A 72,089-nucleotide genomic window follows, 5' to 3' on the forward strand; every position below is an offset into this window, starting at 1 on the left:
CGTCTGTATTCCCACGCCTCCGACCTGTAAACAAGTCACGTACTTGGACCAATTCCTTTGGTTCGTATTCCAAACAGTAAATGAACAAAAAATCTGTTTGGTATCAACTCTCTTCAACCAAATGATATAAGTTGGACAAAGGCTCTTCTGTTTATCTTAACATAAACTCCTTTGCCAGGTTCCAAGATCTATCTTATGTTCAATTACCAAAAGGTAATCGTTAAGATTTTGCAATCAATACCTTTAATCCCAAGGAAACGTATTGATGCCGATCTACACAACTATTCTATCAAAATACCACAAGGATAGATCGATTATAGTTGGATCCTCTTTTGCCGAAACAAGTATTGTGCACACCAAAGATTTATATAACCAAGTCAGAAATCTTCTATCTCTTCTTTGTCTTCAAATCTTCTTAGATATTCAATAAACACCTGCACACAACTACTTGAATCTCTGGTGATCAATCACGCACAAAACGGAGTCTGTTAACAATGGATTATCACAAGATCGTCTTTAGCACTAACAACAGTCTAAAGATGCCTGTCGAAACCTTGAACTAGTTTGAGTGAATCTTATATCAGAAGAGAAGATTCTCAAGCATAAAAAAACTAGGTGCAACCAAAATTCAACCACCGTTACTCAATCAAATCAATATGAAAACAAAAGATAAACCACAATTATCTAGTTTCCCACCAACAGTACGCGCTAGAGATTCTCAATCCCAAAGAAGACTTTAAACTGAGCGTCCGTAAGAGATTTCTCCTAATTAGGTTACTCTCCTCTCCGAATAGGTGGCTTCACCAGTAACAATACAACAGAGGAAGTTTACTGTCACGAAGGATTAGTTTGCTAGAAATGCAAACTTCAAGCATTTATAGACAAGGAAGTTTGGACACCAAGGAATTTCCAAAACAGAAAATATTCTCAAGATATTCTATAATAATTTCCATATTCCGTTTTCACAATTCCTGAGAATGCTCTGTCTAAAATACTGATCGAAAATCTCCTTGGAAAATCTTTAACTAGCAAATGCACATTACTAATTCTTATTTTCCATATATAATTAAAAACCTTAATTAAAAGATTCTTAAATTATTAAATTTCGATCCTGGGATTTACTTCCTTCTTAGCCGTTAAGTAATATCTTTGAACAATAAAAAATATACGCATTACTGAATGTGTTCAAAGTGTGTCGACATCCTTTCTTTGTAAGTCCTCTTTCATACTTACTCACTTGAAACCGATTTACCACACTTCCAAACAAGTTTAGAATTGGTTCATCTGACTTTCAAGAGATATTCGATTGATTAAGAACTTCTCAATCACAAATCATGGGTTTAACGGTTCTACCAAAACACGTTTCGGTTCTACCTCCATGTGAGTACTGTGCAGAGTCACTCTAGCTTCCAAAAATTCGGTTGACTAGGTACTAGGATTGGTTCCCCACATATATATGTTATCTAACTCATATGTGTTGCACATGTCCATAGGATCGGTTCCCCTTTGCCTAAAAACGTGTCGCACATGTCCATAGGATCGGTTCCCCTTTCTGCTATAAACCTTGTTGCACCCCATACAATGATCGATTCCCCTTTGTGCCGTGTTGCACCTCTTACTAGGATCGGCTCCCCTTTACCCAGTGTTAGGACTTACGAGATGCACAAACTCGATCATACCAAAAGGTGATTACTTAAGATCGGTTTCACTAATAAAAGTCATACCAATACAAAAGTCAGGCCTCATGTGAATAGTTTTACCAAGAACACAAACAAGTCATGAGTATTTATATTAATCACACATATTGGTCGTTCATAAGATATGCAATGAAGAACAGCCCCAATAACGCCTGGCGATTTCCTTCTCAGTTCACAAACAAAGTTCATGAACTTACTTCCTTAAAACACATGTAACAACATTGTTTCCTAGGATGAAATCCTCACCTCATACCCATACATATTCACAATAGCATTCATACGATTATGTTGATGTCTTATCTACAAAGTTTAATTGTTAAGGAATAAACCTCGTATTGTATTCCTTAATACTATGTCTATCTAGATTTCAAATATGCTTCGCATTTTTGTTTTCAATATGCACGACTTGAAAGATACGTTAGGGAATGAAATAGTTCAAGTCAAATATCACTAACCTCAAGCGGAAGGATGATGTTGTGGTTGTAGCTCCGTACTTTTTCACTTCTTCAAGTCTTCGCAATGCTTGTAATGTCTCATATCCTAATACTTTCCAGCTAACCTATACGAAGTTGACTCTAGTACATTTAATCAAGCGACTCTTAAATGAGTTTTGGTTCACTAAAATATGACAACCAAACTTGACATACCAACACTTGGAGGGTTCAACCGAGCTATGCTCTAACAACCTCCCACTTTGTCAATTTTAGTGACAAAACTCTTACAATCATATGGATAAACAAATTACTAGAATTCATTACACATACGCTTGATTCCCGAATTCAACATCACATAACCTGCATACATTCAATCCTTAAAAATGCAACAACTATTGACATTATAATAACAAAGCTCATAATCTCCCTAAAGGTGAGATAGGTAGATTTGCAATCCTCACTTCTTTGTTATACCAAATCATATGATATGTTACTCCCCCTTAGTCTGTGCTTTTCCTCATTCGTTAGATAAACGTTCAAGTACCATTGTCCTCTTCCCTAGTGACACCAATTAATATAAATTGACACCAACATCGCTTGTTTACTCCGTATATTTCTCCCCCTTTTTGTCATAAAATGACAAAGTAACGAAAAATAAAGGACAACACGAAAAGGATCTTACAAATCTCAAAATAGACTTGTAACCTGTTGAGTCAAGCACGAGGGTTCCATACACCATTTTTGATAACCAATATCAAAACCGAAACTACAAAGTAATTATGTTTTGATATGTTATCATGGAAATAATTGCCCGAAGCAATTTTCCCAACTAGTTTAGCAAACCAAAAATCAACTAATCACATTAGTTCCTTAGCTAAACCGATTGTATAAATACAACCGCTTCATTCGATAAGACCAAAACAAAGATAAACTCTATCAGGTTCTAATTATCCAAATAACTTAGACCTTTAAATTTTAAACAAGACAAATACTAGGTTAGTTAACTAGCATTTCCTTGTTTAGGCATTCGATTAGACTTGAATAACCGAAACCTCCAGTTTGATAAGTCTAACTAAGATCAGAATTAACTTAGTTTATCTTATCCGGAATCGAATTGGACTAAACAACTCATCCCGTCAACATATTCTTTTGCCAAGCCATAAATAATTCATACAAACCAAAACAAATCAACTTGCATAATTATTCACCTCAACCGGAAGCAATTGAAACAACATAAACATTAAAGCATTGCAATTGCACCGTAAAATTTTGTAAGCCTAAACGATTGATACCACACAACAAAGTAAGATAACAATAGTTTTTCTTAACCGGAACCAATTTAATCACACACACATCCATACATATAATGGAATAAAAACATCAATTGTACCGAAATTTTGTTAAGCAAAATCAAAAAGATATAAGCAATAACATTTGGCTTTTCTTAAACAGGAAAACAATTAACTAACAAGATTGTTACCTCAATTTCGCATCCAACTTCTCCAATATGATCGCATCTTCTTCTTCCAGGGAGAATTGATTTCGAAATACCATTATGTTGTCATCCTTATGCAAAACAAAAGAATAAAAACAACCAACCTTTACCAGAGAAAGGTTGAAAATCGGTTTTTAACTATTGCAAGCAAAAGTTGAAAACCTGCGAAACACATATGCTTTTATGCTAAACCAAAACCGATTCAACATATTGTGACTTTTTCACATATTGTTTCTACCAGAACCCCTCATGATCCTTTGATAAAGCCTACCAACATGGGCTAGAACTTAATCCTGCTAAATCAAAAAGTCACCCAAACCATAAGGGTTCACAATATATGAGATTGAATATTAAGGTAGTAAAACCGAAATCAAACATCCCATAAACATACATATCAATAAGATAAAAGCATTCAAGCACATGCTATGTAAACCGAAAACTATCACAAGAAAAATTACCAATCAAATAATTTTATTCATAATAGTCTTATTCATTAATAGACCAATACAATCAATAAAAGAAATCAAAAATTGATGTCTATTAATCTTCTCTCTCAGTTTTTGTGAAGATTGCATTCAAAAACTGGATTCAAATTCCCCTGAGCACTTCCCCTTTCAGTAGATTTGTTCATCTCCAGAAATTGAGAATGAAGGTTAGCTAGTACTACTTTTGAATCCTTTATCATCAGTTCATGATATCTAATACAACCTTTGACAGAGTGAATCTGTTTTCTTAGAGAGTCCTGAGAGTTATCATGAAGAGGAGCATCATGAGTTTCAGTTACATCTGATGCACAGAGTGCTAAATCATCAAGCAATGATTCTTCTTTTACCGATTTCTCCATTGAAATATGTTAGTCTTCTTTCGGACAAGAAGAAGATTTATAAGATGGGAGAAAATCAAGGAATATACAAAAATTTGGTTTAAGGAAACCGAAACTATTTTTCCAAAAATAAGAAATATTCAATATTTTTCACTAAAGAAACAAACATGAATAACTTGCCCAGATTTATGCTTCCTCACAATCAGAATTTTGGGCAAAAAGTGAGGATGCAAAACTCAACACAATTAGTGTGTATTGAGGTGAGAATTATTCTCACCAATTTTAGCAAAAACATCCTTAGGATGATTTATCAACACAGTGGGTTGTGTTTCCTTCTGCTCTTCCTCTCTCTTGTAATTGCGAGAGTTTACAATCACTTTTTGAAAGCCAAAAAATTTACCAGTCATTCTTATCCCTTTTCGAAGGGATTGGATAAGTTTGATTTCGCAAAGGATTGTAGCGAGATTATTTTCTTCACATGAAGAACTTGTTGTGTCATCAGAAAAACTGGTTTCCGATTCTCTTGGTATTTCACCCAATTTTTCTGGTTCAGATTTTACCATACATGATTTATCTGAAATGGACTTCAATAGGTTTTCAAGATCTAGACTTAACCTTTCATTTTTCTTAATTTCCAACTCAAGTTTTTCTAGGAGTTGATTAGATTCACCGTAATCATCACAATTAGAGTTGGCAAGAAGTGCATTTGGTAAGTGCCTTAAATACATCTTTTGAATGTCAATTTCTTATGCTTTTCTTGACTATTTCTCTTGTATTTTTGTATATTACGCTTCTTTTGCATTTTATAGGTACTTTGGAGTCATGCGACAAGAAAAGAAAGAACTGAAGCTCAAATCAATGCTCGAAAGCCTTAGACGCTGATGGCAGGAAACATAGACAGAACACACGCCTATATTGCATAGGAAACATAAATTACTGGAGCACCAGACATATTCTGCTGAGGGCTGCCAATAAAATCATTTTGAGAATCGTTTAAGGACAGGATACATCCTCTATGCCTTGTAACTTAGCAGCTGAAAATCAGGTCGAGCAACTCAGTTCTCTGCCAAGGTTCACTTCCCTGTGCTGGAGCAAGGAGCAACTGCCGGCTAGCCATGATTAGTAATTATGAAGGTTCAAGAGAGCATTTCGAGTTCAAGACAAAGAATGGCCAGTTAGTGATGTGGTTTTTCAATGATGTTGTGGTAAGATGATTTGTTCACTCAGATTTGTTGAGAATTTGTTTTAAGACTTAATAAAGAAAATAAGGAAAAATATATACACACAATTTTTCACAAGATGAAGAGACGCTGAGACGCGGGATTCCACTACTTTTCATATTGTTATGGTTCAGTCATTAACTCTAGACAATATAACTTAAACAAAAGAAGTTGTGACTCTAGTTCTTTGCCAAAAATAAATTTCGTAAAATATTATTTGTAAGTTAAAAGCATGACGCATCTAAAGCATTTATAACTAAGCATGCGACATCTAACAAAATAACAAATAATTAATAGAAATCATAAAGCAATTAAATCAATGCAAATAGTCAACAAAAGAATTAATTCATTTACCACAATCATGAAAAGTTGCTTCCTCCGTCGTCCTAGTGATGGGGTTTAGCTCCACATGGTGAAAACATACTCAGAATAATTCTTCATTGCTCAAAAGTTCTTACAAGAGGTGAAAATATTATAAAACAGAAAAACTCTCTGCACCTTTCTATTATACGCTCTGTTTCTTCCCCTAACTCTCCATTCCCTCGTCTAAAACTCCTCAGCACCTTATATAGCCTCTCATGCACAAGAAATCTCTTCCATAACTACAAATATTTTTCATTACTCGGCATTAAGGAAAATATTATCGGGAATATCTTCTTACCTTTTAAACTTCCAAAACCAACAAGAACTCCTTCTTCTATATTCTACACTTCCACACGTTTCTGAGTTGGCAAAGAAATCTCTTTCAATCAATAGAATATATTCCAGAGAGTAAAATCTTCTCTCACATTTCACGTATCTCCCATAATCAATTCTAGAATATCAAGTATTTATCACGTGAAATCTTCTTGCATACCATTCCTGTTTTAATGCAACAGGATATTCCCAATCAATTCCAGCGAAAAGATCCCAACAAATCATCCCAGAAATCAACACAGGAAGTTACGCAATCTGAAACTATTTTCCCGCCAAAATGTTTTCTTTAAACAGTGAAGAAGATGGTGATGATTGCCCCTTATCCAGTGATAGGGTGCGGATAACACGTTTCTTTCGGTGTGCCCCGGGCAACTTTTCGAGCCGAATTTCCACACATGTTTATTTCTCCAAAAACACCTACACATACACAAAAACGCCATAATAAGTACAAAATCGAGTACCAACATGGAGATAATTGAGGACAACTTAGACACAAAAATGTGTCTATCAAATACCCCCAAACTTATTATTTGCTAGTCCTCGAGCAAAACAAAAATAAAATAAAAAAAACCGAGTTAGTCTCGGGTGGGTTTAATAGAGGTGTACCCACAAAAACCATGACTTCTAATTGGTAACAAGTATCTAAAGAGCTATGAGGACATACATATTATCAACATATCTCCAAGTAACAAGAATGCCAGAGAAATTAAAGGTGTCAGCTATAAAGCTGACTGAAGAAAAGGGGAGACACATCCACACCACTGCTAGATAAAGAGATATCCGCGACACAGCTAGATAAACATTGTAAGATGCGTCCGCTGCTTTACAGCTGGATAAGTGATGAGTGCTAAAAAGTGCATATTTTTATATCTTTTTCTTGGCAATTAACTCATCTTTTGTGCTCTAATTCTCCATTTTAACCCATATTCTGTATTTTCATTGTTTTCAAGAATAAATACTTTTCTTAATTAATTTTGCATTTTTAGGTTCTAAATAAAGCTTGGATGGAATTGCGGAGCGAAAAGAGCAGAAAAGTGGTGGAAAGTCGATATGAATCCCGCAAGAAGGCCGCGAAGAATGTTGTGCACAAGACTCAAAGGCTAGAAATGGGCTTGGAAGGAAGAATTTGTTCTTAAAGAAGAAGTGGGCTCAGAATTGTCTAAGCCCAAACTCTAACCTAAGTCCAAGACCAAGCTGAAAGCCTGCCTAAGCTCGTAGCCGTCAGATTGGATCCACAGATGCATCCAACGGTCGCTTCATCACAGTGCATCAAACTCTGAAGCTCCTGTCAAACATCATAGCACCTAACTCTCACCTGGATCGTCAGAATTGTTGTATCAAGAATCTAACGGTCGCTCAAGATCTGCCTCCGTGTTGCCGTTAGATCGATCCATCATCTTCGCATCCAACGTCTCATCCTTGATGTGAATCAACATTTGTTACACCCGCTCAACACCCGAGTACCAAACACCTATACCCCGCACCAAACAACCCCTTCTCATATTCTCCATCGAACCCATCTTCTTCTCCGTCTGCAACTCCACTGCCTCTTCTCAACCACCACCACAACCACCATCTCTTCGTCGCCAACCACCACCAAAAGCCATCATGGCTATCACCTACTAATGCCTACCTATTTCCCCCTTCTTTCTAGCCAGCTATCATACCAATTTCTCTCCTAGGGTTTCAGAGACAGGAAAGAAGAGAAATTGATAAAATAGCTCGAGCTAGAGGAGCAGTTGGAACAGGAGATGGAGAAGGAAGAGCATAGGAAGGATGGGTCGAAGACATGGGAACGAATCATCCCATCAAATTAGGTAAATCAGTAACCCTAATTTCTGTTGATTTGGGGATTTGGGGAAAAACATTGTATGAACCCTAATTGGGATTCTGGGTATAAATAGAATGTGGGTGTGATGTTGTGGGTATGCCTGGATTAGCCAGAGCACCACCAAGAGGCCTGGAATAGCCAGGACCTCAACTGTTAATGTTGTTTCAATTTCAGTACAAGTTCAGTTCAATGTTTTAAACAATTTCAATTTCATTGTCATTTAATTTCATTATGTTCTAACTCCATTTGCTAGGGGTTAGATGATACTCTTGAATTATAAGCTAGGATAGTCCTTGTTCATGTCACTGTTCTTGTAGTGCTGAAACTAAGTAGGATTGATAATTGGCTAGTTGAGTGAATGCACCTGTGATCAGCTGTGTTGTAAGAAGACAGCTGATTCTAGGGGTGTAAGAGTGAGAGTAGCTAAGGATTCAGTCTATTTGAAGGACTGTGCTTAATTGAAGTAGGGAAGTTAGTAAACTTAGTGATCAAATGCACCTGTGATTGAGTGTGCTGTAAGAAGACACTTAATGCTAGGGGTGAACTAGAGAACTTAGGGGATTAACCTTCCACTAATGCGGATTGCTAGATAACTGGTTGAGCAAACAAGCCTGTGATCAGCTGTACTGTGAGAAGACAGTTGATGCTAGGGGTAAGTTAGTAAGATTAGTTAAATCATCCATAATCTTCACTGAGATGAAACAAGAACATGATTTGATTAGGATCTGCCTTAGTTTAGGATCAAGATGTGGATTCAAAAGCCCTACCATGTTCCTGTTTACTTGCTTTACATGCTACTGTTTATCAGTTCTGTCACTGCCCTTGGCTAACAGCCTTGGTTTGTTTGTCTTTGTTTCACTGTTTCTTATTCACTACCACTGATTTTTCTTGTTAACTGTCACTTGCTTCATCACTTCAATTCACACCCAAGTCTCTGTGGTTCGACCCTGCCTTGCACACTCACTACAACAGACCCTGTGCACTTGCAGGTATCAGTTTGTGACTCTTTTAGAGAGCCACCAAGTTTTTGGCGCCGTTGCCGGGGACTTGGCTGCTGTTTTGTTGAAGTTTTTCTTGTATCTTAGTTTGCTGTTTTTGCATAACTTGCTGTGCATCTTACTGTTTTGCATTGCATCTTAGGTTAACTGCATCTTAGTGTAACTTGCATTAGCATCTTGCATATTGCATCTTAGTTTGCATCTTAGTTTGCATATCACTGCTGTATTGATCCCTCATTGCTTCTTTTTCAAGAGAAACTTACTTCTCTTTTTGAGCCAACGGGTGTTGCTGCTGCTGCTGCTTCCTGTTGCTGCTGCCAGCCTCTGCTGCTGTGCTGCTGCTGCTGGGCTTGCCACTTGCTGCTGCTGGTGCTGAGCCTCTGGTGCTCTTGCTGTTGTTGCTGCAACTGTGCTGCTACTTTCTTCTTCTCCCTGCTGCTGCTGAGTTCCTGCTGCTGCTGGTGCTTGGGCCATTGCTACAGCCAGCCTCTGGTGCTGTTGCTGTTTTCCTTCTGCTGTTGTTGGTTGCTGGTCTGAGCTTGTTGCTGAGAACCAAGCCCAACTGGGCTGTGCAACTAAGGAGCCCAACGGGGATCCCCTCTTCAGAGTGTAAGCCTAAACTGAAAGTAGAAATTTCTGAAAGTGTAATTGTGTTTATTTTGTGGGCTTGTAATTATTTTCTGTTTCTGAATTATGAGCTGTACGGCTGTACCCAAACTAAAGTTTTCAAAACAGTTTCAAAGCCCAAGTGGGCCTAATCCTTTAGCTATTCTGTTAGCCCTAAACCCAACTCAAACTGAATCTGGGCTTGTTACTGAACTGTGGGCTTGAACCCAACCCAAAATTTTGAAAATAAATTTCAAGCCCAAGTGGGCCTCGTACTTTGAATTTCTGAGAATCCAACAGTTAAATACCCAACTGGGCTCCTGAACCCTGTTTGTGGGCTTATTTGAACTTTATGTGAGCTTGTTTAAACTGTCCGTGGGCTTGTAATTGTAACTTTGAAAACCAAAATCCGGGCCTAGTATTTAACTGAACTCTGGGCCTCAACAAACTGAAAACCCAACTGGGCCTAGTTCACTGAATTGTGGGCTTCGTACTTTGGGCTCTTTTTGATTCAAAAACATCCATTTGCCTCACCCATTTAAACCAAATCCTGGTCTTTGTCTTCAAAGTTTAAAAACCAAATTAAGTGGGCTTCACCACATAACCCATTTAAAAACCAAACCTTTCTTTCTCTTTTTCCCAATTAAAACCAAAAGTTTTTCAAACCCCTACAAACCAAATATTTCCCGTAAAACCAAATGTTTCCCACAAAACCAAATGTACGGTAGAATTTTCTTGTATATAATCCAGGAGATAATTTCCTAGTTAAATCTTTTGTTTCTTTTGTATATATTGTGCTAATCCAATGTGACTCTTAGTCGACATATGTTGGATTCTTGCCTTGAATAACGGATTTCTAATATTGCTTTCGCCGAAATCAGGTATTCTCTTTCCTTTTTCTCTACTCAGCATAATCCTCTTCATATGTTGTATTATAATTCTTTACATCTTTTGAAACATTGAGGACAATGTTTAGTTTAGGTTTGGGGGTATAGAGTAGATACCATGATAATATGCCATAATTGAAAACAAGAACTCCTTCTTTTTGAAAAAATTTAAATTTAAAAAAAAAAAATTTAAAAAAACATAAAAATGGAGCTCATTTACCTTGAAATATTGACTCTTGTGCAAATATGTATTTTTATTAGGATTCTTAGTCTAGATATTTAGGCACCCTTGATTCTAGCATAATTCACATAGTGATAAGAAACTTGCACGCGCACGATCTACCAATACATGTATAGCCTCGATCTCCAAGGTGTTTGATAGGAAGTTAGATTGCCAATCACTTTAGAATACTGAATGAGACTTGACTAGCTTGTTCTTTGGTTGGCTGGGATAGAAGTTGGAGGATACGTTAAGAAAAGCAACCATAGAATTTGACCGGATGCATTCAATAAAGGCTACCTCTTGCTAAGAGTCATGTAATTATTTTTTTTTTTTTGTTCATGTATCAAAAGTGTCACTATGTTGTAAAGATCAAAGTTATTTCTTACAAAAAAAAAAAAATATATATTATATCAAAAAAAAATATATATATATCAAAAAAAAATAAAAAAAAATCAAGTATTTATTCCATGTTTTGTCATGTTAAAGACAATAGTTCTCTCTTGTTCCAAAAATAAAAGAGAGTAATCAATGTAAATAAGAGTCATGTAAAGAGTCATCTTTTTCTTGTAAATAGTCTTGTAATAAGCAAGGAGGGTGCAGCCATCGATGTATAACGCGGGTAAACTGAAATATCACCAACTCATTGGGTGAACATTCACAATTCTCGTAAAGCCGGACAGCTAGCTTGGCTTAGAATTCGGTTCTTAGCCTAAAAACTATCTCTTGGTGATTAGTAGTCATAACTTCAGGTCATTCTAGACACATGTGTAGATACACTTTACACTCTTATCACATGTCTTTATTTGTTATCAGTGCTAGGATTGTGCCTTTGATAGCTAGATTGACATCTCCATTTTGCTGTGAGCTTCTACTGTCTTTCACATGTCACATTTCATGCAATATGAGCTTATGTTTTGTCCTAGAACTTTGTAGGTACGTTCTAAGCAAACCTTCACGAGACTTCACTCGTCCACTAGGGACACTTAGTGGTTTAAAAGGCTTAGTGCATACGCTAAATGCATTCGAGAGACCAGCGACAGTGGTATAGGTAGGATTTCCTTAGTTTTGTTTTACTTGAGGACAAGTAAAATTCAGGTTTGGGGGTATTTGATGAGTGCTAAAAAGTGCATATTTCCATATCTTTTTCTTGGTAATTAACTCATCTTTTGTGCTCTAATTCTCCATTTTAACCCATATTCTGTATTTTCATTGTTTTCAAGAATAAATACTTTTCTTAATTAATTTTGCATTTTTAGGTTCTAAATAAAGCTTGGATGGAATTGCGGAGCGAAAAGAGCAGAAAAGTGGTGGAAAGTCGATAGGAATCCCGCAAGAAGGATGCGAAGAATGTTGTGCACAAGACTCAAAGGCTAGAAATGGGCTTGGAAGGAAGAATTTGTTCTTAAAGAAGAAGTGGGCTCAGAATTGTCTAAGCCCAAACTCTAACCTAAGTCCAAGACCAAGCCCAAAGCCTGCCTAAGCTCGTAGCCGTCAGATTGGATCCACAGATGCATCCAACGGTCGCTTCATCACAGTGCATCAAACTCTGAAGCTCCTGTCAAACATCATAGCACCTAAATCTCATCTGGATCGTCAGAATTGTTGTATCAAGAATCTAACGGTCGCTCAAGATCTGCCTCCGTCTCGCCGTTAGATCGATCCATCATCTTCGCATCCAACGTCTCATCCTTGCTGTGCATCAACATTTTCTACACCCGCTCAACACCCGAGTACCAAACACCTATACCCCGCACCAAACAACCCCTTCTCATATTCTCCATCGAACCCATCTTCTTCTCCGTCTGCAACTCCACTGCCTCTTCTCAACCACCACCACAACCACCATCTCTTCGTCGCCAACCACCACCAAAAGCCATCATGGCTATCACCTACTAATGCCTACCTATTTCCCCCTTCTTTCTAGCCAGCTATCATACCAATTTCTCTCCTAGGGTTTCAGAGACAGGAAAGAAGAGAAATTGATAAAATATCTCGAGCTAGAGGAGCAGTTGGAACAGGAGATGGAGAAGGAAGAGCAGAGGAAGGATGGGTCGAAGACATGGGAACGAGTCATCCCATCAAATTAGGTAAATCAGTAACCCTAATTTCTGCTGATTTGGGGATTTGGGGAAAAACATTGTATGAACCCTAATTGGGATTCTGGGTATAAATAGAATGTGGGTGTGATGTTGTGGGTATGCCTGGATTAGCCAGAGCACCACCAAGAGGCCTGGAATAGCCAGGACCTCAACTGTTAATGTTGTTTCAATTTCATTACAAGTTCAGTTCAATGTTTTAAACAATTTCAATTCCATTGTCATTTAATTTCATTATGTTCTAACTCCATTTTCTAGGGGGTTAGATAATACTCTTGAATTGTAAGCTAGGATAGTCCTTGTTCATGTCACTGTTCTTGTAGTGCTGAAACTAAGTAGGATTGATAATTGGCTAGTTGAATGAATGCACCTGTGATCAGCTGTGCTGTAAGAAGACAGCTGATTCTAGGGGTGTAAGAGTGAGAGTAGCTAAGGATTCAGTCCATTTGAAGGACTGTGCTTAATTGAAGTAGGGAAGTTAGTAAACTTAGTGATCAAATGCACCTGTGATTGAGTGTGCTGTAAGAAGACACTCAATGCTAGGGGTGAACTAGAGAACTTAGGGGATTAACCTTCCACTAATGCGGATTGCTAGATAACTGGTTGAGCAAACAAGCCTGTGATCAGCTGTACTGTGAGAAGACAGTTGATGCTAGGGGTAAGTTAGTAAGATTAGTTAAATCATCCATAATCTTCCCTGAGATGAAACAAGAACATGATTTGATTAGGATCTGCCTTAGTTTAGGATCAAGATGTGGATTCAAAAGCCCTACCATGTTCCTGTTTACTTGCTTTACATGCTACTGTTTTTCAGTTCTGTCACTGCCCTTGGCTAAGAGCCTTGGTTTGTTTGTCTTTATTTCACTGTTTCTTATTCACTACCACTGATTTTTCTTGTTAACTGTCACTTGCTTCATCACTTCAATTCACACCCAAGTCTCCGTGGTTCGACCCTGCCTTGCACACTCACTACAACAGACCCTGTGCACTTGCAGGTATCAGTTTGTGACTCTTTTAGAGAGCCACCAATAAGATTAGGAGAGAGATAAAAATGAGAGGGACATCTGCTACACAGTTGGACTAATTACGTGTGATGAGTTAAACCAGTGCTAGAAAGATCTTGTGCCACATTGAAAGCAGACTAACAAAGCAACCAAATGTATCTTTCTTCGACTCTCTCATAGTGCTCAGTAGAAACAACGTCTTCTTCGGTCTTCAACTGTTGATGATAAACTATCGAACCTCATAGAACCTTGACAATTAACTCTTCTCTTCAATTTCTTGCTTGACTTATAAATTTCTACTTCCCTTTGGCCTTATTGAACAAAATGTAACGATGATTTTTTTCATTTTTCATTTTTTTCATTTTTTTTTTTTTTGGAAACAAAAATTACAAGACAACAATTTACATGGCCATGAGAGAAGGACTTTCAAAACTTGGATCTTCGCAACTTGTGATGTCTTGGTATCATGGATTTTAACAACTTATATCATTTGCTCTTATAACTTCAACTTTGATTTTTGAATTATTCTTTTCTATTGTTGCTTCTAAACCTAAAACGTCTTCAACTTTCTTCATAGATTTTGATGTCGCTCCGCTTGTTGATGATGATAAGTTTCTACTGAGAGAGAGTCGCAATCCAGTAACTAAGACTACATTGTGAGGTTGCTTTGTCTTTCTGGCATTTCCTGACCTACTTTCCTTTCCATCATGTATGGTTAGGTCCATCACGGTTACCCTCTAAAAGGAACAAGTTCTCTCCTGAATTACAAGGATCTCAATGTCTTTTTCTCTAATGTCTCAAAAGGTTGTTATCCCTAGCATTCAAATTTCTATCTTTTCGGTGAGAAACAGTATGTAAACTTAGCTAACCGGATACCATGTGACGCTAGAAGTTTCAAAAGTGCAACTAAAAAGTTCTTCCCCACCCCCAAACTTAAATCTAACATTGTCCTCGATGTTCTAAAGATAAAATTAAAAGCATGAACAAGGAGAAACTGTTACCACTTGAACAAAAAGAGTTAAGGGAAGATATTACCATGTTGCATGAGCATGGGTTACCTCCCAAGAAATGCTAAGTTTAAAGTCTTCAGCCAGACTTAGAAAAGGATTAGTCAACTCGAACCGTATAACAGTAGCCGAAATAACTGTGGGTCTTCAAAACCAAATAGAGATGACCAAAGGAAACTGCAGTAAACCAAGAAAATGAACAAGACTAGCATGACCTTACCTAGTTTCCTGATTAAGACAACTACATCTAATTGTGGTTCAGGTTCAGGTTCTATAAAAGGGTCTAAATATATTTCTTTAGGCTGCAACTCCTCAAAAGTGAGATCCGAATTATTAGGTCCTAGAGTATGCAAAAACTCAAATAAAAATTTAGAAGCACATAATAATAACCTAAATAATTGAGGATCCTCTAAGTCAATCAGGTTTGACTTACAAAATTGACCACAGTGAGGGTAGTAGTCATTCTTAAGAAAATGTGTTGATTCTAATTTCCTAAAACATTTAGGTTTAGTCTCACAACTAAATATTCGACACATTTGAAATATAAACGTTCCCACATTTGGAAGAAAACTATTTGGTGGGAAAACAAAGTCAATAAGGGTATCATAGCCTGGGCAAACCACATCAACCAGAGGATGGGTTTCTAATGACTGAACTTCTTTCTGGACATTATTAGGTTCGGGAAAACGTGTATGGAGATAATCTTGTACGATGGTTGAGGCACAAATGTCAATCCCTACACGAGGGAACTTTCTAAGAGTTAAAGGTAAATCACAGGGAGAATGATAATCACCCCCAAACTTAGAGTTTTGGGTGTCTCTAGGTAGACTAACTACAATTTCCCTAATTTCTAGATCATCGGAATCCTGAAAATTGTCAATTGCTTCTGTTAGGTTATACTCAGGTGATGCATCCTCACTCATATTTAAAAGCTCTACGAGTTCATCTTCTTTTTCTAAGACTATTGTTTCTAAATCGCTAGACTCTAAAACATTATTCTCAGAATAAACTCGTTCCTCTAAATCATTATCGGCTTTGTAAACAGGAAATACTACATCGTTTAAAACGAGGGTATCTCTAGTCAAATCCTCGTCCTTTTGAATAGGTGAATAATTATTAAAATTATTTGGATTTGAAATAGAAATAATATTATCATTGTAAAGCTCAATTGGAGTATCCATTTCCCGATCGCTATTCCTACATAAGTATGATTCTCCATCAACACTATCCTCATCATAATAACATGAAAAAGATCGAACCTCATCAAAACAAGTAGTGCTACCAATTCTAACCATGTTATCTTGATTATGTAAATAACTATCTTCATTCTCAAGGGTATTATTGGATACACTATATTGGCAATTCAAGTAATTTCGAGCAATTCTTTCGTTCGTCTCAGCTATCCGCTTGAGGTGGTCTTCTAAAGAAGGTTCACTCATTATTGTAGTTCTTTCGTCTATAATTATACTATTGATCTCAGCTAACTTACGCGTCGACTCAGCTAACTTCCTGAGGGACTCTTCTAAAGGAGGAATAGGAACATAGGGATCATAAAAAGGACTACTTTTCAATTGTTTCATAGAATCCTCCAAAGACGAGGAACTAGTGCTATAGTCTTCTTGCTCGTATGACCGGTGCGCATGTGGATAGTAATTGGGATCACCATGGTATGACCCGTAACCTTCAAAAGTTTCGCGTTCCCAATCACTATTCACACTATGGTCATAAAAAGGATAATGTCCAAGCTGCTCAGTCGGATACTCATTGTATTGGCTATTATAATACCAGTTCGACATCCTAACTGCAGGGGAATTCTAAACAAGCACAAAGAAGGCTGACTCGACCACAACAAGCCTATTTTATCTAGAAAACAAAAATCATGATGGCTCCACTTATATTGTTTCTAGACAATCTTTTAATCCTTCGAAAGGGAATTCGTTACAATTTAAGCAAACCCCTCTGGAATCAATCCGAGTCAAAGCAAGTTGAATAGGGGCGAGGGAAGCTCAGTGGAGCTTTGATACCCAAGGCGTCACCGCTATTACAAGGCGGCACATTCACTCATTCAACTCACATAAACCATCATGAACTTCGAAGTATGCTTAAAAGAGTAACCAATATTTCTCGAATGACTTACCTATTAAGCTCGTTACCCTATCGGTCTCGTTCTAGTCAAAATTTTAGGCTTAGGTTCGCGTTTGGTTTCGTTTTCCTAAGGCGGGCAAGAAGAGAACGGTGATGAAATCTGAACCCTTATCTTGTATGGCCAGGCCTTGCCCTTTACTAGGAAATTAAAATATCCGTATTAGATTCCTCAACATATATGCATACAAAATCATCCAGTAAACCCGCTGACAGGAGATTCGCGGGTGTTTAGAATTCTTACCTCCCGTTCCAGACGGGGGATGAACCGTTGAAGTCGACTCGGGCCACAACTCCAATGTTGTGTACGAACCCGAGGGGCCGAGGTCGTATCGTAATCACCGTCCTTCTATGCAAACAGTTTATTTAAAATTACCCTTCCGTAGGGTTTTAAAAAAATAAAAATGTCCAATGTCCAAAAATAAAATAAAAATTACAAAAATAAAAATCTATTTACAGTTTCTAAAAATAAAATAAAAAAAAATCTTTATATACAAAAATCTTCTTCTTCACTCCTCTTGAATTCTACTTTTCTTTCCTTTTTTGGCTTAGCTTTTGTTTTCAACACTTTCTTCTCTTTCTTTAGCTTGGCTCCAAATCTGAAACAAACAAGAAACACCAAAAGGCGTAAAAAAGAACAAAAAATAATAAAAATGAAAACTAAAAACAAATCTATAAACAAATCCCCGGCAGCGGCGCCAAAAATTGATGTGGTTTTTCAATGATGTTGTAGTAAGATGATTCGTTCACTCAGATTTGTTGAGAATTTGTTTTAAGACTTAATAAAGAAAATAAGGAAAAATATATACACACAATTTGTCACAAGATGAAGAGACGCTGAGACGCGGGATTCCACTACTTTTCATATTGTTATGGTTCAGTCATTAACTCTAGACAATATAGCTTAAATAAAAGAAGTTGTGACTCTAGTTCTTTGCCAAAAATAGATTTCGTAAAATATTATTTGTAAGTTAAAAGCATGACGCATCTAAAGCATTTAGAACTAAGCATGCGGCATCTAACAAAATAACAAATAATTAATAGAAATCATAAAGCAATTAAATCAATGCAAATAGTCAATAAAAGAATTAATTCATTTACCACAATCATGAAAAGTTGCTTCCTCCGTCGTCCCAGTGATGGGGTTTAGCTCCACATGGTGAAAACACACTCAGAATAATTTTTCATTGCTCAAAAGTGCTTACAAGAGGTGAAAATATTATAAAACAGAAAAACTCTCCGCACCTTTTTATTATACGCTCTGTTTCTTCCCCTAACTCTCCATTCTCTCGTCTAAAACTCCTCAGCACCTTATATAGCCTCACATGCATAAGAAATCTCTTCCATAACAACAAATATTTTTCATTATTCGGCATTAAGGAAAATATTATCGGGAATATCTTCTTACATTTTAAACTTCCAAAACCAACAAGAACTCCTTCTTCTATGTTCTACACTTCCACACGTTTCTGAGTTGGCAAAGAAATCTCTTTCAATCAATAGAACATATTCCACAGAGTAAAATCTTCTCTCGCAGTTCACGTATCTCCCATAATCAATTCCAGAATATCAAGTATTTATCACGTGAAATCTTCTTGCATACCATTCCTGTTTTAATGCAACAGGATAATCCCAATCAATTCCAGCGAAAAGATCCCAACAAATCAGCCCAGAAATCAACACAGGAAGTTACGCAATCTGAAACTATTTTCCCGCCAAAATGTATTCTTTAAACAGTGAAGAAGATGGTGATGATTGCCCCTTATCCAGTGATAGGGTGCGGATAACACGTTTCTTTCGGGGTGCCCCGGGCAACTTTTCGAGCCGAATTTCCACACATGTTTATTTCTCCAAAAAACACCTACACATACACAAAAACACCATAATAAGTACAAAATCGAGTACCAACATGGAGATAATTGAGGACAACTTAGACACAAAAATGTGTCTATCAGTTAGGTATGAACTGTAATGGTAGTTCGATGGTTTTGGGTTCAGTTTAAACCAAGGAAATACAGGGAGGAAAAAAACAAGTCTTGCCATTGAAATAGATGATAAATGGAGAGATTAAAGAAGGCATTTGAGCTTTGAATTGAATATGAAATATGGGTTTGATGTAGATTCGAGTTTGAGGCTAGTTTTGAACCAAGAAGACAGTGAAACTGAGTTGAGTTGCTGCTGCTGTTTATCTCAATAAATTGGTGCAATTGATGTGTGTTTTAGGATCTGTAATGGGTCAGTATGAATGGGTTTTGTGTGAAATTCGATTACATTACAGGGAAGGAGATGATTTGTGATCTTCAAATACAGCAAAAGCTTTGTCCATCATTAGTTAGCAGAATACACAACAAATGTTTGATTAAATGCCTGAGAGGTCAGTTCTTCACAATTCAAAGCTCAATTGCTATTAGTTTCCTGAACCAGCATTACTATCGGCTAGACCATGGTTTTGGTGAGTGTTTGAGTAGTCTTAGAAGATTGGGTTTGCAGGGAGGCGAGTCTTAGATTTGTGTTTGAATCAAGTAGGCAGAGAAGAGCAACGAAAGATGGGTATGTCTGGAATTCAAGTTAACAACGACGAGCTTTTCCGAGAAGAACCAACTTGTGTGGTGACTGATTAACGTGTTCGACAAAAAGTTTGAACCATTGCCAAGCTGAGTTTCACCAGGATGACCATGGGTTTGAGGGTCATGTACTGAAGATTATGGGAGGACTTTGAAGCCAAAGGGATTGTGCAGTGCAGCAACTGGAGATGAATAACTGGTGCGCAGAAGACTCAGAAATTGGAGCTTAAGGCTGAGATAGAGATGAAGGCTCTAAGTTTAATATGTTGCAGTGATGGAGCTGTTGGAGTTACAAGATGGCTGAGCTATGGGGAACTGAATTGCAGGGACGACAAAGAATCGCAGAAGCAAGCCACGAGGTTGAGCTGCAGGTACAAGAAGGAGTGCAACTGAAATTGAAGAATGCGCAAACTGTTAGCGCTACTGCTGAGGTCTGAGATTGTAGGGAAGAGCGCAATGAGTTGGAGTTTGGCCAGACGGCTATGGAAGGGTGTTGATGTTGCGCTGTTAACAGTGCAGTTCAAGTTGTTGATGGCAGTGATGTGTTGGAGTTTTTCAATTGAGGTGTAATACGATGGTTGTCATGGGTATTGGTGCAATGGAATTGAGCTGAGCAGTTGCAGGTGTTCGGTACGGCGACTGAAATTGGTGGTACTGCAATGGACTGAGGAAATGGCGAGTTGTGCGAGAAATGGCTCATTGCAGTTGTTTGCAGGCTTGTAAGATGAGTGGCTGCTGATAATTGCAGTTGAGAGAGCAATGAGCTGATGGTTCTGAAGTAGTTATAGCTGTGAATCTAGTTGAGAAGAGTGTGTGGCAGGCGATGTTGACTGCAGTTAGAGTGCGGCAGATGAGTAATTAGTGAAGTTGCACAAAGGTTGGACAGGAAGAATTGGATAAAAAGAGTTGTGACTTGCGTGTGAAGTGCAGTTGTAGACAACTAGAAGAATCGAAGCTGCAGTAGGAACTAGAAGCTGTGATGCGGTTATGAATGCAGGTGGTGTTGTTTCGCAGAAGCAGCCTGAGTTTGAAATGCAATGGATGTTGCAGGGGGTGGAATTGAGATTTGGCAGGGATATTAGCTGCTAATACTGCTACTTTAGATTGGTGTTGTAGTTGAAGCAACAAGGAATTGTGTTAGCTGAATTTGGGCTTGATTCGAGTCTAGTGGTGCTGTTCACTTGAAATAAGGGATTTGAGGTTGCAGATGAATGATTGAGTGAAGGTGAATGTTCTTTAGATGCATGCTAGGATGATTGAATGATTGTGCAGGGAAAGAGCATAAGTTTTAAAAGGCCTGAAATTGGCCTGGATCGTTCAAACTCTGCTAGAATCGGTTAAAGTGAGTTGACTCACCGATCCAAGTAATTAACTCAGATGGACTTGGACCTGGTCTCGGCTAATGGGCTGGCAGAGATGTATTTTGGAGGGGTAACCTAGTTTCTGACAAAGAAGAGAAAGCATAAAAGGGAGAAACCCACGGTTATTCTAAATCATCTTTTATCTTCTTCTACTACTTTTAGCCTAGGGTTTAGAAAGATGGAAACTATTATTTTTCTTCTTCTGATGAACTCCTATGCCATGAGTATCTAGATTTTATTATTGGTTAAGGAATAAGTTGGATTTCCAAATATGGGTTATCATTCAATAAATTAGTTTTGTCTCACAATTATCGATTATGATTCATTAGAAATATCGCATGTATGATTGATTGTTAGTTTCGTCAAGTTGCAAATTGGTAGAACTCGTAATCATATCTATTGCTAGTTTATGGTTTATTATACTTAAACGTGATACACCTAGAATATAAGTAGCATAATTTTGATTATTGCTTGTAGTGATACATCCTAGAAGTCACATGTGAGTCATAACCTTTGTTAAAACGGATTAGTGCTTTTACACGTTCGTTTGCATTGATTAGTCTTATTTCATAGAACTTAGTGCTGTTATGGAGTTAAACTTAATTGTGCTTTTACACTTTAGGTTGCTTTCTAGGAAGAATTCACTTTCGAATCTTTTAATGTGTTTGTTGATGACAAGAGGAAATTAGCGGGATATTCTTGCGATCAAGATATCCTAGGGCCTTTGATAAAAATTGAGATTAAATATCAATTCTAGTTATTGTTGAAAAACATGTTTGTGGATGAAAACTAATCCTTGACAAATATCTTCATCCTATTGATTGCTTGTTTATTTCATTATTTGATTTTGGTTTATTTTACTTTACATAAAAATCAGAAATCCCCCTTGTTTATATAGGAAACCGAAACAATTTGACAACCTAGATCCTCTCTGTGGGAACGATCCTTTCTTACCCTTGCTATACTATTTATTTTGAGTTGTGAGAAAGTGTAATTTATTTTTGACGCATACGACAGCGATCAGCATTGCAATTAGATATTTCTTCATTGGATTCTTCCTCCGGAATATCATCAAGAATGGAGACATATGCCCTATTGCACTTTCTAGTTCTTCTGCTGGGACAGTGTTTTGCCATATATCCGAATCTACGACATTTGAAGCATTGAACTTCATCATTACCCTTTTTATGGCAAGCATATAATGTATCAGGAACACGTTTATCAAAAGATAAAATATTCTTAATTCGTTGCGCTAAAAGCAATAGTTGAGTCAAGCTCCTTTTCAACAGGTTCCTTTATCTCTTGGAAACGTTTCTCACTGTGATTCTTCAGCAGAATTTCTCTATCAAAGATCTTTAACTTTCCTACAAGAGAGCTTCGAGAAAGTGTAGAAAGATCATTTCCTTCTATTATAACATGTTTCTTAGACTCGTATCTGGATGGTAACGATCTGAGAAGCATACTATTTCTTTTTCAGGTATTGCCTTTACAAAGAAAAATAATGCGTCGTTCTCATCCATATTGAGATGTTCCCATTCATATGAAAGGGAAAGAAGTCTAGCTTCTTTTTCAGATTCATCTCCCTCAAATACGGTCTCAAGAATATCCCATGCTTCTTTAGAAGTTCCACAAGCCAACACATGATGTAGAAGATCATCACTAACTGCATGTATAATGGCATTTAAACCATCAGAATTTTGTTTTGCAAGAATCCTTTATTTAAGAGTATATGACGCTAGTCGTTTGAACTCAGACTCCGAATATTCTATCGGACATTGGTATCCGTCTTTGATTAATAGTCATGTATTAAAATCTTGGGATTGAAGAAAGGCCTTCATAGCCGATTTCCATAATGTACATTTAGTCCCATTAAATATTGATGGAACGTTAACTGAATCACTCATTAGATTCATTCTTATAGGTTGGATCACACCAAACACATATTGTTAGACCTTTTCGTGTTTGCCTGCTCTGATACCAATTGAAAAGGAGAGGGTACCCAAATATACCTCAAGCTAAAACTTTTCTTTCCTATAATTCCTTTCTCCGAAAGTGATTGTCTATGGACTGAGTCGAGAAAATACAACAAATCGGTTCACAGTTCGTGTGATTGTCTATGGATACGAGATCGAGACAATACAACAACGAAGTATGTTTACTTGATGCAAAGGTTCAGACTTAACCAAATACAATAGGATTTCTTATCAAGTAAATAGGAATTAACGTATGTGTGCTTTACTTTAATTATAATAAAACAATTATAATGCGGAAATATAAAGTAATAGACACAACAAGATTTTGTTAACGAGGAAAACCACAAATTCAGAAAAACCCCGGGACCTTGTCCAGAATTGAATACTCTCAGGGTTAAGCCGCTATACAAAATAAACCAACTTCGTATAGTTGAGACCAAGCAACTAAACATATAGTTCACTTAGTTTCGTCTGTATTCCCACGCCTCCGACCTGTAAACAAGTCACATACTTGGACCAATTCCTTTGGTTCGTATTCCAAACAGTAAAGGAACAACAAATCTGTTTGGTATCAACTCTATTCAACCAAGTGATATGATTTGGACAAAGGCTCTTCTGTTTATCTTAACATAAACTCCTTTGCCAGGTTCCAAGATATATCTTATGTTCAATTACCAAAAGGTAATCGTTAAGATTTTGCAATCAATACCTTTAATCCAAGGAAACGTATTGGTGCCGATCTACACAACTATTCTATCAAAATACCACAAGGATAGATCGATTATAGTTGGATCCTCTTTTACCGAAACAAGTATTGTGCACACCAAAGATTTATATAACCAAGTCAGAAATCTTCTATCTCTTCTTTGTCTTCAAATCTTCTTAGATCTTCAATAAACACTTGCACACAACTACTTGAATCTCTTGTGATCAATCACGCACATAACAGAGTCTGTTAACAGTGGATTATCACAAGATCGTGTTTAGCACTAACAACAGTCTAAAGATCCCTGTCCAAACCTTGAACTAGTTTGAGTGAATCTTATATCAGAAGAGAAGATTCTCAAGCATTAAAAAACTAGGTGCAATCAAAATTCAACCACCGTTAGTCAATCAAATCAATATGAAAACAAAAGATAAACCGCAAATATCTAGTTTCCCACCAACGGTATGCGCTAGAGCTTCTCAATCCCCAAGAAGACTTTAAACTGAGCGGCCGTAAGAGATTTCACCTAATTAGGTTACTCTCCTCTCCGAATAGGCGTCTTCACCAGTAACAGTACAACAGAGGAAGTTTACTGTCACGAAGGATTAGTTTGCTAGAAATGAAAACTTCAAGTATTTATAGACAAGGAAGTTTGGACACCAAGGAATTTCCAAAACCGAAAATATTCTCAAGATATTCTATAATAATTTCCATATTCCGTTTTCATAATTCCTGAGAATGTTCTGTCCAAAATAATGATCGAAAAGCTCCTTGGAAAATCTTTAACTAGCAAATGCACATTACTAATTCTTATTTTCCATATATAATTAAAAAACTTAATTAAAAGATTCTTAACTTATTTAATTTTGATCCTGGGATTTACTTCCTTCTTATCCGTTAAGGAATATCTTTGAACAATAAAAAATATACGCATTACTGCATGTGTTCAAAGTGTGTCGACATCCTTTCTTTGTAAGTCCTATTTCATACTTACTCACTTGGAACCGATTTACCACACTTCCAAACAAGTTTAGAATTTGTTCATCTGACTTTGAAGAGCTATGCGATTGATTAAGAACTTCTCAATCACAAATCATGGGTTTAACGGTTCTACCAAAACAAGTTTCGGTTCTACCTCCATGTGAGTACTGTGCATAGTCACACTATCTTACCAAAATTCGGTTGACTAGGTACTAGGATCGGTTCCCCACATATATATGGTATCTAACTCATATGTGTTGCACATGTCCACAGGATCGGTTCCCCTTTGCCTAAAAACGTGTTGCACATGTCCATAGGATCGGTTCCCCTTTCTTCTATAAACCTTGTTGCACCCCATACAAGGATCGACTCCCCTTTGTACCGTGTTGCACCTCTTACTAGGATCGGTTCCCCTTTACCCAGTGTTAGTCCTTACAAACTGCACAAACTCAATCATACCAACAGGTGATTACTTAAGATCGGTTTCACTAATAAAAGTCATACCAAAACAAAAGTCAGGCCTCATGTGAATAGTTTTACCAAGAACACAAACAAGTCATGAGCGGTTATACTAATCAAACATATTGGTTCTTCATAAGATATGCAATGAAGAACAACCCCAATAATGCCTGGCGATTTCCTTTTCGGTTCAAAAACAAAGTTCATGAACTTACTTCCTTAAGACACATGTAACAATATTGTTTCATAGGATGAAATCCTCACCTCATACCCATACATAATCACAATAGCGTTCATACGATTATGTTGATGTCTTATCTACAAAGTTTAATGGTTAAGCAATAAACCTCGTATTTAATTCCTTAATACTATGTTTATCTAGAGTGTTCATGCTTCACAGTTTTGTTTTCAATATGCACGACTTGAAAGATACGTTAGGGAATGAGACAGTTCAAGTCAAATATCACTAACCTCAAGTGGAAGGATGATGTTGTGGTTGTATCTCCGTACTTCTTCAAGTCTTCGCAATACTTGTAATGTGTCATATCCTAATACTTTCAAGCTAACCTATACGAAGTTGATTCTAGTATATTTAATCATGCGACTCTTAAATGAGTTTTGGTTCACTAAAATATGACAACCAAACTTGACATACCAACGTTTGGTAGGTTCAACCGAGCTATGCTCTAACATACTAGGTTTACCTTGTTAAAAAAACCTTATATACAGTTTTTTAATCGAACATATAGATTGTACAAGGATTTTCTATGTAGGTTTTCCGAACAAAAAAATTAGCGGTGTACTAGTTATCCTCTCATTTTCACTAAAGATATGATGCGAAGGTTGTAGACCTGAAAAAGCGGGGGTCTAACAACCACACCCAATATTCCACTTAGCAATCTGTATGGAAAAACTCTGATATACTTTCGAGAGAATCAACTGGACAGTCAGACTCAATCTCAAGAAAAGTATATCCAAGAGTTGTATCTCAATTTCTCAATTCAATCCGCAATCAAACAAATAGGAATTTGCGATCCCGATTGAATATAAGAGAAATAACTTGAACGGTACCAAAGACCAATGTTCAAGGATCAATCAATTTCAATCAACAACCAAAGGTTGGATTTCCCAATTGATCGATTCAATGCACAACCTGTGATATTTCTATTATATAACAAAATATAATGCAAAAAAGGAATAACACAGACATCAGAAGTTTTGTTAACGAGGAAACCGAAAATACAGAAAAACCCAGGGACCTAGTCCAGATTTGAACACCACACTGTATTATGCCGCTACATACACTAGCCTACTCCAAGTTAACTTCAGACTGGAATGTAGTTGAGCCCTAATCAATCTCATGCTGATCAAGGTACAGTTGTGCTCCTTACGTGTCAGAATCCCAGCAGGACTCTACGCACTTGATTCCCTTAGCTGATCTCACCCACAACTAAGAGTTGCTACGACCCAAAGTCGAAGACTTGATAAACAAATCTGTATCACACAGAAAAGTCTATCATATAGATAAATCTGTCTCCCGCATATAAACCTATGAGTTTTGTTCCGTCTTTTGATAAATCAAGGTGAACAAGAACCAATTGATAAACCAGACTTATATTCCTGAAGAACAGCCTAGTATTATCAATCACCTCACAATAATATTAATCTATTAACGAAACAAGATATTGTGGAATCACAAACGACGAGATGAAGATATTTGTGACTACTTTTCAATCTTGCCTATCGGATAATAAATCTCGAGAAAATCTTAAAGAAGATAGTACTCAATCACGATAGAAAACAACAAGATCAAAAACGCAACTACAGAGAAAATAGTTGGGTCTGGCTTCACAATCCCAATGAAGTCTTTAAGTCGTTAACCTACAAGGTCTCGTGAAAAACCTAAGGTTAAAGGAGAATCGACTCTAGTCACAACTAGTATCACACAGGAGGTGTGGGGATTAGGTTTCCCAGTTGCTAGAGTTCTCCTTTATATAGTCTTCAAATCAGGGTTTGCAATCAATGTTACCTTGGTAACAAAGCGTTCAATATTCACCGTTAGATGAAAACCTGATTAGATTCAAGATAATATCTTTCAACCGTTAGATCGAACTTAGCTTGTTATACACAAATGAAATGTACCGTCATTTAGATAAAGGTAATCGTACCTAAACGTGTACACTTAGTTGGTTCAACAATAGTAAACCAAAGGTTAGCCATATGAGCACTTTCATATCAACCTTATTCATTTTTATCATAACTAGTTCAAATGACTCAAATGAAACTAGTTAGAGAGTTGTTCAATTGTTTATATTTTCATAGAATGCGAACACAATGCGAACCCAACAAAAATAAAAAACCGAAAAAAAAACGTACCTTGAGACTTGACAGTACTTTTGCTACGAGATTTTTGGCTCAATAAATTCTATATCTCCAAAGAGAAACAATTTAGAGCACAAAAGTAGCAGGCAACTTAGTTGCTACGAAAACTTCTTCGAAATTAAAACAAAAAGGAAAACGAAGAACTTCTTGAGACACAGACAATACTTAGGCAGCGTTGTCAAGAGACAGAAGTTTAGCTATAGACGATAAGAAGATAGCTGGACTAATAAGAAAGGAAATACCGATAAGTATACCTGACTATATCTCACTCAACCAAGATTTTTGTAAGTCAGAATTCAACCTTGTGATTTAATTTGCACAAGTATGAGTCTCTTTTTCCTTCCAATTCTAGGAAAAAATCCTATTTGATGTGAAAAATTATCATAAAACTCATTGTCATCAAAATATGAGACATAGTTAGAATCCTTACCAGAAGAGATTTGTGTGGAGGATTTTGACATCTTGCTGATAAGATCCTTGTATCCTTCAATGATCAGATTAGGTTGTCCTTCAGTCTCCATTTTTGCTTCTTCCTAAAGGAATCTTTTTCACATCTTGAACATCATCCTTCACATTAGGTTGAGGGGGATCTTTCTGAAATCTCCTTGACCAAATTTAATTAGAGTTATAATTTTTCCGCACATTCGATGAGCAAGTAGAACTGACTTTCCAGGTAGAGTTCATAGGGTGAGTACTAAAACCGATCGGTTTAGTCATTCGAATGTCAGTTACACCTTGGAGTATTAAATCTAAGGTGTGTTGAAGATGAACAACATAATTGTTATTCAATCTAGACTTGCTTTTCCATTCACCATGTCCTTTTGAATTGCAAAAGAGACACACTTTCTGATCACATGAGTGATTAAAATGAACATGCATACCACCGTTGATAGGATATTTCTTCATCCTGAGTGATGTGAAGTATCCTTGATTAGAGGAAGACGTAGGCACATCTTTTCCAATAGGAAGGGATTCCGATTTTAATTCTGGAACTGAATTTCTTAAAGTTGAGACAGAAGCAGTTGGTATAGTGGACTCTTTGGAACATCCTTGAATAGAGAGTTTACTCAAAAGATATTCAATTTCCAAAGCATCCTTTTTGAGATTCGCCTCGAGTAAGGTTCGTGATGAGCGAACATCAGCGAATTCCTTGCCAGAACTCTTTATTTTAGAGTCATGATCTTTCACTATACCGAGAAGAACATTGACATTGTTTTTCAACCGATTGATTCTATCATCCTGGATTCTAACAAGATTTAGGATCAGTTTACTCTCTTCGGATGCTTCCCTTTCATCAACAGAGTCATACTCGTTTGAAAGGTAATAGGGATAACACTTGTCAGTGCACGTCTGTTTCATTGAAACACTAGTCTCATCTATGTTTGAGATTGAAAAATCTTTCTCATTAATAGATTCCATGGAAACAAAACTTTTGTTTTTGGTGATGCGAATTTCAGAGATAACATTATTTTCCATAGAGTCAGATCGCTACAAACACAGACTTGTGAGGTCTTAAACTTGTTTTCCTGCTGTGATACCAATTGAAAAAGCAGGGGTCTAACAACCACACTCAACATTTCGCTTAGAAATTTATATGGACAAACTCCAATATACTTTCGAGAGAATCAACTATACAGTCATACTCAATCTCAATAAAAGTATATCCAAGAATTGTTTCTCAATTTCTCAATTCAATCCGCAATCAAACAAATAAGAATTTGCGAGCCCGATTGAATATAAGAAAAAATAACTTGAACGGTACCAAAGACCAATGTTAAAGGATCAATCAATTTCAATCAACAACCAAAGGTTGGATTTACCAATTGATCGATTCAACGCGTAACCTGTGATATTTCTATTATATAAAAAAATATAATGCGGAAAAGAAATAACACAAACACCAGAGGTTTTGTTAACGAAGAAAACACAAATGCTGAAAAACTCCGGGACCTAGTCCAGATTTGAACACCACACTGTATTAAGCCGCTACAGACACTAGCCTACTCCAAGTTAACTTCACACTGGAATGTAGTTAAACCCTAATCAATCTCACATTGATCAAGGTACAATTGCGCTCCTTACGTTTCTGAATCCCAGCAGGACTCTACGCACTTGATTCCCTTAGCTGATCTCACCCACAACTAAGAGTTGCTACGACCCAAAGTCAAAGACTTGATAAACAAATATGTGTCACATAGAAAAGTCTATTGTATAGATAAATATGTCTCCCACAGATAAACATATGAGTTTTATACCGTCTTTTGATAGATCAAGGTGAACAAGAACCAATTGATAAACCAGACTTATATTCCCGAAGAACAACCTAGTATTATCAATCACCTCACAATAATCTTAATAGATTAACAAAACAAGATATTGTGGAATCACAAACGATGAGACGAAGATGTTTGTGATTACTTTTCAATCTTGCCTATCAGAGAATAAATCTCGAGCAAATCTTAAAGAAGATAGTACTAAATCACGATAGAAAATAACAAGATCAGAACACGCAACTACAGAGAAAATAGTTGGGTCTGGATTCACAATCCCAATGAAGTCTTTAAGTCGTTAACCTACAGGGTTTTGTGAAAAACCTAAGGTTAAAGGAGAATCGAATCTAGTCGCAACTAGTATCACACAGGAGGTGTGGGCATTAGGTTTCCCAGTTGCTAGAGTTCTCCTTTATACAGTCTTCAAATCAGGGTTTGCAATCAATGTTACCTTGGTAACAAAGCATTCAATGTTCACCGTTAGATGAAAACCTGATTTGATTGAAGCTAATATCTTTCAGCCGTTAGATCAAACTTAGCTTGTTATACACAAATGAAATGTACCATCATTTAGATAAAGGTAACCGTACCTAAACGTGTACACTTAGTTGGTTCAACAATAGTTAACCAAAGGATAGACATATGAGCACTTTCATATCAACCTTATTCATTTTTATCATAACTAGTTCAAATGACTCAAATGAAACTAATTAGAGAATCGTTCAATTGTTTATGTTCTCATAGAAGTACACGATTGCTATAGGCGGGTACCAGCATTAGCGGGGCTGGTACCATTTCAGTGATCCGACGGCTAGGATTGCTTACAAGCTTTTTGTCTTATATGAAATGGTACCATCCCCGCTAATGCTGGTACCCGCCTTTAACAATCCTGGTAGAATTATACAAGACACAATTGAAGCAAAATCGATTTTGATTCACTCGAATCATTTCATGAACATTATAGCTGCGGTTTGCAAAAGATTGCATTCCTTATTATATAAATTTATTAGTTCATAAACAAACCAATTTTAGAACATAACCTACTTAAGTATGCAGACGGGTACGCATACCTAAGTAGCCGAACTGAGTTTGGTTACGTCAGTACGCATACTGGTACACATACCATTTACTTTTCCAAACTCCATCAGATATTTACGGAACATGAACTTCCGCAAATATGCGTATGGGTACGCATACTTGGTTCCCCGACTTCCATAACCATCCAGTACGTGTACGGGTACGCATACCAAGGGTCATGGATTTTGGACTTTACACAAATGTGAATACACACACTATGTTTATATACAATCATGGTTATGTGTTATAAACCCTCATTTCAATCATTGAAACATTCTTGGAAGACAACAATAGCTGTCTCACACAAACTATTAACTTCAAAGCAATTTTCAAGTGATCGAATGACCAATACGAAACATTCCGAGTCTACATAAAATGACCGTCTCACACAAATTATGTAAGATTTTACAAGGCGATTTTCACATGATCATATTTTGACTTTCGTCAAGATTAAAAGATGAACTTGGTGAAAGCGAAAGCTTACCAACACACATTTCGAGAAATAGATAAGCGAGATAAACTCGGCTCGAAATACCAAATGTGTATAATTGAAGTCTATATAGTTGTACAACTTTTTGTCTCAAATAGGAGATAGAGTAGATATACTTTTGAGTGATAGATGAGTTCAAGTCCCCACATACCTTTTGTTGATGAAGTTCCACAAGTTCCCTTGAGTAGTTCTTCGTCTTCATTCGACGAACGCCGCGAAGTCTAAAGCTCAACTACACTTTCTATCCTAATCCGAGACTTAGCTATAAGTAGACTAGAAATCAAGACTTATAGTTTTGGCAACTTAACTTGACAAACAAGCTTGACATAGCAATGCTTGCGATTTCGACCGAGCAGTGCTCTACCAAGACCAACTTCGAATCTTTTATGGAAGCAATTACAAGTTAGGTTTATCTGCTTGAATTGTGGAAAATGAACGACTCAAAATAATGCTGAGTGCTAACTGTTCTGATCGCCGTACGCTAATTACTCGGTTTTATAAGGGTCAGTTGACTCAGTTCCATTCTTTTTATGTATGTATATTGAATAGAACAATTATTGTATTACTAAATTGTAAGAACTACCAATTTAATATCACACCCCATGAGTATTGTGGTGTTTCTTGAATTTTACATTAAACTTCTGAGTACTGATAATTATTTAATGAGAGATACATTTAGCATCCAATCACGAAAGGGGATAGTAAAGGGAGGGATAAAAATTATTATCTGTCTCTTCTCTCGCAAGATCTTCCAACTTAACCAAGTTTTGTTCACCGAAATCTGATTTAGGATACTTAGAAAGAACCGTTTTTTGGGCACTACTCCATTTTGGAGGGGATTACTATTTCGTTTTTGGGTGGATATTAGAAGTAATTCTAAGTCATCCCTTATCTAAGTATTTTTGTTAATACTAAACTTGTCTTTGTTAATTAAATTAGTTAGTGATTAGTAGTTAGTGATTTATTAAAAAGAGAGAGAGTTTTGTTAGAAGAATAATTATTGATGGAGAAAAAGAAGCTGGTTTTGATTTTTTTTTAGATGATTCATTTCGAAATGAGGGTTTTGGGTACATAGGTATACTTCAGATTTAGTTAATGTTACCTGAATTGGCCAAAACTTTTGAGAAAATGAAAATTTTATAAACTGATTTCGGCCATGGCAATAAAGTTCGGCTACGACATCTGAAGAACAGGTAGCCGAACTCTTCGGCCAGTGTAGTTCGGCGAATGGTTCTGAAGACACAGGTAGCTGAACTCAGCTTTAATGGAGTTTTTGCTTTCAGAGAAAAGTTCGGCTAATTTTTTTTTTTGCGACATAACCGAACTAAGTTCGGTTAGCAATTTTTTTTTTGCGACGTGACCGAACTTTTCTCTGAAAGCAAAAACTTCATTAAAACTAAGTTCGACAACCTGCGTCTACAATCTTTTTTTTTTGCGAAATAGCCGAACTTTTCTTCATGTTTTTCGTTTCCATCAGGTTCGGCTAGTTCGACAAAGTTTTTCCCAAAACTCCAGCCGAAGTTCTCTCTGCAACTTCCATTTTCAACTCATTTTGATGATTACTTCTCATTTTTTCAAACGCATTGGGTTTATTATTAAGCTATATAATAGAGATGGTGATGATGGTGGTTGGAGGTGGTTGGTGGTTGTGGTAGTCGGAGGTGGTAGGTGGTGGTCGGTGGAAGTGAGCGGCGGTGATGGTGGGAAGATGTGGTTATATATATAGGTTGTTATTAGGTTGGTTTTAAATTAAATTAGGTTAAGGATAGATTAATCATTTCCACATTTTAAGACATCCCTTATAACTATAGGGTGGATATTCTTATTACATAATAGCCCCCTCCAAAATGGAGTAGTGCCCAAAAAACAGTTCCTTACAAAAGCATATATGTCTTGATCAATGACTGGCGGGGTAGGAATATAAGGGTTTTTCTGAAACAGGGGATTCGGAGCCATAAAATAAAAAAGTTGCCAATCAATGAAAAAAAAGTTATGGCGGGATATATTTTCTTTCCTTAATTTAGGGAGATTTTGATATCACCCATTCTTTAGACATAAAATGTATACCAATACGTGAATAAAGAATCTTGTAATCACGTCTGAGTCTATGTAGTCGATTTCGGTCAATTCAGCCGAAATTTCGGCGAAATTCCGGATTTCGGTCCAAGAAGACACGATTTTGTCAATTTCGGTCGGACGAAATCTTTGCGAAAATTTCGGCCGGAAACACGTTTTTCGGTCGGAATTGATTTGTCTTGGCCGGATTTTTTTGTTCTTTTTAAATTGAGTGGACTAATCTCACGTACAAAAATTAAAAAGATTAATTCACTCACTAGTATTATTGCTTGTTGCTGTGTTTGAATTTCTTGAGCTAAAATTATTATTTGGTGTTGATGATGAGGAAGGTGAACAACCAGATTTACTAATACTATGTTTCTTTTAAGTGATTATCGATACGAGGATATAAAATATGAAACCGAGATTTTACCGAGATTTTAAAACGGAATTTCCCCGAGACAAAGTTGTACCAGTATCTCGGTGTCGACCGAGACAATCCGAAATCCGAAATTGACTACCTTGCCTAGGACCAAACTATAATTTCTAGGATCAAACTATAATTTATATTTAAAAAAAAGACCAAACAGACAGTTGACTGGGTCAACTGGACTAGACTTATCCTAATATATTATTCCTAGGACCATATGGTATTTCCTACCGCTTTTATCGTAGGAAATAGATAAAAGGAGGGGCAGAACCAAGGTCAGGATTTTCTTGGCTCAAGCCAAGGCTCCAAAAGATTATTTTTTTTTGGTTACTTATTTTGCCTGCACTAAAATGTTATGTACAATATTTAAGCTTTAGACCTGGCTAAAAAATAGCCAATTGCCCACCCTAATTAAACTGCTAGTTCTGCCACTAGACAAGAGGGGTACAAGTGCAACAATATTTTATATGTCCCACGCAATTCCTTATCTCTCCCAAAGTGACTCGATAGTAAGGATTCTGATATAACACTCATAAATTTCACAAATTATTGCTCCCTATTAGCATATCGTTGTTGTCATTGTCATCTTCGCCATTGCAAACATTCCTTTCGTTTTCGCACAAAGTCACTTCAAATGGCTCTAGTCGGTTAATGATAAATGAACCTTCAGTAAGCATTTTAGATTTCAGTTCCGAAGGAGATGGTACATACAAAGACATAATTTAAAAGGGAAATTTCGGTTTGATATAATTTTAGGTGGTCCCATATCAGTTTAATCCACCGACAGAAGCGAGAGTTTGTTTGGTCGTTATTAATCCAGCAACATCTCCATTACTTAAGTAAAAATTGTTGATCTCGTAGCAAATTTGTCACAACTAAAAAAATTTATCAGTTGCATGTTTATTGATTCACAAATGAAATGAATGAACTTATAAATGATAGTTCGTGATGGTAGTTCATTTGTAAAATTAATTAGTATGTAGTACATTCAACCAGTTCATTATAATGAACTAGTTATGGGATTGTTAGTTCATTTTCGAGAATGAACTCCGTAATTATAGTTCGTTCTTGGTAATGGTAAGTCATTATATATAATGAACTCGCAATAATAGTAGGGATACAAAAAACTGGAAATAAAAAATTACTATTAGGGACCGGTCCTGGTAGAGATCCCCAAGTAGGGATAGGTCCTGCTAGAGATCCCCAATAGGATTCAAACCATAAATCCCATTGATTCCTTTCAATTGTGAAACAAGATTAACAAGCTTACTTCCTTAAACTCATGTAGTTAAACAAAATTTTCTTGGCATTGAATCAATCCTAAGTTCATTACAAAATCTAGTAACAAGTTAAAAGATAGTGTCCCTGTCGCAATTACGAAAGACACTGTACTTCGTAACTCAATATACCAAAGTTGTGATACAACTTGTATATTCTTCCTTAATAATTTGATGCTAATAGAATGATTAAGTCTAGAACTCGCAAATTATGTTTACAATCTAAACGACTTGAAAGTAACGTAGATAAAAATAGAAACTAGTCAAGTATTGTATTACTAACCTTGAACAGAAGGATGATGTATTCGTTGATGTCGATACTTCTACAGATTCTCTAGGTATTCAGAGTAATACTTGTATGTACCAACATTTCTATACTTCCTAGTCTAACCTAGTTAAGTTGACTCTAGTAATCTCATCAAGTGACCTTGAGTTTTTGAACTATAATATGACAACCAACCTTGGCATACCAACGCTTAGCAGGTTCAACCAAGCAATGCTATAATAGAAATGATCAAGTCTATAATACTAGAGTTTAGTATATATAACTTCGCATGTTATATTTTCAATATAAACGACTTGAAAACAACGTAGATAGAAATGGAAACAAGTCAAGTATTGTATTACTAACCTCGGACAGAAGGATGATGTGTTTGTTGATGCGGATACGTCTTCAGGTTTTTTATAGTAACACGAGCTTGTATCAACATTTGTGGAGTTCCTAGTGTAACCTAACAAAGTTGACTTTAGTAATCTAATCGAGAAACCTTGTGTTTTGGAACTAAAATATGGCAACGAAACAACGCTTGGCGGTTTCAACCGAGCAATGCTCTAACATACACCAAATCATCGGAAACAACATTCTCTCCATGTAGGGGAAACTTTTTGCATCAAGGCATTGGACAACTAGTTGTTAAGAAGATAACATTCATACACTTTGGAACTTAAGGTAAATAAAAATGATCAAGTCTATAATACTAGAGTTTAGTATATATAAATTCGCATGTTATATTTTCAATATAAACAACTTCAAAACAACGTAGATAGAAATGGAAAAAAGTCAAGTATTGTATTACTAACCTCGGACAGAAGGATGATGTGTTCGTTGATGCGGATACGTCTTCAGGTTTTTTATTGTAACACGAGCTTGTATCAACATTTGTGGAGTTCCTAGTGTAACCTAACAAAGTTGACTTTAGTAATCTAATCGAGAAACCTTGTGTTTTGGAACTAAAATATGGCAACGAAACAACGCTTGGCGGTTTCAACCGAGCAATGCTCTAACATACACCAAATCATCGGAAACAACAGTCTCTCCATGTAAGGGAAACTTACTGCAGCAAGGCATTGGACAACTAGTTGTTAAGAAGATAACATTCATACACTTTGGAACTTAAGGTAAATAAAAATATACATAGGATCAGGACATGCCACCTACACTACAAATCATCTTATCTTTACACAAAAGTGCTTCAGACGCTATTTCTCAAGATATTATTCAAAATTGAAATTTGTATACTAATAAAGAAATGAAAAAATTGGGTCAAATAAGTTACTGAGATGGTCTTTCTTTGCCGCAACATGAAATGAAGATAACCATTATTGGTCGGCATAGAAGCAGATTCGAAATCCATATGATTCAAAAGCTCACTAACAATTATAACATTACCCATACTCAGGATCTGGATATATCATAGCCTAAAAAGTTTAAGAACTTTATTCCATTAGCGATGACCATCGTCCATATGACCATAGAATATTTAAGGATCGAGCAAGAGAGAGGAGAGTATAAACGCGGAAGCACAAAACGATTACATTGATAATAATTCGGTGTGTCTTTCTCATTAATTCTTCAAGATATTTATACAATCACAAGACTTGATTCTCAAGACAATTCCTAATATAACTCTGACAACTTAAAGGGCATATCTCTTAAATATAGACTCTCATATATTATTTCCTAATACCCTCCCCCAAGATGGAGCATGTAGATCACGAATGCCCATCTTGGACAAAAGAAATTTAAACTGAGCTTTCCCTAATATTTGTGTTAAAGTCTGCGGGCATCCAACTCAAAACCAATTGGAAATGAGTGGAGCGTCCCTTCCATATTATATTTAAGTTAATTAAGCGTATTATAGCGATATGGGACTATTTGATCCTTTCACACGCCCCCTCACGTGTAAGGCCAGTCACTGGGCCTCACATGTGGACCTACGTACGAGTTACCAGTCCATCGGTAATAGGTGTACACAAGTGAGTGACTAAATCAGGGGGTAACACCTCGGTCAGTATCGGCACTGGCCTACACCCCAGGTGTACAAGTAACAAAATCGGTCAAACACTTCAGCCAGTAACTCGGCCTACACCCGGCGTACGCAGGTCTGGATCTAGGGCTTATCTTTGATACCATGTTAAAATCTGCGGACATCCAACTCAAAACCAATTGGCAATGAGTGGAGCGGCCCTTCCATATTATATTTAAGTTCATTAAGCGGATTATACCGATGTGGGACTATTTGATCTTTCACAAATATTAAGCGGATTATAGCTTGTCCAGCTTCAAATTACATTATTCCATCGGCGAGAACCTGGTCCATGAGACCATAAAATATTTTAAATTATTAGAAGCAGTACTGTTGACACCTTTAACAACGTTACAAGATAAGTATCTTCTTTTCACTTGGTAAGATGCGTTGAATGACAATACCTCCAGCTAGAGCTTTTGGGTACAATGATACACTATTTAATGTCAAAGCACCTGCCGACCAATGTCTTCTAGTAAAAACCAAATTTTAGGGAGAAAGTAGAAGAAATTCGTATAAACCACAAAGTAGACGAATTGGCCCCAAATATTATAACTTGCATTGTCATTTCAATATGCATGATATAACTTTTCATAACATATAGAACATAGACTTTGTATCCCATCATGTGTAACTATCAGTTACACATCCATATAACTTGTGTAAATAATAGTCCCACATCCATGTAACTACTGAAATACATTTACAAAAAAAAAATAAAAAAATATATATATATGAGAATCTGAGTTATAACTTTCATACCATCTGGATAATGCTCGGTCACATGATCAACTATGAGGATATATAGAAATTAATAATCAACTCATATAAAGGCAAATGATTAAGTTAACAGAGGTGATGTTTTACCTTGTCCATTCGCACCAAAGGATCTTAAACATCAATGTTCCAATGTGGGTGCAATTTACCTAGAACCTCCAACAAGGCATTTAACAACTAGTTGTTAAGCACATAAGATTCATATACTGGACCAGAAAAAGCTTATTGATGCATGGGCTTAGATTTTTAACAAGAATCTAACTGAATACAAAAAATATAGCAGATAGGATTACTTATTTTCTATCAATAGGTTTAGTATCCATTAGTGGACACATAAGCGACCGCAAAGAACCAAAATTAATATAAACATGCATTTTTATTGTATTCAACTTGCCAGATAGTAGAACTACCTATCCAGGAATCTAGAATTACCTCTGAAAGTGATAAAATTTAGTTGTGTATCCACCATTCCCAAACACAACATCTTTATATGGTATGTTTTTTAATACCTCTATAACTTCACTATTCGATGTACCCGTTGTTGCATCTTCATTACTAAGTACATCTAGGCCACCTAACACTACAAATGAGCATAAAAAAGGTTATGTATTCGGTAAGAGTATAAGACACTTAATATTCATAATTGAAATCAATCCTTAAAATAAACTTAACACGAAACCCTCAATAGTTCTTGGAGGATAGAAATCACACAAAACCCAAGCTCAACAAGACCACAAACAAAGCAAAACAACTACACATTTAAGGTTTAGCATAAAACTCTGTATACCAAATATAAATCAAAATACACTGAGCACGAAAATTAAAAATATCGTTAATCCACCATATTACTTCAAATCCAAATCAAATAAAAGCCAAATCTATAACTACAAGCTTAAACTTCAACCTCAAAACACTTAAATCAACTAACTAATTACCAAACAAATTAACAAGGCTCCAAAGGAATGAATCAATCCACCATTAATTCAATGCAAAGAAATCCATAAAGTTAAATTATAGTTTACTTCAAATCCAAATCAAATAAAAGCCAAATCTATAACTACAAGCTTAAACTTCAACCTCAAAACACTTAAATGAACTAACTAATTACCAAACAAATTAACAAGGCTCCAAAGGAACGAATTCACTACCGTAAGTATATATACATTCTCACAACTGTACAACTTTCATTACCTTGAATTAACCGAACATAGGCATTATCTTCATCATTTGACTCATATTTACTAATTTATACATAAAAATATACAAAATCAACAAAATCAAATTGGTCGAAAAATCAAACTACTCCGTCTTCGAAAATATTAAATGGGTAATACAGATTCACACATGAGGATTACAAATCTGGTATGGTATTCAATCAGGATAAATGATTGAAAGGTCGATAGATTCCCCGCGAAGAAAGTTTTTGGAATTGTTTTTCAATTTTTTTTTCGAAATTTCTAACTCAAAATAAAGAGAAATAGGGAGTTCAAGTAGAGTTGAATGCTAATCATGAATCAGATAATAACATTAAAGTGAAATCGAAGTTTTAATTAAGCTTTCGAAATCTTAATACCAATTTTCAAAAGTAAAACATTAAAAAATTAAAAGGATACGACAAAGAAAACTTATCTTTTATTTAGTATTTGTTGATGGCGTCTTCAGATTTCTTTGTTGGTGGATAATTTAATCAATTTTATTCTTCATTACAGGCACAATAACTCCAATAAAATTGATGATTTAGTGGGAATTTGATGTGTTTTTCACTGGATTTATTGTTTGAATGATTGATTAACTTTGTGTTGTTCTCGATTTAGGTTTGTATTGTTGAATCAATTACTGGTGGTTTAGGTTTTGAGATCTCTAAAAATACCCGAAAATTATTTGGAGAGAAACAAGTCTGGAGAGAGAAAGAAAATCTAAAAATAGAAAGTTCTCATGACTTCCCTCTTGTATATATACAAAAAGGTGGTGTTGTCATTATTAAAATATGTAAACTAACGCTTTGGGCTAGATTTGAAGAAAAAATAATGTTTTAGGCTACCATTTTCCACAAAGTATGAAGTAGATAATAAGAGATCCTTTTTGTGGGGTTTCCTAATGTTTCCCATATAGTATTAGGGTGGTAATAGTTTTCACTTTTCAAATTAACAGAAAAGTAACCCAAGTTACAACATTAGAAATAACACCAACGATTGATAGAGAGATATATGGCTAGACACCAAAACATGCCTAGAAAAAATACATATCTTCACCCCCTTGTTACCGAGATTACTATGCCGAGATGTCTACTTTTTCCTTTGAAGAAGCGGGTTGCAATGATCTCCCTATACTTGTCAAACAATTCATCCATAATATCTTCTCCAAAGTGGCTCGCCAGAAACGGTTCAGATGCAGCTCGAATGCAATTGGCGACATTATTGCTTCTTCTAAACAACTGCCCATCATCATCACCACAAATAGTTTCTTCATCTTCACCGTCCCAACTCACTTCAAATGTCTCTAGTCGATTCATATAAAATGACCCTTCACTTAGTATGACAGACTTTACCTCCGAAGAGGATGGTATGTAATGAGGTATATTAAGTAGATCTAAGTCCTTCTCTTTAATCCTTCCCTGCATCACAATTCAGCATGATATGTGAACGTACGCCGGTATTATATTAATCCATGAAAAACTTGTGCTATTATGTGTTGTTGTGTTGTGCTTCCTCAATTTCAAAAAGATCGTCCTCTATTTCATTTTGGTCTGTTTCAAATATTTTTCCAATAAACTCTCTAATATATCCTTAAATTTTTTATATTTATAATTTTTTTTTCAATGAGACTCAGTCTAAAATATTAATGGAATTTGTATAATGAAGGAAACAAATATATCTTTCTTTCCTTTTCGAAGACAATGTATATGGTTCCAAATAGAATTCCTTATAAAGGTTATATACTCCGTAAATATACAATCTTTTTATCTCTATAATCTTTTCATCTCTTTTTTTTTCTTCCAACACCATTTTTATCTCTATAATCTTTTCATCTCTCTTTTTTCCGAACACCATGGAGCTAGCTTACCTACTTTGTCGTACAATGTTCACAATATTTTCAGAATATTTTCTCTTTTACTTTGGTGATATTGTTTCCATAAATCAGATAGGTTTAATTTTCTTTTATTTATTTCCTATTTACAATCCCATATCAATTTTTGGTAGTTGTTATTACTAACATTTTTATTGAAATGAATTAGGCAAGTACTTGAGGGTAGGCATGTAAACTACTATGGTCTTCTTAATATCTTGACAAAGTCAAAATGGACTATTTTTTTGAAACAGAGGGAGTGTATATTAGTCAGCTCATCAATCAATTATCGGTGAGATAATACAGAGCAGCTTGTCAGTTCAACTAAGGCTGAGTTTGATAAAAAAATTTTTAAAGCCAAAACGTATTTATAGTAATATATTTTCGTATTAGTGTTTGGTAAAGTTTTTGCAAAGTGCCTTTTAAACAAAGCATTTTAATTTGATATTTTATTTTCCTTTTCTTATCTATCCTTATTTTATTTTATAAATGACAAAAATTACCGTAAATTTATATACCTTCAATTTTTTATTCTTTAAAGGTTATTATTTTTCATTTTCCAAACTACTTTAAATAATATTTCATTGAACTTTTTTTTAACTTATCAATAATAAAAATAATATGAAATGTTTAATAGTTATTTAACTTTAGTTTGTTTTTTGTGAATTATATGTTTTTATTTATGCGAATTGTATAAATTATATCTATAATAAAAATTGGTTAAGTAAAATAATTCATTTTAATAATAATAATAATAGTACTACCTCCATTTCAAAAAGATAGGCTTGTTGTACATGTAAGGTACACATGAGACAAGCATATCTTTTTGAAACGGAAAGAGTAATAATTAGTAAATTTAATATCATATATACATACTTAATAGTAAATTTTTTAATCATTATTAGAACCAATAAAATTGAATAGAACTATTTTTACAAATATTATCTGTTTTTGTCATTTGCTACAAAAATAATAATTTAACCTGATATATTACCAAACACAATTTGATCGCTTTTTTAATCAGCATTACTTTAATTTATATTTTATGAAACGTTCAACTTTTTTTTTTTTTTTTTTCTTTTTTTTGCATAACACAACAACACAAGCTTTTATAAAGTTCACAACAATACCAAACTAAACCTTATATGGTTATACCTGTTTCATCATGTAATTGAGTGCCTTTGCTAATAGCTCCCAAATGTAACTACACTCTATGCTAGAAGGCTCTACATCATCACCCCTGCCCAAGATTGTTAACACCATTCTTCCTCCCTTTACCACTTCCTTGGATCTACACTTGAGGAAAATTTTAAAATCTGCACTGAACTGCTTCATATATGCCTCAACTACATAAGGAGGGCTCCTCTCCGCCATGTAAATGTTTCCCTTATTACCTTTCCCAATCCCTTGAGGAATCTACATCAGTTGGAGAAGTTTATTAAATAATTTTGTTTGTTGAGAACGCACTATTAGAGAATTCACTAACTGACCTTAGACAACCAGTGGAGACTGTATTAAGAATGAACAAAATGGAGAGAGTCATCCGGAAGAAGTCTTCCCTAAAATGAGCCAGGAAGCCCTGCAACAAAACATGGTTGGTGCTGTGGTTCATCATCAGTTCCAGCTAATTTGTAGGTTTCCTTGAGTTTGTCATAGAAACTTCCCAATGACTTGAAAGTTGTGCAGAAGTCATTGCAAGGAAGATCATTAAGGAACACGAGAATCTTAGGATGAGGAGGGGAACGATCACCATGTACATCATCCCAAGTGCCAATACATTTGCTGTAAATGATGTCCACAATGTAGGAGACTGCCAGTAAAGCATTGGGTCCAGAGGAACAACCCATATCAGCTATATTCAGGCATTGACTAGTATTGAACGGCGAGGCAGCTGAATGCTCTGAGATGAGATCTAGTCTGGCTTCCTCGATTATGGGCTTTGTCATTTCTATACCTTTTCTCTGTCAAAATGTAAGAACTCAAAACTATTAGCATAAAGTATTGGTACGGCATATCTATCTTACATGAGCGAGCGAGAGAGAGAGATACCTGAACGAAGGAGTTGGAAGAAAAACTAGTTTCACCAGTGCCACCATTCATATGAAAATTTTGAGCGACTTCCATTGGTAAAGAACTTGTAAAATAGAAGAGTTTATCTTGTTGTTATTTCTCAAATGTAGAAGAACTCCGACTCATATTTCCATATATGTATATATTTAGTGCTGGGAAGAAGCAACACTATTGTTCAGACATATATGTTGAGTCAATAGGTTCCTAGTACTATTTCGGGACCATTTTTTGTATTTGGTTCCAATGAACAGTTTTATGTAAAGACTGAAAGATACTAATCCTGGTATGATATTATTTGCAAAACTCCAAATGAGAAAAGTTGTGCGCTTCAAAAAAAGGGGGACCTTAGTCTCACATTTTCAAGGTGTGCATATTCTTCAGGGTGAAAAAGCTTGTGCACAAGAAATTTGATTACACGTATAGCCTAAACCAGGAGCATGAAATGCATGACATGTTTGCGTCTTTTAAAATGCAGTACATGCTGGCCGACCTTTTAAGTTGAAGAAGCAAATGGGGGAATATTCCAAATTACTCAATTTGAACTCACCTTCTACAGTTTAGATATACAATTTTGCCCAATCTGACAAAATTTGGAACAGATTTCCCAGCTCTGCACAAATGTTGAATTATAAACAATAAAATGCTGAACGCCTACATCAACATGGAATTGAAGTTGATTGCATCAGGATTGACACGCAACCAAACGTAAGGGACCAATTAATGCAGTGCCCATGTGACCTTAGCTGTTACAGGGTCGATATCGATGATAGGGTCCCTATCTGTTCACCTTTTGGGAAGTGTTATAATCGCAGGTACACTCTGACGGCATCCAAACACACACAAAAAAACAACCAAATCTTACTCTCCTAAAAAAAACCAAGACCATAGCCTTGTGTGTTCTTTATCAATGGAGAAATCGAAAATATACTGAGAAAAAGTTTCCCTCAACTAAATTGTAGTAAAAGTTATGCTTCAAAAAGAAGTAGTAAAAGTTTTGGGGCTTGAAAAGTAAGCACTATGGGGCTTAGCTACATTTGGCCGTATACTCAGTAACCGGCCAAATAGTGCTAGGAGGATACTCTACTATCCGAGTTTTCGACATACAGAAAACCCCGCGATTTCCCATTTCTTTTTTCTTTTGCCTTCTGTATTTCCCATGTATTTTTCAAATAGCAGTGTCCTCAATTTGTCTTGGTGTGGACTGCAAATGCTCTGGCCTGGGGGAGAAATAGTCTCAATGTTTAAGGGCCTTCACACCGCTAAAAAGATTTTATAAAAGTTTTGAGTTATGCAACTGACACTTTGGAATTGTCCAGGTATTGAGCTTGCTCAAATGGTTAACGCAGAGAAGGCCATCATAGAAGGTGAATGTAAGAACATTTCATTGTCTCCACATTGTATGTAGACCACAAACTCTGGCGTGCCCTTTGAGAATCAGAAATGAAATGTTATAACTGACATGAAAACTCAAAGTCACTCATCACACTGTGTTCAAGTTTATCAATAATGTGGCTCCAGCATAAAATGGAATAGAATTACAAGATTTTTTGAAGTTACTGGACTATAAATAGTAAAACGATAAACACGAAATATTTGGTACTTGACTACTTTGTACGACAGACCCCGTGATCCGTCTCACTCAGTGAGGAAAACCAAACCCACTAACTAAAATAATTCAAAAATAGACCAGCATTTTTTTTCTTCCTTTTGGTATGCAACCAAAGGTAAGGGGACCATTATAGAAGATGCATTGAAAATGTGAGCATGACGAGAGTTACCAGGAATATGTATGAATATGCACAATTGTTCTCTTGTTTGAATGAAATGGAAGCATTACTATGGTTAAAAAGATAACACTTTATCAACAGTATTTCCGCAAATAACTGGTCAACACAATCAACCGTTCTTCTGCAACATCTAACTGGGCATTAGAAAGATATCACCCCCTTGTCATGGAGATGGCAATGGAAAGATGCTTAGTTTTTGCACTTTCTTCTCTGGACAAGAGGGGTGCAACGATCTCCCTATACCTCTCGTACAATTCCTCAATTATCTCTTCCCCAAAGTGGCTCACCAGTAAAAATTCTGATATAGATCTCATAAAGTTCACAAAATTCCTGCTTTCAGTTAGCATAGCATTGTCATCATCATCTTCACCCTTGCTAAAAATCCCTTCGCCTTCGCCCAAAGTCACCTCAAACGTTTCTAGTCGGTTAATGATAAATGACCCTTCTGTAAGTATTATAGATTTCACTTCCGAAGGAGATGGCACATACAGAGGCATGTTAAACGAGTCTAATTTCTCCTCTTCAATCTTACCCTGGATCATTATGACACATATCAATTCAATATAAAGATTGGTTTCTACATGCATACTCATCAGTTGAAAAGAACAACAAAATTATACCTGTGAGACCATGTCCCTGAGTGCCTCTGCTAATAAACCCCACATGTGTAATGACACCGATGGACTACCAAAGATTGATAATATTAGTGATCTACAATATTATCAAATTAGTACAACGCATGTCGCTAGAAGGACTGGTATCATTAGCTCTACCAAAGATTGTTAGCACCATTCTTCCTCCCTTCACAATTTCTTCAAATCGGCACTTTAAAAAAGACTTAAAATCTCTTTCGAGTTGCTTCAGGTATGCTTCTAGGACTGATGGTGGGCTCAACTCTGCCATGTAAATATTACCATTATTACTCTTCTCAATTCCGGTGGACTCTGCATCAATACAGGAAAATTTTCAGTGCACTGTTAGCTAACCTGAGACAACCAGTGGAGACTGTATGAAGAATGAACAAAATGGAGTCTGTCTCTAGGAAAGAGTCTGTCATAAAAGGAACCTGGAATTCCTGCCACAAAGCACCGGTGTTGCTTCTGACCATCGTCAGCGTCACCTAACTTTTATAAAAAACATGCAGGGAATTAAAAATTATGTTGAAGTCAATACTAGAGAGGTCGTTCAAAAACACGAGAATCTCAGGATGAGGAGAAGAAGCCCTAAGGGCGCCATCCGGTCCATGAAGAAATTTGTTGTGAATTACGTCTATAATGTAAGAAACAACCTACAACGCGTTCGGTCCTGAAGAACAACCCATTTCTGCAATACTTGTGCTCTTAGATATATTCTGCCCTGAAGAAGCTGAGTTAATGGTCTCTAGAATGGCTTCCTCTATTATTGGCTTTGTTACTTCGATACCTTTATTCTGAATGAGTGAGTTGGAAGAGTAACTTGTTTCACTAGTTCCACTGCCACCATTCATATGAAAGTATTGGATGGCGTCCATTTGAAGTTCGGAACAATATTGGGTTCAGTTGAGAGTGTAGATTTATTTTCAGAAACAGTAAAACTCGGAGATCAGAAGACTTTCCAATATCAAGCCAATGAAAGGCACATTATTATTTCCGGCGTATGCTAAAAATGATTATAAAAAATAGCAGTGGATTAGTAGGTAGTGCCTAGTGGGCACTAATTGATGAGTTAGAAGATTTCATCGGCTTATATCAACAGATTGGTCGTTTTCTTCCCATGAGGTAGGCCATTTGATTGATATATGAAGAAACTAGTGTTGTCTGCCTGGGCCTAACAAATAGTATACTAAAGTAGGGTGTAAGTATCTACTTACTAATGATCATATCCTTTGAATGATCATTAGTAACTCTTTAATTTGTAGAGTACCTTGGCATTTCTGTTTTCTTTTTGCCTCCTGAATAAGAGGTATATACCACTCTGTTGAGTGGAGCACTCTGGAAATGGACGAATCTGTTTGTTGGCTTTTTCAAATAGTGGTGTCCTCAATTTTCCTAGGTGTCGACTGCGAATACTTTGAAAGGAAAATAGTTGGTCTCAATAGGAGCTAGCAATATGGTGGAGGGTATCCCTTCCATATCCCTCATATGTAGGGAAGGGATGGCACAAGGAAGCCAATCTTGCTATGGTGGCGTATCATCCATTCCCTGCATGACACGACTACTGAGTAGCCGTATTAGTCAACTCGTTGACTTGACCAATACGACAACTTAGTAGCCGTTTTATAGGTTATAGTCATCAGAAACCAGCTCGGGCTCCCCACTTCTTCTTCTTCTCTAATTTTTCATCCTCTCAAAACCCTTTCAAATCCCTATTACCCCCTTTCGATTATCATATTGATTCATTGTGACTCCATGGCTTAAATTAAAAGGGTTTGATCGTTACTCCAAGGTGAAACAAATCCATTCTTCAATTTCGAATTTCATCCAAAAAATTGTCTAAGGTGAGTGATTCTAATGTTAGGGTTTCAAATAAATTTGATTTTGATTTCGAATTTGATTTTGATGAAATTGTAGATATTAGGTTGGTTAGGTATGTAGTATATGCAATTCAATAATGTAAATAAAAGATATATTTAGTGAAAAATCCATGATTAATGTAGAAAATTTATGTTGAATGAAATGTTTCTAAACTAGCATATCAATGTAGAAAATTGATTGACTTGTATTTATGTATGGTATACACAAATTGATACTGTTTTTGTTGTTTGCAAAGGTGCATAATGAGTCTAATGCGTTCTTATGTGAGAGTTAAATATGAAATCTATTTGGATTCCTCTAGTGATGAAGAAGAGAAAGCTTTGCTAATGTTTACACAATTATGTTTGGATGAACGATTGCGTATTATTAGACAACGCATACCAAGGGAGGTACAAACACGTGGTATAATAACGCGTGATCGAGTGTGGCATGATGCCAAAATGATGAATGATTATTTTACGCCTGGAACTGGTTATACCGCAAGACAATTCAAACAACGTCTAGGCATGAGGGAAGACTTATTCGAGAAATTGTTAGGAAAATTGCTTGAGGTTGATCCAGAATGGAAGCAACGTCCAGATGCAACCGGTACTATGGGGCATTCTCCGCATATGAAATTAGTTGCTGTGATGAAATGTAATGTATTCAGACCTATCGTCGACCATGTTAAGAAACGAGGGCAGAGCGATACCCGCTTAATGATGTGATAATGAAGTTATTAATTTTAATCGAATGATCTGTTATAATTTCTTTTGTACATTATTAATGAACATTAGTTTAATGAAGTTATTAATTCGAATATGAAATCGTTTCGTTACAACACATTAAGAAATTTTATTAATTCAAAGAACAATTTAAATTCATTTAGACAACACTTTTAAGATAACAACTACAAATTTAGGACAACACTTTTAATTTAAAGTTAGATTAGAAATTAAAAAAACTAAACTCAATAGAAGATAAAACAACTAAAGATGGATTACATCGTCATCTTCTGAATCTTCATCGCTGATTATATTCATCCCCTTCAAGATCTCCTTTTGCTTGCGTTGATAATATCTTTTTTCGTTGGGCGCTAATCGACCAAGGTCCATAGACATTATTGCATTATCTTGATCCAAATGCATTTGACTAGTCTGTTGATGAAGCTGTTGCAAGTTGAGTTGTTCTTCCATTTGATAACTCGGTTTTTGAGTATACTCCCAAATTGTTTGGTATTGGGATTCTTGTTCCATTTTCATTTTTTCCTTCCTTGATCGTGTTTCCTTAAGATACTCCAAAATACTAGCACTTTGTTGATAGATCCTATCTTCTTCCATCTTAACCGAAGATGTTCCCTCATCAGCTTCTCTAAATATACCTTGGTCACGATCATTCTTCTGTCTAGCTAGCATTTTGGCTTTTTTGGCTCCTATAGGACGTGCATTCTCCTTGTATTTCCAACGAGTCTCTCCATTAGGAAGAACTTCAGTACCATCTTCGTGTGATACATAGTTGCGATGATTGTTAAACAACTCACTGTTTTGGTTAACAGTGAGTTCATAATTATATCCAAGGACCTTTTCTCTAAACAATTCATAACATGCATCATACTTGAATGGTTGTCCTGTTTGATCCTGAAATTGCTTCCGACCATCTTTTGTCTGAAAATTTATGTAACAAAATTTAATTTTATTACTATTATCACCAACTATATTGAAAAACTTAATAAATAGAACTTACCACATCTTTGTGGCTCGCACCGCTTTTGGTTTTCCGAAATATATCATTAAGAATGGACACGAATTCTTTGACATCTTTTTTTATATTCTTCATCTTGGTTTTTAAGGCTAACCAATCTCTTTCATATGGATTGTCGTTGCGTTGGACAAAAAATTGGTGAATACGTATCCAAAACATAGAGGTTTTTTGACCTGAACCCACAATTTCATCCATACTCACATAAATAAAAGCAGTAGTAAGATCAATCTCTTCCTGTTGAACAAAATTTAAAACCATTTTTAATGAAACTAAGATGTAAAAACTTGAGTACTAGAAGATAAATATAAAAATCAAAGAGGTGTAGTATGAGGAAGGGAAAGAAGAAATCAATTGATGTAAGAAGTGAAAATAATAAATCGATTGATTTGGTGTGGTTTGAGTAGAGAATTAGAGTGGTATTTATAGAGGATTTTGAAAAAATGACTGTTGGGATCCGACGGTGGAGAAGATAGGGCCGTTATTAATGATGGATGATTAGGATCGGGTGTGAGAGAGGTGTAAATGAAAAAGGTCAAGTAAATATTATTTATGAAACGGCTACTGAGTAGCCGTGTAAAAAGCTACAGCTATTCAGTTTCCGTAAAGCAGAATTTCACCCGGCAACTCAGTAGCCGTGTGATTTCCCTTCCCTACAGACGGGATCAGATGTGATCCTCCATGTAGGGAAGAGGGTTAATATCCGTACTCATGTAGGGATTTGGGAGACCGTAGGGGATGCTTATTTGTGTTTTTGAGGGAAATTGAGGGATAGGGAGGGGATGAACCCTCCATAGTGCTAGCTCTAAGGAAAAGCCTATTTCCGTTCATTGACATGAAGGATAGTTAACCTATAACTGTACTTCAATAGACATGGACTAGTAATAATTTTGGGGGACTTTTTTTTTCTTGTAGAAAAAGAGGAGAAAGTAACAATTTTTTGAGTTTTACATTTTTGCTTGTGGTGGATTGATCCATCTCAGATGAGTACCGTGTAATATAAACAAACACCAAAACATGCATAGACAAAATAAATATCTTATCACCCTCTTGTCATGGAGATAACTATGCAGTGGTGTTTACTTTTATCTTCAGACAAGCGGGCTGCAATTATCTCCCTGTACTTGTCAAACAATTCATCCATAATATCTTCTCCAAAGTAACTCACTAGCAAGGGTTCAGTTGCAGCTCGAATGCAATTAGCTACATTATTACTGCTTCTATACAACTGCTCATCGTCATTGCCACAAACTATTCCTTCTTCTTCACCGTCCCAAGTCACTTCAAATGTCTGGAGTCGACTAATGAAAAATGACCCTTCACTTTGTATGATGGACTTGACCTCGGAAGAGGATGGTATATAATGAGGTATATTAAATGAATGTAAATTCTCCTCTTTAAGCTTTCCCTGCATCAAAAATAGTAGTACCGTTGAGTGTGTACATATTTGGCAGCTCAGTAATCAATTACCGGCGAAATAATACAAAATAGCTTGTCAGTCGCTAACGCGGCCATACCTGTGTCAACATGTAATTGAGTGCATTTGCTAATAGCTCCCAGATGTAACAACACTCTTTGCTAGAAGGATCTCCGTCATTATTCCTGCCCAAGAATGTTAGCACCATTCTTCCACCCTTTACTACTTCTTTGGATCGACTCTTTAGGAACATCGTAAAATCCGTGTTGAACTGCTTCATGTATGCTTCAACTACATATGCGGGGCTTGATTTCGCCATGTAAATGTTCCCCTTGTTATATTTCTCAATACCTTGAGGAATCTGCACCAATTGGAGAAATTTATCAATTGTCATTATAAGAATTTCTTAGAGAAGAGAAAATTTAAGCTAGTTCACCTTGGACAACCAATGGAGACTGTACGAAGAGTGAACAAAATGGAGAGAGTCATCGGGAAGAAGTCTGCCATAAAATGAGCCAGGAAGCCCTGCAACAAAACATGGTTGGTGCTGTGGTCCATCATCATTTCCAGCTAATTTACAGGTTCCCTTGAGTTTGTCATAAAAACTTTTCAACGACTTGAAAGTTGTGGCGAAGTCATTGGTAGGAAGATCATTAAGGAACACGAGAATCTTAGGATGAGGATGGGAATGATCACAGTGCACGCCATCCCATTGGACAATAAATTTTCTGTAAAGGACCTCCACAATGTAGGAGACAATCAGTAGAGCATTGGGTCCAGAGGAACAACCCATATCTGCTATGTTCAGGCATCGACTAGTATTGGATGGCGAGGCAGCTGAATGCTCTGAGATGAGATCTAGTATGGCTTCTTCTATTATAGGCTTTGTCATATCTATACCTTTTCTCTGTTAAGATAATAGTAACTCAAAAGAATTAGCATAATACAATATTGGCAATTTGGTATAGCATATCCATCTCATATGAGTGAGAGAATTACCTGAATGAATGAGTTGGAAGAATAACTTGTTTTACCAGTGCCGCCATTCATCTGAAAATTTTGTGCGAGCTCCATGATTGGTAAAAGAACTTGTAAAGAGAAGAATCTAAACTTATTGTTATTTCTGAAATGCTTATACATATATGGATATGCAAAAGCTTATATACAGTGCTGGGAAGAAGCAGCAATAGTGCATGGAACATGTATTGTCGGTGTGAGCCATGATGAGCTAAGGGTGCTAGTTCTATTTCAGGACCACCTTTTATTTGGATGTGAAAGAAAATTCCTAATCAAGGACTGAAAGATACTGGTAACAGAAAATTGTTCCCTTCAAGGACAAAGCTTCTAGTGCGAACCTTAACTATATTCTGTATAAGAAACTGCAATTGTACTTGTAGCTTCACATTTTTAAGGTGTGTGTGTATGAATGTCGTAGTCTTACTTTTAAATCCTGTTTGAAATTTTTAATTTAATTTGTGCTTCAGTGTGGAAGAAAAATAAGCTTATGCTGTTTAACTAGACATCATAAGATCAGTTTGTAATTTGTTCTCTTAATCAAATCCTCATAAAAGCATGCAACATAATTGACGGTAACTAGACAAAATGCAGAAGTGTAACACAAGAACTTTGATTTTGTGAGAAGCCTAAATTGATCAGTCTCACTCGTGAGAGAAGCCAAAACCCACTAACTAAATTGAATTTAACATGTGGCTTAGCTGAAAATGGCTCGAAAATATCCTTCTTTTTGGCGTACAACTAGAGGGGCCATTATGAAAGGTACAATTTCTATCTTTTTTTTTTCTTTTTTTTTTTTGTTTTGAAGGTTACAAAGAAAAAACAACCAACAAAAAAGAAAAAGAAAGAAACTACTCGGAGTAGAGAGAATACTCACTTAGCAAGTGAGAAATACACGAAGAAGGGGAAGATAACCACTGATTAGACAAATGGTGTTCGACAGCAAAAATTGTTAAGGAGTGAGTCATAGAATTGGCTTCCTTTTTGATAAAACTAAATTCAACTGTAGAAAAAGCATGTAACTTATCTTTGATTCTGCTGACAGTATTCTTTGTACGCCAAGGAGTTGGACCATTGTTAATATCTCAATGCATTGATCACAAGAAGAGAGTCTCCTTCTATAATGATGTGGTTTAGCCCTTTACTAGAAGCAAGATCAATAGACAACAAAGCACCATAAGCTTCAGCTTCAACATGAAAGCTGAATTCTAACGACTTTGCTTAACAACCTGCAAACCCAGAATTATGGTTTCTAGCAACAGCGGCACACGCATACCCTCTAGGTCCAGCAACACCATCAAAATTTATTTTAACTTTAGGAGCAGGAGGAGGGGACCATACCGTAGCAAAAGAATATAAAAGATCTTGTTCAGAAGGAAGAGCATTATCATCTTGAGGAATGATATCATGATTGTACCAAAATAGCTTCTTGTAACATGGACTTCATATTGATGGAACCCCTGTTGAAGATGATATTGTTTCTAGTCTTCCATAAGGTCCAAAACAGGTAAGCTCCCATCTTAAGCTTTGAGTAGTCACCACCCTCTAACAACCACCTCTTAATATAATGAAGCACAGATAAATTAGTGTTTTCATCAGTTCTGAGAGTTAGTGGAGAAGCAAACAGAAATGTCTGAGCTACAGGGAAATATAGAAACAAATGCTCTAGAGATTCAAGTGCATTATTGCACAATCTGCAGTCTGCATTGATATCTTTGTAAATCTTCAGCATTCTGCTTCCTACTGTTATACCATTATTGAGTACCCTCCATATAAACATCTAGATCTTTGGAGATATGCTTTTAACCAGCCAAAATTTCTTCCAAAGGAAGTCTTCATAGTTGTCAGTATTTGAAGTTGAGGGAGCTCTGTCATAGAGAGACTTGATGAAAGATTTAGCCGAGAACTTGCAATTTGGGTGATGTAGCCATAATATGTTGTCCTCAGTTGTGTCTTCCTCATTACTAGTGAGATGAATATCCAAAACTTTTTCCACTTCATTTGGGGGGAATAGGTATTGCAGTTTCTTATATCAATCTTTTCTCCAAATCCAACAGCCCAGCAACAACCCTCTCCCACTTCACTTCTGCAACTCAGCATAGTTGACCAGGTAAAAGAGCATTTCTGGGCATTTTTTAAATTCCAGAAACTGTCTTTCTGAAGGTACTTGGCTCTCATTAACTGACACCACAGGCAAGTATCAATCTCTAAAAACTTCCATATAAGCTTAGTTATCATAGCTCTATTCAGGTACTGCAGCGATCTTATACTTAATCCAACTGCATCTTTAGGCTTCTCAAAAAATTTCCAGTTGATAAAATGAGTTTTTCTTACCTCTTTAGAATGACCCCACCAGAAGTTTCTCATAGTTCTTGTTAATCTCTCAAGGACTTTCTTCGGAATGATTGAAGTTGCCGTATAGTAAGAGGGTATTAGCCCAAGTACATGCTTGATCATTATGAGTCTCCCTGCATGCGACAAATGTATACCCTTCCAACCTGCCAGCTTAGCATCAAATTTATCACCCAGAAAATCATGTGAATCAATCATGTAAGAGGATCTGAGAAGTTGATGCCCAAGATACTTAACATTAAGCTGCATTTGTTGAACCCCCAATCTGCAAGCATACTCTTGTCTTCTGTTTGGACTGACTCCTTTGCTGAAGTGGATAGACGACTTTTGTATATTTGCACTTTGTCCAGACCAAGTAGCACAAGTATTGAGAATACTTTGAAGAGTATTTATTGTTTTCTCATCGAGGTTGCCAAACAGGATAAGATCGTCAGCGGACATTAAGTGCGAAATAGGTGGTGCATTACGACAAATCTTATAACTATTGTAAAGAGCATTGTTCTCCATAGTTCTCATGATCCAGGATAGCCCCTGAGTACATAATATGAACAAGTATGGGGATAGAGGGTACCCCTATCTTAACCCTCTTTCACTAATGAAATATCCCTCAGCTTGACCATTGATGACAATTGAGAAAGAGGCCGTTGACATACAATGCATTATGAGATCATGAGTGAAAATGCGGGGGTCTAACAACCACAACCAACAATTCGTTTGGCAATCTGAGAGGACTTACTCAAATACACTTTCTAGAGAATCAACTAGACAGTCAGACTCAATCTAGTGTAAAGTATATCAAAGAGTTTAATATCTCTGTTTCACAATGTAATCAACAAATCAAATAGATAGAAATCCGCGAGCCTGATTATTATGTGAAACAACTTGAACGGTACCAAAGACCAATGTTCAAGTGTCAATCAATTTAAATCAACAACCAAAGGTTGTATATTCTAATTGATTGATCTAAACGCACAACCTATGATATTTAAATTATATAACAAAATATAATGCGGAAAAGAAATAACACAGACACCAGAAGTTTTGTTAATGAGGAAAACGCAAATGCAGAAAAACCCCGGGACCTAATCCAGATTGAACACCATACTGTATTAAGCCGCTACAAACTCTAGCCTACAACCAATTAACTTCGGACTGGACTGTATTTAAACCCTAATCAATCTCACACTGATTCAAGGTACAACTTCGTTCCTTACGTCTCTGCTCCCAGCAGGATACTACGCACTTGATTCCCTTAGTTGATCTCACCCACAACCAAGAGTTGCTACGACCCAAAGTCGAAGACTTGATAAACAAACCTGTCACAGAAAAGTCTATAGATTGAATAAATCTGTCTCCCACATAAATACCCAAAAGTTTTTGTTCCGTCTTTTGATAAATCAAGGTGAACATGAACCAATTGATAAACCGGAGTTATATTCCCTAAGAACAGCCTAGTATTATCAATCACCTCACAGTAATCTTAATCGACTAGCGAAACAAGATATTGTGTAATCACAAACAACGAGACGAAGATGTTTGTGATTACTTTTATCTTGCCTATCGGAGAAATTAATCTCGAGTCAATTATTTCAATTGAACTCAATACGATAGAATCGGGCAAGATCAGAACACGCAACTACAAAGAAAATAGTTGGGTATGGCTTCACAATCCAAATGAAGTCTTTGAAATCGTTAACCTACAGGGTCTCGAACCTATGGTTAAAGGAGAATCGACACTAGTTATGCAACTAGTAACACACGTGAGGTGCGGGGATTAGTTTTCCCAGTTGCTAGAGTTCTCCTTTATATAGTTTTCAAATCAGGGTTTGCAATCCAAGTTACCTTGGTAATAAAGCATTCAATATTCACTGTTAGATGAAAAACCTGATTACACCAAGCTAATATCTTCCAACTGTTAGATCAAACTTAGCTTGTTACACACAAATGAAATGTACCCTCATTTAGGTTTATGTAACCGAACCTAGACGTGTACACCATGTTGGTTCACAAATAGTTAACCTTGGTTAGCCATATGATTACTCTCATATCAACCTTATTCATCTTAACCATAACTAGTTCAAATGACTCAAATGAAACTAGTTAAAGTGTTGTTCAATTGTTATATTCTCATAGATTTATACAAGGACACAATTGAAGAAAAATCGGTTTGATTCATTCGAATCAATCATGAACATTGTAGCCACGGTTTGCAAAGATTGCATTCCTTAATATATAAATGTTTATGTTCATGTTCACAACCGATTTTAGAACTTTAACCTTCAAGTATGCAGACGTGTACGCATACTTGAAATACCCGGACCAAGATTGAGTTACGCAAGTACGCAAACGGGTACGCGAACTTCAAATCCCAGTAGAAATTCTTGGACATGAACATGTACGCCGGTACGCAAACGGGTACGCATACTTAGGTTCCCGGATTTCTCAAACCAACCAGTACGCAAACGGGTATGCATACTATGGTTCCCGGACATGGGTTACATATGAGCAAGAGTGCACAACATTACATATCCAATAATGGTTAAGTGTTATAAACTCTTATTTCAATCATTGAAACTTTCTTAGATGATGACAATATCCATTTTCACACACTATTAGCATCAAAGTAATTTTCAAGTTATTGAAACAATCATAACGAAACATTCCAAGACAACACCAAATGATTGTATCACACAAACCATGTAAGATGTTACTCTGCAATTTTCACATGATATAAGATGAATTTGGTCGAAGCGAAAGCTTGCCAACACATATTTCGAGAAATATGTAAGCGAGATAAACTCGGCTCGAAATCTCAAATGTGTATATAGAAAACTATATCGTAATATGACTTATGTCTCAATATATGAGATAAAGTAGAAATAGACTTTCCAAGTGATAGATAAGTTTAAGTCTCCAAAGTCCCACAAGCTCCCCTTAGTAGTTCTTCGTCTTCAAATGATGAACGTCGTGAAGTCTAAGCTCAACTACACAATCTATGTGATATGCGCATAATGTGATTGAGTCGTTATTGGAGATAAGTGTGGAAGTCAGTTTTTATGTACGTGGTTTCAGTCAGTTTTATGTTTCAGTTAGTCAGTTTATTTATGTGTTCATGGTTGTAAGAGTCTGGTATCGTTGGAACTCTTTAAGTATAAATATTAAGAAGTGGAAACTAGTGAGGGATATCTCATTAGGGTTTATCCAAATATATCTTCTTCTTTTCTGTATCTTTCTTTCTACCCTCTTCTCTGTTCTTTACTCTCTATACATGTCTTCTTCTCTTATTTCTACTCCTTGAATAATAACCATATCATTGGTATCAGATGCCAGAAATGGCAGAGGGTACAAGATTAAAAACTATCGATGGTGACGTTAGAGCATTGAAGGATAAAGTTGACGAGCAAGAAAAGCAGTCAGAGACGACCACTACGTGTTTGACAGAAATCCTCAGACCAACAAGAATTTGACGGAAATCCTTCAAAAATCATCTTCGTTTGAGCACCCATCCCTCGCATCCAACACTCCTGTGGCACCAAATTCATCACTAAATTCTAATTTTAACAGGAAATTTATGAAGCACGCTTTCGGAGAAACTTCTAATACTAATCCGTGGCATATAAAATTTCCGAAATTTTCTGGTGATGACCCAAATGGTTGGATTTACAAGGCTGGGCAATATTTCTATAGGAATCAGATAGATGAAAGTCAGTGGCTTAACATTGCATCTTATAATATTGAAGAGGAAGCGCTGCAATTTTATAGGTGGTTCAACAATACTCGTGGACAGTTTTCATGGAAGGATTTAACAATCAGATTATTACAACGTTTTGGGCCTAAGGAATTCGAAGATCCAGCAGGAGCACTATCAAAATTGCGCCAAACTGGAACTGTTACAGAATACCAGAAGGAGTTCGAACGTCTATCAAACTTGGTTCATGGCTTATCAGAAGAATTTCTTGTTAGTTGCTTCATTAGTGGTCTTCGTGATGATATTCAACCAGGTGTGCGGATTTTCAAACCGAAAGATTTGCTTACTGCTATCGAATTAGCACGGCTTCAAGAAGAACAACTTTGTGCCACCATAAAGACACCGCCATCAACGTTCTCCACCCAACATCCAAATCAGCAATTTCGACCATCCCCATACCAACAATTTAGACCTCACTCACCTCGTCCGTGGCTACCACAAAACCATTTATCTTCTAATTCAGTACCCAACAAAACACAATCTAGTTTATTAGGACCACCTCCAAAATCCACACCTCCAAAATCTACACCACCATTTCAGCGAATCTCAGCAAACGAAATGAAGGAAAGAAGGGAAAAAGGTCTTTATTACCACTGTGATGAAAAATATTCGTTCGGACATACATGTAAAAATCCACGAATTTTTCTTTTAGAGGGATGTTTTCCAGAATCAGATTGCGATGCAGGTGAAAGTGACGATCCTGTAGAAGACAATAATGGTGAGCAATCTCCTGAAATTTCTTTACATGAGATTGTTAGTACGAATACTCCCCAAACAATGAGACTAGTTGGTAGTTTATGTAATAAACAAGTTTCTGTTCTAATTGATTCTGGGAGCACCCACAATTTTCTGGATCCACAAGTTGTTACTCGTTTGAATATTCCTATTAGTGCTGGTGGTAAATTCAAAGTGATGGTGGCTAATGGCACTTATTTAGAAAGTGAAGGAAGATGCCTTAATGTGAAGATAAGTCTTCAGCAAGTACCTGTTGTTGCTGATTTCTTTGTTCTTCCATTGGGAGGTTGTCAGGTAGTACTGGGAGCACAATGGCTACGTACTCTTGGACCTATTACTTGGGATTTTACAGCCATGGTTATGTCTTTCAAACTTAACGGAATGCGACATCATTTAAAGGCCAGCGAGTCTGATTCTGTAGATGTGTTGGAAGCGACCGAATTTACTAAAGAATTTTGGCAATCTGGAAAGGGGCTGATGTTGCATTTGATTTCGTTACAAGAGGTACAAGTTATGGATGACGTTCAACCGGGGATAAAAGTAATATTGGATGAATTCACCAGTGTGTTTTCAGAAGCGCTTGGACTACCATCTAGCCGTTCTCATGACCACAAATTTTCGCTGTTAGACTCACATGGACCAGTCAATGTGCGCCCTTACAGTACCCTCATTTTCAGAAGAATGAAATTGAAAAGTTAATTAATGAAATGTTGAATACATGCATTATTCGAACTAGTACCAGTCCATATTCTTCGCCAGTATTGCTAGTTCGCAAAACAGATGGTAGTTGGAGAATGTGTGTTGATTACAGGTCCCTCAATGCTATTACGGTCAAGGATAAATTTCCAATTTCAGTGGTAGATGAATTGCTTGATGAGCTTTATGGAGCCGTTTATTTCACAAAGTTAGACCTGCGATCTGGATATCATCAAATTCGTGTTTTTGGCCCTGACATTCCCAAGAAAGCATTTCGCACTCATGAAGGACGCTATGAATTTTTGGTAATGTCGTTTGGTTTATCTAATGCTCCATCAACTTTTCAGTCGCTGATGAATGAGAATTCGCGCTAGTATTCTTTGATGATATTCTTATTTATAGTGTCAACTGGGATGATCATTTACAGCACCTTCGTATAGTACTCTCTGTTTTACAGCAACATTAGTTGAAGGAGAAGATGTCAAAATGTGATTTTGGAGCATTGTAGGTCACTTACTTGGGCCACATAATCTCGCAACAAGGTGTTGCTGTTGATTCCAATAAAATCAAGAGTATTATCGACTGGCATTTTCCTAAGAACATCACAGGTTTACGCGTTTTTTTTCGGTCTTACTGGCTACTACCGTAAATTTATTCGTGGATATGGTATTGTTGCAGCCCCACTTACGGCTCTACTAAAGAAAAATTCTTTCAGTTGGAATTCAACGGCAGAGGCTTTCAATCATTTAAAGGAGGTACTTACTCAACCTCCAGTTCTTAGTCTCCCAAATTTGTCTAAAGCTTTTGTTATTGAATGTGATGCATGTGGAGTGGGAATCGGTGTTGTTCTCATGCAAGATCAGCGCCCAATTGCATATTTTAGTAAGGCATTAAAGGGTCGAGAACTTTCTGTATCGACATATGAAAAGGAAATGTTGGCATTGGTTAAATCAATTCAACTGTGGCGTCCGTATTTATTGGGACGACCATTTGTTGTTGGAACTGATCAACGCGGCCTTAAGTATCTTTTTACAACACCAAATCAGCAGCGGTGGTTACCCAAAATACTTGGATTTGATTACACAGTGGAATACAAGAAGGGTGCAGCGAATCGGGTAGCAGATGCTCTTTCTCGCCAAGCAGAATTTCAATGTTCTGCCGTATCGTTAGCTAATTTTGGCTGGTGGTCATACATTGAACAAGAAGTTCAAGATAATGAGTTTTATGGTACAATCAAAACAATGGTCGAGTCTTCCAATGAGGGGTCCATTAATTATCAATTCAGAGATGGTGTATGGTTCTACAAAGGAAAAGTTCTTCTAAGTCCTACTTCTGTACTCATTCCTCAAGTTTTAGCCGCAATGCATTCTTTTCCAACATCCGGTCATTCTGGATATCATAAAACACTTGCTCGTGTTCGGAATTCATTTCATTGGAAGGGGATGCGAACTACAGTTCGTGAGTATATCCGTAATTGTGAAGTTTGTCAAATATACAAGAATGATACGACAAAACAAGGGGGTCTCTTGCAACCTCTTCCTATTCCGGATCAGATATGGACTGATGTATCTATGGATTTCATCGAGGGACTCCTTATTTCTCGAGGTAATTTTGTCATCTTGGTTGTTGTGGATCGGTTGTCGAAGTATGCACATTTTTATCTCTTTCTCATCCTTATACAGCTGTTGTTATTGCTAAAGTATTCTTTGATAATATCGTTAAGCTCCATGGTGTACCCATGTCCATTGTAAGTGATCGAGATGCCACTTTTACCAGCCACTTTTGGCGTGAGATTTTTCAGTTGCAGGTTACACAGTTATGTATGAGTTATAGCTATCATCCACAAACAGATGGGCAGTCTGAGGTTGTCAACCGCACTCTAGAGAATTATCTTCGTTGCTTTGCTGGTGATCACCCCAAGCGTTGGGCTGACTGGATTTCTATGGCTGAATTTTGGTACAACACTAGCGTCCATTCTTCTACCAAGATGTCTCCATATGAAATTGTATATGGATGTAAACCCCCTACTTTGCTGTCATATGTTCCTGGGCTAACTAAAGTACAAGTTGTTGATGATCAGTTGAAAGACAGAGAACATGTTCTCACTCTTTTGAAGGATAACTTGGTGCAAGCTCAATCTCAATCTCGGATGAAAAAGAATGCAGATTTGAAGCGTATTGATAAAGAATTTTCAGTTGGTGACTGGGTTTATCTAAGACTGCAGCCATATAGACAGACTTCTCTTGCATTACAGCGAGCTATCAATCTTGGTCCGCGTTTCTATGGACCTTATCAGATTCTAGAGCGGGTTGGGACAGTGGCGTATCGTTTGGATTTACCTTCCACTTCGAAAATTCATCCAGTTTTTTATGTTTCCTACCTTAAGCAGCATTTGGGTTCCCTTAGTCAAGCTCAAGATACTCTTCCATCTGTTGATAATGATCAAGTCATTCAACCATGTCCAGAAAGAGTTTTAGAAGAAAATATTACTCGGTATGGCCCTCACGAATACCGCAAACTTCTAATACAGTGATCGAATTTTATATAGTGGTAAGAAAGGTTGTCGTTCACTCGGACTTTGTTGGATTGATTTTAAGTTTTAATAAAATAAAAATACTACAAATAAGAAAATATATGTACAAATTTTGTCACGGGATGAAGAGAGACCGGGACTCGGAATTCCACTGCTTTTCATGTTCATGGGGTTCATAAATTAATCTTAGACATTTATAGCTCAAAACAAAAGAAACAATAACTCTATTCTTTGCCAAAGTAGATTTCGTAAAACATCAATTGTAAATTACAAGCATAGTGTATCTAAAGCATCTAAGACTAAGCATACACTATCTAACAAGATAACAATTGATTAATAGAAATCATAAATCATTTAAAATTTGTGCAAAAAGTAAATAAGGAATTTATTAAATTACCCCAAGGATGAAATACAACTTCATCCGTCGTCCCAGTGATAGGTTCTAGCTCCACATGGTGAAAACACACTCAAATGAATTTTCCATTGCTCAAAAAGGTGTTTGCAAGAAGAAAAGGTATAAAGCAGTGTTTTTGTAACAGTTATAATTGTTACAGAACCCACTGTTACAAAGAAACACTAACAGACTGTTGCGAACTGGATTAAATGTTACAAAAATTGTTACAAAGATAATCAAATTTGAAAGTAAAGGCAAAGGTTTCTGTGATTGTCTATATGTGCTGTTTTGTGTTCTTTCTCTTCTTCTTCGTTGCAGCAATGGTGATTGTCTTCAACTCGATTCTAAGCCTCTGTTTTCTCCCCTAACTCTCCATCCCCATTCTCTGAGTCCCAGGAAACCTTTTTATACTCGACAACGACAAAATATCTCCTCATAACTGTGCCAAATCTTCTCTCTGTCAAGCCATAAACTCGGGAATATATTCTTCCCTGATTTATCTTCCCATGCACCTGATTGTGGCTAACTCACTCCAAACACGCAGAAAATATTCTTGCACGCTCCAGGAAGTGTCCCAAGTCCTCCAAACTCGAGCAATGCTCATCTCAAACTCACGACCACTCATGCTATCCCGTGAATATCTCAACTGCACACGGACTCCCCTGTTTTCTTCCATTCGATTATTCGGCCAAATCTAGTCAATTCCAAGGATCTTACCAGCCCTGTTTCATCATCACAGGCCCAAAAAAAGCCTTTCCCATGAAAATCTCCAAGTAAATCTCTGCCCAAACTTTCCCAGAAAACCCGAGAAAACTAGCCTCTCATGTTTTGTTGAGAAACAATATCCAGCCAAATTTGATCACTCAAATTGCCTGTACTAAGTTTGTTAGGCTCTATTGAATCATCTCAAAAAGTTTCAGCCATTGAGACTCTCTAAAACACCTTCAAATCTCGAATCTAAATCTGCCTATGTGTCTGCAAAGTTTTCCCGCCAAAAATCAGTTTTGAAAGGTAGAAGATGGTTAGACCTTATCCAACGTCTTGGGTGCCGAATAACAAATGGGTGTTGTGGACAAATGGGCTACACATAGCCGTGGGTGACATATAGCAAAAGTGGGGGTCCGTATAGCAAATTTCCTCCGGAGGTGCTCCGAGCAACCTTTCGAGCCGAATTTTCCAACAATATTTATTTCCAAAAAATACCTATAAACACACAAAACACCATAATAAGGACGAAAACGAGTACTAACAATACAAAACATTCAGGACAAATTAGACACATAAATGCGTCTATCAAATACCCCCAAACTTATTATTTGCTAGTCCTCGAGAAAAACTAATAAATTAAACCGAGTTAATCTCGGGAGGGTTTACCAGAGGTGTACCCACAAAAGCATGACTTCTAATTGGTCACAAGTATCCAAAGAGCTATGAGGACATACAAATTCTCAACCTATCTCCAAGTAACTAGAATGCCAAAGAAATTAAAGGTGTCAGCTCTAAAGCTGACTGAAGAAAAGGGGAGACACATCCGCAACACTGCTAGATAAAGAGATATCTTCTACACAGCTAGATAAACATTGTAAGATGCGTCCGCTGCTTTACAGCTGGATAAGATTAGGAGACAGATAAAGATGAGAGGGACATCTGCTACATAGCTGGACTAATTACGTGTGATGAGTTAAACCAGTGCTAGAAAGATCTTGTGCCATATTGAAAGCGGACTAGCAAAGCAACCAAATGTATCTTTCTTCGACTCTCTCACAGTGCTCAGTAGAAACAACTTCTTCTTCGGTCTTCAACTGTTGATGATAAACTATCGAACCTCATAGAACCTTGACAATTAACTCTTCTCTTCGATTTCTTGCTTGACTTAAAAATTTCTACTTCCCTATGGCCTTATTGAACAAAAAGCAAAAAACTAATTATATAACAAAAAGAACGTAATGATGATTTTCTTTTTTTTTTCTTTTTTTTTCATTTTTCTTTTTTTTTTCTTGGTAACAAAAAAATTACAAGACAAAAATTTACATGGCCATGAGAGAAGGACTTAGAACTTGGATCTTCGCAACTTGTGATGTCTAGGTATCATGAACTTCAACAACTTAAATCGTTTGCTCTTATAGCTTTTTGTAACTAAGTCTTTCAACTTTGATTTTCGAATTATTCTCTTCTATTGTTGCTTCTAAACCTTAAACGTCTTCAACTTTCTTCATAGATTTTGATGTCGCCCCGCTTGTTGATGATGACAAGTTTCTACTGAGAGAGAGTTGTAATCCAGTAACTAAGACTACATTGTGAGGTTGCTATGTTTTTCTGGCATTTCCTTCTGACCTACTTTCCTTTCTATCATGGATGGTTAGGTCCATCACGGTTACCCTCTAAAAGGAACAAGTTCTCTCCTGGATTTCAAAGATCTCAATGTATTTTTCTCTAATGTCTCAGTAGAATGTTATCCCTAGCAATTCCAATTTCTATCTTTTCGGTGAGAAACAGTATGTAAACTTAGCTAACCGGATACTATGTGACGCTAGAAGTTTCTCCCTTACCCCCAAACTTAAATCTAACATTGTCCTCAATGTTCTAAAGATAAAATTAAAAACATGAACAAGGAGAAACTATTACCACTTGAGGGAAAAGAAATAAAGAAGAACATTACCGTGTCACATGAAAATGGGTTACCTCCCAAGAAGTGCTAAGTTTAAAGTCTTCAGCCAGACATTGGAAGAATTAATCACCTCGTAGAATCGTATAGCAGTAGCCGAAATAATTGTGGGTCATCTGGATCAAAAAGTGTTACCCACAAGAAGAGGAAACTGCAACAGACCAAGAAGATACCGAACATACCCTTGCTTAAGATAACTACATCTAGTTGTGGTTCAGGTTCAGGCTCTATAAAAGGGTCTAAATAAAAGGTTTTCATCGGTTGGATTTCCTTAAAGCTAAGATCCGGTTCAGGTATTAGAGTCTGGAAAAATTCAACTAAGAACTTAGAAGCACATAAAAACAACCTGAATAATTGGGGATCCTCTAAGTCAATTAGATTTGACTCACATAGTTGACCACAATAATGGTCTTTCTTAAGAAAATGTGTCGACCCTAATATCATAAAGTAATTAGGTTTAGTCTCAAAACTTAATAACCGACACATCTCAAAATCATATGTTCACACAATTGGTTGAAAAGTTTTTGGTGGGAAAACAAAGTCAATCTTGGTATCATAGCCTGGGTTAACCACATCAACCAGAGGATGGGTTTCTAACAACTGAGCTTCTCTATGGACATCATCAGGTTCGGTAAAATGTGTATGAATATAATCTTGTAAGATGGTTGAGGCACAAATGTCAAGTCATACACGAGGGAACTTTCTAATAGTTAAAGCATACGGAGAATGATAATTACCCCCAAACTTAGAGTCTTTTGTGCCTCTAGAAAGCCTAGTCACAACTTCCCTAATTTCTAGGTCATCAGATTCCTGAAAATGGTCAATTGATTCTTCTAAGTCTGGTTCATCCTCACTTATCTCTACGAGTTTATGGTCTTCTAAGATTAGTGTTTCTAAATCGCTAGACTCTAAAATATTATTCTCAGGGTAAACTCTTTCCTCTAAACCATCATCACAATCATATAAAGGATTACCAGCGAAAGTTTCTAGTAAAGTCTCATTAACTAAGGTGTTAATCATAGTTACTTCCTCTGATTCACTGATAGGCACATCAAATAATGGATTATCCAACATACTGCAGGCTAAAGGATCATGAACTACATCGTCTAAAACGGTGGTATCTCTAGTCAAATCCTCATCCTTTTGAATAGGTGAATAATTATTAAAATTATTTTGATTTGTACTAGAAACAACACTATCATTATAAATCTCAATCGGAGTAACAAATTCCTGATCACTATGCCTACATATTTCATGTTCTTCATCAATATTATCCTCATCATAATCATCGTTATAATAACATGAAAAAGATCGAACCTCATCAAAATAAGTAGTGTTACCAATTCTAACCTCGTCATCTTGATTATGTGAATAAAAACTATCCTTATTTTCAACGGTGGTATTGGGAACACTATACTGGAAATTAAGACTATCCTGAGCAAGTTTTTCCACGGTCCTATTTGTAATCTCAGTAAATTGCTTGAGGGACTCTTCTAGACATATCTTAGTTAACCGCTCTACGAACTCTTCTGGGAGAAGAATATTATAAGTCTCTTTCATAAATAACTTCCGTGTTGACTCATTGAAACTCTTGAGAGACTCTTCTAGAGAAATAGAAGGATTGTTTTGCTCGTATGACCTGTGGGTATGTGCATAGTAATTGGGATCATGATGGTATGGACCATAACCTTCAAAAGTTTCGCGCTCCCAATCACTATTCACATTATGGTCATAAAAAGGATAATGTCCAAGCTTCTCAGTCGGATACTCATTGTATTGGCTATTATAATAACAGTTCGACATCCTAACTGCAAGGGAATTCTAAACAAATACAAAGAAGGCTGACTCGACCACAACAAGCCTATTTTATCTAGCAAACAAAAAGCATGATGGCTCCACTTAGATTGTTTCTAGACCAGCTTTTAATCCTTCAAAAGGGAATTCGTTAGAATTTAGGCAAACCCCTATGGAATCAATCCGAGTTAAAATAAGTTGAATAGAGGCGAGGGAAGCTGTGTGGAGCTTTGATACCCAAGGCCTCACCGCATTACTAGGCGGCGCAGTCACTCATTCAACTCACAGAAACCATCATGAACTTCGAAGTATGCTTAAAAGAGTAACCAATATTTTTCGAACGACTTTCTTATTAAGCTCGTTACCCTATCAGTCTCGTTATAATCCAAATTTTAAGGCTTAGGTTCGTGTAGGTTACGTGTTCCTAAGGCGGGAAAGAAGGAAACGGTGATGAAATCCGAGTCCTTATCTTGATTTGGCCAGGCCTTGCCCTTTACTAGAAAATTAAATCCGATTTCAGGTCCTCAACATATATGCATACAAAATCATCCAGTAAACCCGCTGACAGGGGATTCGCGAGTGTTTAGAATTCTTACCTCTCGTTCCATACGGGGGATGAACCGTTGAAGTCGACTCGGGCCACGACTCCTATGTCATGTACGAACCCGAGGGGCCGAGGCGATATCGTAATCTCCTTCCTTCTCTGCACACAGTTTATTTAAAACCATCCTTCCGTAGGGTTTTTTTAAAAATAGAATAAAGCCCAATGTCCAAAAATAAAGTCCAAAAATAAAAAAGGTCCAAAAATAAAAGATTACAAAAATAAAAACCTTAAATACAGTTTCTAAAAAAAATAAAATAAAATTATTTACAAAATCTTCTTCTTCACTCCTTTTAGATTTATCTTTTCTTTCCTTTTTGGGCTTTGCCTTTCAGCACTCTCTTTTTCTTTAACTTAGCTCCAAATCTGAAAGCAAACAAAAATACCAAAATGCGTAAAAAAGAACAAATAAAATAAAGCCTAAAAACAAATCTATAAACAAATCCCCGGCAACGGTGCCAAAAATTGATCGAATTTTATATAGTGGTAAGAAAGGTTGTCGTTCACTCGGACTTTGTTGGATTGGTTTTAAGTTTTAATAAAATAAAAATACTACAAATAAGAAAATATATGTACAAATTTTGTCACAGGATGAAGAGAGACCGGGACTCGGAATTCCACTGCTTTTCATGTTCATGGGGTTCATAAATTAATCCTAGACATTTATAGCTCAAAACAAAAGAAACAATAACTCTATTCTTTGCCAAAGTAGATTTCGTAAAACATCAATTGTAAATTACATGCATAGTGTATCTAAAGCATCTAAGACTAAGCATACACTATCTAACAAGATAACAATTGATTAATAGAAATCATAAATCATTTAAAATTTGTGCAAAAAGTAAATAAGGAATTTATTAAATTACCCCAAGGATGAAATACAGCTTCATCCGTCGTCCCAGTGATGGGTTCTAGCTCCACATGGTGAAAACACACTCAAATGAATTTTTCATTGCTCAAAAAGGTGTTTGCAAGGAAAAAAGGTATAAAGCAGTGTTTTTGTAACAGTTATAATTGTTACAGAACCCACTGTTACAAAGAAACACTAACAGACTGTTGCGAACTGGATTAAATGTTACAAAAATTGTTACAAAGATAATAAAATTTGAAAGTAAAGGCAATGGTTTCTGCGACTGTCTATATGTGTTGTTTTATGTTCTTTCTCTTCTTCTTCGTTGCAGCAATGGTGATTGTCTTCAACTCGATTCTAAGCCTCTGTTTTCTCACCTAACTCTCCATCCCCATTCTCTAAGTCCCAGGAAACCTTTTTATACTCGACAACGACAAAATATCTCCTCATAACTGTGCCAAATCTTCTCTCTTTCAAGCCATAAACTCGGGAATATATTCTTCCCTGATTTATCTTCCCATGCACCTGATTGTGGCTAACTCACTCCAAACGCGCAGAAAATATTCTTGCACGCTCCAGGAAGTGTCCCAAGTCCTCCAAACTCGAGAAATGCTCATCTCAAACTCACGGCCACTCATGCTATCCCGTGAATATCTCAACTGCACACGGACTCCCCTGTTTTCTTCCATTCGATTATTCGGCCAAATCTAGTCAATTCCAAGGATCTTACCAGCCCTGTTTCATCATCACAGGCCCAAAAAAAGCCTTTCCCATGAAAATCTCCAAGTAAATCTCTGCCCAAACTTTCCCAGAAAACCCGAGAAAACTAGCCTCTCATGTTTTGTTGAGAAACAATATCCAGCCAAATTTGATCGATCAAATTGCCTGTACTAAGTTTGTTATGATCTATTGAATCATCTCAAAAAGTTTCAGCCATTGAGTCTCTCTAAAACACCTTCAAATCTCGAATCTAAATCTGCCTGTGTGTCTACAAAGTTTTCCCGTCAAAAATCATTTTTGAAAGGTTGAAGATGGTTAGCCCTAATCCAACGTCCTGGGTGCCGAATAACAAATGGGTGTTGTGGACAAATGGGCTACACATAGCCGTGGGTGACACATATCAAAAGTGGGGGTCCGTATAGCAAATGTCCTCCGGAGGTATTCCGAGCAACTTTTCGAGCCGAATTTTCCAACAATATTTATTTCCAAAAAATACCTACAAACACACAAAACACCATAATAAGGACGAAAACGAGTACTAACAATACAAAACATTCAGGACAAATTAGACACATAAATGCGTCTATCATATAGTGGAAGGGAACATAACCTGCTGATGCAACTTGGATGAATTACAGCAAGTTCATTCATCGTTATTCAGAATTCCACCTTGAGGACAAGGTTGTTTAAAGAGGGAAGGAATGATATGTGCATAATGTGATTGAGTCGTTATTGGAGATAAGTGTGTAAGTCAGTTATTATGTGGTTTCAGTCAGTTTTATGTTTCAGTTAGTCAGTTTATTTATGTGTTCATGGTTGTAAGAGTCTGGTACCGTTGGAACTCTTCAAGTATAAATATTAAGAAGTGGAAACTAGTGAGGGATATATCATTAGTGTTTATCCAAATATATCTTCTTCTTTTCTGTATCTTTCTTTCTACCCTCTTCTCTGTTCTTTCCTCTCTATACATGTCTTCTTCTCTTATTTCTACTCCTTGAATAATAACCATATCACTATGTCCTAGTCTGAGACATCTATAAATAGGCTAGAAATCAAGACTTATAGTTTTGGTCACTAACATTGACAAACATGCTTGAGATAGAAACGCATGAGAGTTCGACCGAGCAATGCTCTAACAATCTCCCCTTTTGTCAATTTCAGTGACAAAACTATCAATACATATGTATTACAAAATAAATAAAAATTGTAGCTTCTCATCCAAATGCTTGATCTCCTTGGCATCTTCAACACGACTCGAAAACTTCGTCACTTCCAAGTACTTCATGATTCTAAACGTGTTCAACTCAACATCATAGTTGTTGAAGATCCGTAGCGATAACAATAAGAAAACAAAAGCTCTCAATCATTGTTATACAGTGTCATAGTATTATTACACAGCATCAAAGTCCAATTGTGTCACAACTTTGACAACAATACTATGGTGATATGTATCACTCCCCCTTAGTCAATACTTCATCTCGACATGAAAACCACTCCCCCTTACATAATGATCCGTAAACCATATGTATTTGTAGTATGAAACTACACATTAATTCTCCCCCTTTTTGTCAATATAAATTGGCAAAGGTACGAAAACTAGTGGGATCCTCATGAAATTTTCATAGAGATACTTCATGACCAAAAGAGAATAACATACCATCTTATTTAGATGCAATCATAAAGCCGAAGCTAAATGCATTCCTCAAGGAGTTTATAAAAGATACAAGATAACCCCTATAATATTCCATAGCCGCACTCCCCACAAAGATTTGGCAATTAAAGAACAAGTTCAAAATGAACTCTCCCCCATAAAATGTCATTCCCGAAATAACAAAAAAGGAGACCTTTCTTTTACAAGAAAAGAAGGATTTTTGGACATAACCAAATCCCATGAAAACATGAATTTGTATCCAAAATATTCAATTTGAAATAACCACAAGAGAACCCATGGTTAGTTCAATTGGAATACACAACTAAATTAACCACAATAAAGTGATCAATTCAATTGGACATGCTCAACATAAGAGAACTTGCGGATCCACACAGTATATGCACAAGAAAGTGGATCGGAGTTGACCAATACTGCGGAATACACAAGGATTCATTCTATTTTTCATCACTATTTGCACAATGACATATAATAGACTTAATCCTTGTAAACAAAAGTTTTATCCTTTCTTTTATCAAAATAATGATATAAAAGGATTTAACTTTTGTTTTGTCAAAAGATCATTCTATATTTTATCCATACTTTCATACCGACATAATAGAGATAACTTTTGAACAAGTATGGGACAGTCACAGGTTCACGGACGTAAACAACATATCCCATAACAATTTGCAATATATAAAATCATAAAAATTAAAATTGCAAAAATCATCTTCCAAGAAGCTTAGAATTTAAATAAATAAATCTAAAAATATGAAGATGAAAATGTTGGACATAGCTATGTGTACTCACAATAATGGTTATTCCAAACCCTAGTTATTCTTCTAAAAAACACAAGAAATAAATTCTCATAAGAATATTTACTAGAAAAAATCAGAGTTCCGGTACGGAAGCTTCACTGGTTCCAAAATCTTCAAGCTTGCGACAGACTGTATCAACTGCATCTTCGGAGAAGATATCCTCATTGAGAAGATCCTTAACATGTGACTTCATGAGAAAATAGTCATAGTTAACCTTTTTCAACTCAGTTCATAGCATGTTAAGATCTTTTACCAAGTTCTCGAGCTTCAGTTGGGACTTCCCAAGGTCAGTGAGAAAACCAAGAACTACTTCAGCAAAGACCATCTCAGCATTTTCTCGATCTTGATGAGAAAACGCATAATAGCATGAGGCACAGGATTCGAGTTCGTCAGCTTCAAACAGGGTTCTTTTCTTCGATAAAAAAAATTCCAAGTAAACCGGATCATCAATTGAATCAGTTGGTAACTTCCAAGGGTTTGAAGGAGACCCCATTCTTTAAAACCAGGAAGAGAGAGTATGCGTACTCAAAGAAAACTTTGGAATTTAAAAGGTTTCACAAGAAACAGAATTTAGGGTTTCCTAAGTTGGTCCATGACAAATAAACTGGATACCCTTACGAACACAACCTTGACCCATAAAAACGTAAAAGACCCAAGGAGG

At 36.4% G+C, this 72,089-nt stretch overlaps 2 protein-coding genes, 1 long non-coding RNA gene and 2 pseudogenes across 3 annotated transcripts; 1 reads left to right on the forward strand and 4 right to left on the reverse strand.

Moving 5' to 3' along the window:
• Positions 1-38,018: 38,018 nt before the first annotated feature.
• On the reverse strand, positions 38,019-39,983 carry LOC113329514. The gene is made up of 2 exons (XR_003349922.1): positions 38,358-39,983; positions 38,019-38,182 (listed from the first exon to the last, which is right to left on the reverse strand). It is a non-coding gene; the product is annotated as an uncharacterized LOC113329514 (long non-coding RNA).
• A 409-nt stretch (positions 39,984-40,392) lies between these two features.
• Positions 40,393-43,523, reverse strand: LOC113329522 (annotated as a pseudogene).
• A 1,438-nt stretch (positions 43,524-44,961) lies between these two features.
• Positions 44,962-46,788, reverse strand: LOC113320271 (annotated as a pseudogene).
• Positions 46,789-50,338: 3,550 nt separating this feature from the next.
• Positions 50,339-51,968, reverse strand: LOC113329533 (salicylate carboxymethyltransferase-like). The gene is made up of 4 exons (XM_026576394.1): positions 51,857-51,968; positions 51,294-51,764; positions 50,958-51,218; positions 50,339-50,848 (listed from the first exon to the last, which is right to left on the reverse strand). Exons 1-4 carry the CDS (start codon positions 51,929-51,931, stop codon positions 50,483-50,485), a joined length of 1,173 nt encoding a protein of 390 aa, XP_026432179.1. The 5' UTR covers positions 51,932-51,968; the 3' UTR covers positions 50,339-50,482.
• Positions 51,969-57,555: 5,587 nt separating this feature from the next.
• Positions 57,556-59,405, forward strand: LOC113320371. Its single transcript, XM_026568313.1, has 2 exons — positions 57,556-57,635; positions 57,788-59,405. The coding sequence occupies exons 1-2, from the start codon at positions 57,556-57,558 to the stop codon at positions 59,403-59,405; spliced, it is 1,698 nt and encodes a 565-aa protein (XP_026424098.1).
• Positions 59,406-72,089: the final 12,684 nt, after the last annotated feature.

Source organism: Papaver somniferum, chromosome 1, assembly GCF_003573695.1.
Source record: "Papaver somniferum cultivar HN1 chromosome 1, ASM357369v1, whole genome shotgun sequence".
Lineage (NCBI taxonomy): Eukaryota > Viridiplantae > Streptophyta > Magnoliopsida > Ranunculales > Papaveraceae > Papaver > Papaver somniferum.

Bases quoted from the DNA above. Each gene is read 5' to 3' on its own strand.
- LOC113329533 (XM_026576394.1), bottom strand. From the start codon at position 51,931: ATGGAGCTCGCACAAAATTTTCAGATGAATGGCGGCACTGGTAAAACA. The intron at 51,219-51,293 runs GTGAACTAGCTT...CAATTGGTGCAG, and splicing joins GTCTCCATTGGTTGTCCAAG to ATTCCTCAAGGTATTGAGAA. The intron at 50,849-50,957 runs GTATGGCCGCGT...TTTTTGATGCAG, and splicing joins TCAATTACATGTTGACACAG to GGAAAGCTTAAAGAGGAGAA.
- LOC113320371 (XM_026568313.1), top strand. From the start codon at position 57,556: ATGGCAGAGGGTACAAGATTAAAAACTATCGATGGTGACGTTAGAGCA. The intron at 57,636-57,787 runs GTCAGAGACGAC...TAATTTTAACAG, and splicing joins GTTGACGAGCAAGAAAAGCA to GAAATTTATGAAGCACGCTT.